The 71,229-nt window shown below is 49.5% G+C and overlaps 1 protein-coding gene across 1 annotated transcript; it reads left to right on the top strand.

Annotated features, from left to right (window-relative positions):
* The first annotated feature begins 50,414 nt into the window (after positions 1 to 50,414).
* On the top strand, positions 50,415 to 52,915 carry C6H11orf86 (chromosome 6 C11orf86 homolog). Its single transcript, XM_023506705.2, has 2 exons — positions 50,415 to 50,771; positions 51,703 to 52,915. Exons 1-2 carry the CDS (start codon positions 50,448 to 50,450, stop codon positions 51,811 to 51,813), a joined length of 435 nt encoding a protein of 144 aa, XP_023362473.2. The 5' UTR covers positions 50,415 to 50,447; the 3' UTR covers positions 51,814 to 52,915.
* The last annotated feature ends 18,314 nt before the right edge of the window (positions 52,916 to 71,229 follow it).

Here is a 71,229-nt window from a genome sequence, read left to right as displayed (position 1 = left end):
GCCACCACACTGATCTTTGCACCACTGTGAGGTGGGTACAAACGCAGACTGAGGCACAGGGATTAGCCGGTTTATTCGTGGTCACAGAGCAGGTGAAGGCAGGAGTGAGAGTGGGCAACTGCCCATTCAGCACCGACTCTAACAGGGGTGGATGGTTCCCGGATGGGGACGGCATCAGGATCAGAGAGCTCGGGGAAGATGTTGGTCAAGTTTTGCCGCTGACCCGGGCCCTGAGCCCGAGGCTGAGCTCTAGCACAATAAACTGCAGTAGAGCGGGGAACTAGAGCGGCCATTGTGGAGAATGATTTGGGACTCTGCCCAACAGGCTATAAAACCGTGTGTACCCTTTGACCCAGCAATACCACTAGAAGGTCAGCAGCCCAGAGAGATCAAAGAAAAAGGAAAAGCTCCTGTTTTGTGTAGATTCTTACATGCTTTTTCATGGTGCCAAAGAGTTGAAAATTAAGAGTAGATCGTCAATTAGGAAATGGCTGAACAAACTATAAATGATCGTGGTGGAGTACGACCGTACGACAAGAATGACAAGGGGCATGATGTCACAAAAACCCGAGAACTGATGCAAAATGAAGTGACCAGAACCAGGAGAATACCGTACACAGAGGAGAGAGAGGGGCACAGTAACAGCTGTTTCTCATAACACTAGACAAATATTCTCACAACACTAGAATGATGATCCACCATGACAGATTTGGCCACTCTGATCAAGACGATGATTCTAAACAGTTCCAAAGGATCCACCTCCAGAAAGAGAACTAACTTTGAATACAAATTGAAGCATACTGTTTTACTTTATTTTTCTTGATTTTTTTAAACCTGTGTTTTCTTTTTTTTATTATAGCTTTTTATTTACAAGATTATATGCATGGATAATTTTTCAGCATTGACAGTTGCAAAACCTAACCTGTGTTTTCTTTTGCAATATGGCTAATAGGGAAATGTTTTGCATGATTTTATAATCACACGTATAATCAATAACTCATTTCTTACCTTTTCAAGGAAGAGTGAGGGGAAAAGAGAAAGAATTTGGAACTCAAACATTTTGCAAATGATTATTTTAAAAATGTGCACATAATTGGGAAATGTTTAATGAAATAAATGAAAATCTATTTAAAGAATAGATATACTGGATTTAACATATATTTTAACATATATAGCATATATTGGATTGCCTGCCATCTAGGGGAGGAGGAGGGGAAAGGAGGGGAAAATCTGAAACACAAAGTAATACAAGAGTCAATGTTGAAAAAAAAAAAAAGCTTTTACACCCAGGGAAAGAACTCTGGGAGATGACTATGAACCACTACCTAGAATTCCCAATCCCTCTATTTTTGTCCACCTGCATTTTTGATTTCCTTCACAGGCTAATTGTACAATATTTCAGAGTCCGATTCTTTTGGACATGTATACATATATTGTATTTAACTTATACTTTAACATATTTAACATGTATTGGTCAACCTGCCATCTGGGGGAGGGGTGGGGAGAAGGAGGGGAAAAGTTGGAACAAAAGATTTTGCAACTGTCAATGCTGAAAAATCACCCACACATATATTTTGTAAATAAAAAGCTATAAAAAAAAAAAGAAAAAGCTTTAATAATTAAAAAAATAGATAAATAAATTCAAGGAAAGTTGTTGATCTGCTTTGGCAGAGTTAGTTTCTTCATCAAGGAATTCCTAAAACCAATGAACTCTCCAGTCTAGATACAAGGCCCAGCCCAACTATACCAGGCTGGTTAAGAAAGGAAGAAGAGAGACTAAGGGAGGTTACAAGATGGAGGAGAGAGAGTGTCAGAGAATGAATACCGGAAGAGAACAGAGAAGGTCCTATGGGAAAGGCAGTCGTTCAGCAGAATTTTCCAAGAATACCTTGGAGGGGGCGGTGATTGGGCTTGTGACTGGTGTGAATCAAGAACAGCAAGTAGTCTAGGATTGTTGGAAAGCATAGTTCGTGAAAGAGTTAGATGAAATAATGCTAGAAATATAAGTAAGAACTCATTTGTGAAGGGCTCAAACATCAAGCTTAAGAATCTATTTAAACACTTAGCTGGAGCACTGGGCTTGGAGTCAGGAGACCAGCCTTGGATATTTATTAGCTAAGCAAGCCACTTAATCTTGGCTGCCTCAGTTTCCTCATTTGTGAAATGGAGATGATAATAGCACCTACTGTCTTGGTTATTGTGAGGATGGAATGGTAATAATTATAAAACACATGGTTAAGTGCTAAAGAAACAGTAGCTATTTTTAATAGTAGTAGTATTTATCCATCCCAAAGACCTTAGAAAACAGAAGGTTTTTTGAATGTAGACGTGATGTGTCAGATTTAGGAATATAATACTGGGCGCCGTGTGGGAGTTGGTTTAGAAAGGAGACAGACTCAAAGCAAGGTGGGTAGACCAATCCAAACAAAGTCTACTGGATCCAAATAAAGGTAAAATAAAAATAGAATGTTTTATTTAAATTAAAAACTACTGTAGTAGACCAAGTAAGACCAGCAAAAGGTTATGGAGGCCCAAGCAAGGTTGGTGGCCATGGAATGGAGAGTTTGTGGGAAAAGAACTGACAAGCTTCGGCCAATGCCCAGGCTGGGGCAGTGGGGAGGGAATTAGGGGAAAGTCAAGGATCTCTGAGGTTGCTAACTGAAGCCATTAGAAGAGGGTGAGGTTCTCAACTGAAACCTGTAAGAATTTGAAGGAGGAGCAGCTTTAGGGAGAGGATCATCAGCCCAAAGGAGGAGGCCAAAGCCAGCTTTTCTGCCCTCAAAAGAGTTCTAACCCAATTATCAGCCTCTTAAGCCCAATGCTCATCCCATTGTTCCCAGAGGCCAACGGCCACCTGCTCCATGCTCAGAATTAGCTGCATTTTAGTAAATCTCTTCCCAGCCTTACTTTCCATTCTCTGGCTACCATCTTCCCGCCCTCTCTCGGTTGCACTTGGGCTCTGTCTGCCCTTTGCATTATACCAGCTAGAATTCCCCTTGGCTCACTGACGAGCAAGCTTCCTCTTCCTCTTGGGGTTCTTCTGAAGGGCGAGTGAAACTGTGTTCCCTTTAAAATTGTCACTGAAATTGTGTTCCCTTTTGATCTGTAAAGAAGGGAGACTGGAGTCTCAGGCCCTCCAGGGAAAGCATATCTCCCCAGACAAGTCAAGTATCATTATTCAATTAGAAATCTTGGTCAAAAAGCGCCCCATTGATCTTGTGGGGATGCCAGACCCTTTCCAGGAAATTCCAGTGGAGATCTGGGCTGGATATTGATAAGCAGCTAAGCCTGGGGACTTTGGCTTTCTTTTCAACCTGAAACCCGAGCCTCAAGATTCCTTTTTAAAGGGCAATTTCTAAACTCACTCTTTGCAGAATGTCCAAAGTAGGACCCTGCTCGCTTAGAAGCCATTCTCTTCTCAGTGCCAGCCTCCATTTCCCTAATAGGACTTTGCCACTAAAGAAGTCAGTCTCTTAGCAAAACTGGCTTCCTGTCCAATAATAAACTTCCATTTTTGCCATTAATATTTCAGGATAAGTGAGTGAATTCTTTCATGAAGAACCTGAGCCTCCAACCAAAAGGGGATTTCCACAATTCTCTGCACTTCCACTAATCTCATCACTTCCATCTGTGTGAAGAAGCTTCCTTCTCCCTGATGACAGGGCAGGCCCAGTTACATCTCCCCTCATACAGTGTCCACTGAGATGTCCACTCCCCCTCCCAGAGCCTCCGCTTGGCTGATATCGTTCAGCAGCCCCTTTTCTGAAGTTCACACTATGAAAACCTATCTCCCAATCAAGATCCTGGTGACTTCTGTCCATTGGCCTCCCGTGGCTTGGTCATTCTCAGCATCTAGTTTCTTCCTCCTCTCCTTACACCTATCCTGATCCCAGATGACTTTGAAGGCCTGTTGGTGTGTCCTCCAGCTCCCCTCCTCTCCCAGTCCCATAACCCACACCTTCACTCTCCCTCAGCCACTTCTATCATCCAAAGTGTCCATTTCAATGATCAAAAGCTGACCAGAACCTGTGTGAACATAATCATTCATCCCATCTCTCCCAAGGTCTTTCTAAACTTATTCTTCATCCCCATGACCTCCCACTTTTCCACCTCTGGGGCTCTCATTTCACCTTCTTCTCCTGCCAGTTCTCACTGGCTAATTACCAACCAGTTCAATGCCCACGTTGTCCTCAACTCTGAGCCCTTTGCCCCCTCATCCTATCACAATTCATGCCTTGAAAACCAAACAAAGGAATAAACAAAAAAGGCAAGCTTGGCTAAACCCCAAGGCTGGACCACCTCCACCACCTTCTTGGATCTTCCTCCATGCTGCTCAACTGAGCTGGAGAAATTCAGGTCACCAAGCTGCCTGGGTCCATGACACCTTTATGTTGAGTCCTCACAAAGCCAGGACATTCTCTGACTCCACCCTCACCCAGACCCTTGTCCTTTCTTCCCAAGTTCCCACATTTCCTTGTCCCCTTGCTCTCTGATCTCCCCATGTACCTTACTGAGGACAAGATTTTCATGAAATCTCCCCCTCTTTTTGCCTCAAAGTCCCCCAACATCGTCTCTCCTAATTTCTCCTTTCATGCCAGTTTTTAATAACAAAGTGACTTTTTTCCTTGCCTTGGCTAGCTACTCCACAGGAGCCTTTGACCACTCTCTTTTTGTTTTCTCAAGTAGACTGTCCGTTCAATTATTTAATTATTTTAGAGGCAGCTAGATAGCTGCAGTGGAGAATGCTGAGCCTGGGGGGCAGGAAAACCTGCATTCAAATCTGGCCTAAGACACTGACTAGCTGTGTGACACTGGGCAAGTCACTTATTCTGCCTCTGAGTTTCTTCAACAATAACAAAGCATCTAGCTTGAGAACTTGAGAAAATCAAATGAAATAATATTTGTAAAACACGGAGCTAAGCTAATGCCTGGAAAATGGTTGGTTGTTGTCCTTTATTCTTGAGGAGAACCCAATGACATCACTCTGTTGGAGCCAAGGTACAGTGTATCCGACTGTGACTGATCAGACCGATACAAATTCAGGTTCGGCCACAAGTCAGGCACAAATAGTCCATATGAACAGCAGGAGTGGACACGTCTCTAAATTTGTGCATCTCATTTTTCTTTTGGGCTACTGCAATTCTGCTTTGCTCACAGAGCCCGGAGCCTTCTTTACTGTGGGAAGGCCTGTTGGCTAGTTCTTCGCCAGCGTCTCCCACGTCTCACAATCCATTTCAAAGTTCTTCAGAGAAACTTTGAGAGTGTCCTTGTATTGTTACTTCTGACCTCAGGTGAGCACTTGCCTTGGGAGAAGTCTCCATAAAATAGTCTTTTAGGCAAAAGTACATTTGGCATTTAAACAACACGGCCAGTCCATGGGTATTGTGCTCTCTGCAGCAGAGTCTGAATGCTTGGCAGTTTGGTTAGAGAAAGGACCTCAGTTGTTGGTGTCTTATCCTCCAGGTGATCTTCAGAATCTTCCTAAGACAATTCACATGGAAGCGATTTTGTTTCCCGGCATGGTGCTGGTAGACTGTCCGGGTTTCAAAGGCTTGTAACAATGAGGTCAGCACAATGGCTTTCTGGACTTTCAGTGGCAGGCTGACTGACGCCTTTCCTCTCCCACACTTTCCTTTGGAATCTCCCAAACACCAAGTTAGCTCCCATGTATCAACCTCATTATCAATGAATACATCCCTGGAAAGTATACTGCCAAAACAAGTGAACTTAACCACGACATTCAAAAGGTCTCCCTTTAGATCACTGTATATGGCAACATCAATATTATACGACGATCAGTTGTGATGAACTCTTTCCAACAATGAGATGACTGATGCCAGTTCCAGTGATCTTGTGATGAAAAGAGCCATCTACACCCAGAGAGGACTGTGGGAACTGGATATGATATGACATTCTCACTCTTTTTGACATTGTTCATTTGCATTTCATTTTCTTACTCATTTTCTTTCCTTTGAGATCTGATTTTTCTTGTGCAACAAGAGAATTGTATAAATATGTTTACACATCTTGGATTTAACATATATTTTAACATGTATAACATATATTGGATGGCTTGCCATATAGGGGAGGGATAAGGGGAAGGAGGGGAAAATTTGGAACACAAGGTTTTGTAAGGGTCGGTGTTGACAAATGATCTGTGCATATGTTTTGAAAATAAAAAGCTTTTAGAAAAAGTTCTCTCTTTGCTGTACCTGATGGTTCTAGGTATGGATGGTGTGATGTTGGCTGGTGAAGAAACTATTTTCTTGGTATTAATTGTGAAACCAAAATTACCACTAGCTGCAGAGAATCGATCCATACTTTATTATGTCTCGACCTCAAAGGTTGCATTAAGTGCACAATCATCTGGGAACAAAAAAATCACATACCACTTTCCCCTCCATTTTCGTCTTGCTCTATATAGCCTTTTGAAGTTAAATAATTTCCCATCAGCGCAGTAGTTGACTTTGATGCTGTGTCCATCCCCATCATTACTGAAAACATCATTCTAAAAGGCTTGGGAACAAGCCCACAGCCCTGCTTTATTTCTGATTTGTAAAGCTCAGTGCTTTACAAATATTATTTTCAAAGGAAGAGAGCATTGTCTAGCAAAGCTAGAGAGCATTGTCCATTGTCCAGAACTCAGGTAAGCATGCCGCCGTGGAGCTGGCATATAATAGTCATGGACTTCTCCACACGATCCATTTTGACATAATTTTCCACAAGAACCTCGTGACTGAAAGAATCGCAGGCTGTGGTCGGTACTACACAGGTATCTATTCCCTCTTCTCCCACAACTTTGAATATGTGATTTCATCCCATCTAATCGGGTCTTTTTCTACTGCCTTTAAACATGCTTAAGCTTCCCCCATCTTTTAAAGTTGTTTTCTGGATTGCAAGCTAATTTCAGTATTAACCCACGCAAGGGAATTATGAAGCAAACCTTAGTTTCAATTTTGTGTTTGCCTTCACTTACTGGGTACATAGTAGACACAAAAATAACCTCCCAAGATCCTCTTCTTTCCCAAACTCCTCCACAAAACTATTTGTTTCTTCTACTTCCTCTCCTCCCACTCCTCACCTTCTTGGAATCTGGATCTTGACATCATCCAACTGAAACTGTTCTTTCAAAGTTTCCAAAACTCTCTTAATGCCAAATCTGATCATCTTTTCTGCCTGCCCTCCTGGCTGCCTCTGCTGGGCCCCCTCCAGCAGGATGCTGTGACCTCTTCAGGGTTATGTGATGCATTCTCTCTTGATTCTCCTCCTCCCCACAGGATGGAACCTCTTTCAATCTCTTTGATCATCCAGGTCTAGATCATGAGCCCTCTCCTCTGGTGACCTCATCCGCTCTCACAGATTTAATGATCTCTATTTCGACGGCTCCCGAATTGTAGGCAGGTCTAGTCCTGGTCTCTCTGGACAAGACCTCCCGTGGTGCATCTCTGCCTCCTGAATGTGTCCAGCTGGACACCCCCCCCCCCCTCCAGATCTGGAACTCTGACTCCCAATTCACTTCTTGATTTTATATCTCCATCCATCAGCCATACGTCTGGCTCACCAGTTTTTGTTGAGGTTTGTTTCTAGGGAAGATAAATAGGCTCTCAAGCTAGAACCTCAATGTTTCTGGGACAGTTGGATCTACTACATAGTCGTAGGATTTCAGTTCTGACCCCGCAGCTTCCTGCCTGTATGACTCTGGCACATCAATTCTCTCTCTGGACCTTAGTCTTCCTTATCTCTCCCATGAGGGAGCTGGACCAGGCTCCTAGTTCCTTTGGGCTCTATTTGCCCATAAGCTTTTCCTCTGCTCCTATTTAAAAATAGAAAGTTTCCCAATTAGTGACCTTAGTACGTTCCCTTTTAGGAAATGGCAGAGGTGAGAATCTCTCCTCTCATATGTACCTGGGGGGAGCTATCTAGCTTACATACCTGGGGGGAGCTATCTGGCTTGCGTACCTGAGGGGAGCTGGCTGGCTTACATAATTGGGGGGGGCTAGCTGGCTCACACACCTGGGGGGAACTGGCTGGCTTACACACCTGGGGGGGGGGGGGCTAGCTGGCTCACGCACCTGGGGGGAACTATCTGGCTCGCGTACCTGGGGGAGCTGGCTGACTTACATACCTGGGGGGCGGGGCTAGCTGGTTTACGAACCTAGGGGGAGCTGGCCATGAGGTTTGAGTCTCAGGCCGGATTTTCCCTCGTGCCATCTGGCACTTTTATGGACACTTTCCCTGAAATTTCTGGATTGTGAATGAATTTCAGCAATGACCCAAGCAAGGGAATTATGAAGTTTCAAATTTGTGTTTTCCTTCACCTACTAGCTACATATTAGACACAAAATAAACAGTTCTTGAATTGCGTGTGTCCTTTCCCCCTGTACAAGTGTGAAAGGTTGGCCCTCACTGCTCTGTATGTGGTGGTGGTGGGTTAATCTTATTGCTCAAAGTACGTCTCGGGGCCAACAAAGTCCCACCAGGATATCAAGCCCCACATTTCTGAAACATGCTTCTCAGCAGCTGTGGAAGCAGCAAAGGGCCTGGGGCCAGCCCGGACAGACAGAATCCACAGGCCTACCCCATAGGGACAAGAGGCTTTCTTCCTGAGCCTCAGTTTCCTCCCATCAAAAAATGGGCCAATCTTTTCTTGAACCACCTCCGACGGTCCTTCGGCATCTGTATTTAAGTCTTTGATGTTAAGGGTTGCCACTAAGGCTCCTGTGCCCTCCGAGTCACCAGGCAGGCCATGGGAGTGGCTCCCACCATCCCGGGACAGTCTCTCCATCTGCTCTCATTACGATTTTCTGGTTTGCTTGGTCTCACCTCCTTTAAAAAAAAGACCTAAGTATTTTTCCTCATGACTTTCGGGGCCTTTTCAGGGCCCTGGATCAGCAGACACCAGTCTTGGTTCTGTGGTCTGGTGTGGGAAGGCGCACTCCCTTCTTTACCTGAAGGCCGCTCCCTCCAGTTTGCAGCAATACGCACTTAAACCTCCAGAACTACGACGATGCTCCCTGCTGTCTTCTTCACCTGCTCGGCAGGCCAATGGGCCTGGCCTGTAGCATGAGACCCACGGCCTGAGCTGGGCGGTTTTTCCTCTCTCAAGTTTTATGGCTGTTTCTGGCTTTGTTTTTCTGAGAGGCAGCCTCAGGAGCAAGGGGGACCCACGGCCGCCTCTGGTGCTGGCTGGTGACCCTGAGCAAGCCCTTCACTTCTCTGTGCTCTGGGCAATTCTTTCAGACACTAAGCTACAGAGAAGGTGCTAAGGTGCTGACCTGCATTGACGGACGGTATTTTTTCAGCTGGGAGTTCCCCAGACCAGTCAAGACCCTCTCCCTGAGCCCCAGACACCAGTGGATTCTTTTTCCAATAGAAGAGGGCTATTCCATGGAAGGGGAGCTGCATTAATGACCAGGCTCATTGGTCAGTGGGCAGAGAACCCCATAGAGCCAAAGGACCCACTCCCAGAATTCTCTACACCAGACTCCAGAGCTTTTCTCCCCATTCTCTCAGGTTTGCCCATCTCCTGGATTGTAGTCTCCTCAAGCCTATTTCAGACTCCAAATGAAATAGCACTATCTTGGAGTTCAAAGGCCTCGGCTCCCAGGTTCCTCCTGGCTTGTCCCAATCCACAGAACCTTTCCACAGCCCCCTCCTTCCGGGCAAAGCCCCTGCTTGAAAAATGACCCTCAAGAGAAATGTCCACTGAGGTCCTGCGGCTGCCCCACCAGAGTATGGAAGGGCTCAAGGACCCAGGAAGTACCAGGAAGAAGTGCCCAGAATGGCTCTGCAACTCCTAAAGACATCCATGAGGACTCCAGGCAAACCCTTAGGAAGTCTAAAAATCAAACCAATCTCTCCAGGGACTTTGAAGAAATCCAAGGTAGCTTTCTTTCTCAACAAGCAAGCTTTTCCTTCATCGCTCCTTAATATTTCACAATTCTGGTATCTGTGTCCCAATCTAGAAGGGACAATGCATTAGTGGATCTGGTCCAGTAGTGGCTAAGACAAGGACAAGGAGGCAGTGAGGCAGGACTGTCACATTCTCTCTGTCACTTCTTTCTCAGCGTTAAACAAAGGAGGTTTGGGGCCTGGTCCAGCTCCATGGAGAGGTTACGGTTTTTGGGCCGGGGAAAGGCCAAGGGATTAGTGTCTGCCTAGATGAATGACCCGGAAGAGAGCTTGGAGATTCCCGGAGCTGGGGATAAATCTTCGGGGAAAGCTGACCCGAGCAGCCAGCCTGTAGCCCTTGGATCTCTTAGGGGATCAAGCTCCATTCAGACCCAGTATCCAACGGCCAGAACTAAGGCTCCATTCTGGAAATGAGGCTGAATTTCTGGCCCTTAATGCACTTCTTGCTGTGAGGCGGGAAAGAACACGGGTCCAGGAGCTAAAGATAAGCAGTCACTGGAACGTTTCAGCTGCCTTGTGAGCATCTGTGGAGTCATTTATCTATTTAAACAATTTTTTACTCAAATATTATTATGTACAAAGCAAGCTGCTAGAATCAGAGAGAATTAAAACAGCCCCTGCCCTCGAGAAGCTCACAATCCAGTTAAATATAAAAGAAGCCGACAGAACACGTCCACAAGATGCATTCTGGGCCAAAGGTGGGACATTCTGATGCTGGGGCCATGTGACAATGGAGAAGTCTCTTAACTATTCTGTTTGTAGAATGGGCGCTTACAGCAGTATAGTCCCCCCTCCCAGGGTGTGAGGGGGTGCTTTGCCTACTTAAAGTGCTCCCTAAATAAGGGCTAACTCACAGTGAGCTTTTACATAGTGCTTACAACTATGGTGTCAATGAAAAGGAGCCTCACTTTGATGCAGGTTGTGACTTGGTGAGCTAGTAGGTGTCTGAGACAGGAGGTGAACTCGGATATCCTGGATGCTCCACCCAAAACGGTACCCACTGCAGACCACCTATGTGCCCCCAAAGGGAATCATTCTTATAAAGGCTTCTGGGACATACAGGATTCCTCCCTTTCCAAAGAAGCTTCAGAAAGGTTGGCCCAAACCACTACCTCAGGCAAAAAGGTGGGGAGGGTGTGAAACGTGCCAATGTGTGGGCTGGGATGCCCCCGAGCCTGGCAATACCATACTCGACCTGAAGCTTGATCAGAAGATAGGAACCTGGCAGAGACTCAGTTCTGTTGTTTTACAAAGCAGGAACAGGAACTCGGAGAAGCTAAGTGCCTTGTCCACAGTCACAGAGCCAATCAGTGGTAGAAGGCCTCCGAGTCTGACCTACTGACTCCCAGCCCAGGAAACACCCACAGTCCTTCACAATCGGGGACCAAGGAGGAGAGTAAATACTTAAGTGATTACTTCTGGCCAAGATGGCTGCCCGAACAGAGTGCCAAACTGTCCAGCAAAAACCCCAAAGGCCCCACATCTGACATGGATCCTACCCCAGTCGGCAAAGACCTTGCCAGAAAACCCATAGGCCCTGGAAGACAGGTTTCCAGCAAATCTGGTGCTGCTCAGCAACCCAGCAGTCTCCCAGCAGAGGTGATAACCAAGGAAAACTCCCTGCAAAAGGCCCCGGGGGTAGCTGCGGCCCACAGAGAGTAAAATGCTGACACTATGTCGGTTCCAGCATGAGAGAGAGGGCCTTCACAAGTCCTCCGGACCCAGGGGGGGCCTAGCTCTGGCAGGCATGATAGGGACCCTGGGGGCCCTAAGTCTGGCAGGTATGAGAGGGAGGGGCTAACTCTGGCAGGTACCCAGGGAGGTCTAACCCTGGCAGGCATGCTAGGGACCCTGGCAGGTATGGGGAGGCCTAACTCTGGCAGGGACCCAGGAGGCCCTAAGTCTGGCAGGTATGGGAGGGGCCTAACTCTGGCAGGGACCCAGGAGGGGGGCCCTAACTGACAGCCCACACAGAGCTGGCCCAGAACTAAGCCCAGTTTAGGATCTAAAGTTGGAGAGATGAGCAAACCAAAGAAAACACTGTCCAGGATTACAAATGTCATAGACCTAGTGACCAAAAAAGGGAATATATGAAAACCAAAGAGCCAGAGTAGAAGTCAACCTCCTTCCGACTGCAGAGACAGGGAGGAAGGAATGGCCTTTCCCCAAGGGATGTTTGAACAGCCCAAGAGTAAAGGATGGAAGGGGAAGAAGCAGCAGAGGAGCTGAAGGTCAAAGGTTGGCACAAGAGGCCCCACTGAGTCAGAGACACGGAAAACAGCAAGATGGAGGAAAGGAGACCGAAAGCAGGGGAGAGCGCCGGCACCAGGCAGCGCCAGCACAGGAAGCTTAAAAAGCAGTCTGGATCCATCATTTCCAGAAGGCCCAAGTAAGACTGCTCAGCTCTATTCAGAACAGTAATGACTGGCCTTTACACGGGATTTTGCAGTTTGCAAAGCCCTTTATATGTCATCTCATCCATCCTCACAACAGCCCTTGAATGCTGGGTACTAATATCATGCCCATATTGCAGGTGGCTGGTCAGTAGCTGGGGCAGGACTAGAACTCAGGTGTTCCTGACTCAGACTCCAGGAAAAGCACAGAAGAAAAAGAACCAAGAATATCACTGAGCTCACGTGTCACGGAAGAGATTCTGCGAGCAGCCAGAAAGAAGCAGGATCTCGCAAGACCCGGAAGCTTCTACCAGAAGAGAGAAGAGGTGGGAATATGATATTCCAAAGAGCAAAAGACGTAGAGACCCAGCTCCCAGAATAACTTTGCCTACAAAGCTAAATATGATCTGGTATTTAGAGGTGGGGGCGGAATGGACTGTTGGGGAACCTCTGAACATTTCTAATGAAAACACCGAAAAGCTGACTTGGAACTCTGAAATGCAACCCCAAGAGAAACCTAGAAAAGTCAATGGGATCTAATGGAAGGAGCTTTATGATGATAGTGTCCTAATAGGAGGAGAAGAACAGAGGTGCTTCCAAACCCCAAGACTTGGGGTCCCGAAGCAGGCGGACAGCTTCTCTATCGTTGGAGGATCTTAGTGGAAGAAAGCCACTTAGTGGCTGAAAGCAGGAGGAAAGAAGAGGGAGGTGGGATTAGCTGTTTTTCACAATCAGAGAAGAAGGGAGTACAAACATGGGGGAAGCACGGATGGAGACGTTCCCTCTTTTCTGACTGATGAAGGAAGGTTTTACACACATGTAGAAATGCAGAAGAGGATGCAGGAGAGGGTTAAGGGGGAGGATGACCCAGGGAGGGATAATCACAAGCAAAACAAACTTCCTGAAGGGAGTATTAAGGGGAGGTGAAGAAAATCAGGTATTAAAATCTGAGGGAGGGCCCTTCCATCAGGAAGTAACAGAACAAGCTGAGCTCTATGCCCGTCATGGGATAGTATTTCACTGTAAGAAGAGAGAATGCTGGGAAGTCTGGCCTATGCAGGGTCAAGTGAACCATTTCTACAGACATGGCAGAAGACTTAAGACTCCTGCCTGAGGCAATAACCTTCTGTGCTTCCAAGGGCCCTGGAATAAATAACACCCTCATCAAGTATGTTACTCATACTTAGGGATGAAGGCAGGGGAGCAGGAAGAAGCATGAAGGACCAGGCAGGCCCCTCTAGGGATTCGTTCGCTTGACTAAATTTCTCTCTGGGGTTTAAGGGAGGGGAGGCTGAGGGAGGAGTCACAGTGGTAGCAAAGAGAGGCCTTTGCTACCTTCCTTTAATTCCGGCAAGAGAACAAAAGTTCAGGAGAACAGGCAAGCGGGACAGTTCTGAAAGCAACGTGTAAAATTGATTAGCTCCTTTTTGGGGGGAAAAGGCAAGCAGTATAAAACAGACACTCACTGTTTCGTACACAATCCTCTGTTTGTGTTCTACATTCACAGGAGCGCATGAGGTTTGGGGTATTTCTGTTCAGAATAAAAAACAAACAAGAGCTAAAAATACTTCATTCTGAGGTTGGTTCAGTTCTCAGAGCAGCCGGAAGGCCTTGCCCTTTCTTACCACAGTACGAGTTCTACAACTCTTTACTTAGAGCCAGGCCCAAAGCAAAGAAGTGGCCGGTGGCCCGGGCTCTGGCCGAGGTCTGCCCTGGGCCAGGATGCCTAACAGCTGAAATCTAGTCTATGGAGCATCCTTCCAACTCGCCCTGGCCCAGGCCCCAGGACTGCTCCTCCCCCACATCACTTGCTACAGGGTCCACGTCTCCCCACACCTTCCCTCATCCCCCCCTTCTCTTCTCCAGATTCAACAGGCCTGGGTCCTAAAATCAATCTTAATCAAGCAATCGGGCCCAAGTTCTTGGGTTCATCATCTCTAAAATGGAGAGGTACAGACTGGGCAGCTGGGGCTTCTGAGGACCCTCCCCTCTCCCTCCTGGCCTCCTTCTGGGGAGGCTCAGCCTTCAGTAAGGGTCCCCTTCCCCGCGGCTCAGCAGCTGTCCTGGATCACCACTGTCCCCTTGTCCTGGCCAAGTTCATTCCTTGAAGGCAGGTCTAAGACTTTGTTGTGTTGCTGCTGCTCAGTCATTTGAGTCGTGTCTGACTCTGGGACCCCACGTGGGCTTTTCTTGCAGGGACACTGGGCCAGTTGGCCATTTCTTTCTCTAGCTCATTTTACAGATGAGGAAACTGAGGCAGACGGGATGAAGGGACCGGCCCAGGGTCACACAGCTAGTCGGCATCTGAAGCGGGATTTGCACGCAGGCCGAGGAGTCTCCCTGACACCAGGCCCAGCGCTCTACCCACTGTCATGACCAATATCACACGGCTTGCCTTCTCACGGTATTGAAGACGCAGAAAAGACGGGGAGAATTTAAAACTCAAAAATTTTTAAATGCAACTGGGAAATATTTACCAAAATACATTTTAAAATCTGTTTAAGACCTTGCGCTGACCCTCCTGAAGTCCCTGCTGTCGGAAGCAGCCTGAACCCGTCGGGACCTTTCTGGGGGCTGACTCCACTACGCAGAATGCCAGCGCTCTCACTCAGACTGGGCAAGCGCGCCACCTCCGCCTGTATCTAAGCCAGCCGACAGCGCCCAGGAAGGGCTGGGCCATGAGCCTCACACCCCGGGCCTTCCCGAGGGATGTTCCTGCCACCCAAGGAGACCAAGTCAGGGCCTGCCCTGTCGCAAACAGCCCTTGAAGGCTCCGTTCCCAAATGTTCCTGGAATTGCAGCTGAGCTCGCCAGCCTAGAGTTTCCTCAGGTCCCTCTCCTAGCCTTGCAAACTTTCAAAATCCCCATGAGGCTCGGGAGTCGCCTCCTTTGCCTCCTCTGTCCTGAGGATGCTGTTCGGCAGGGCTGAGGCCAATTCCAGGCCACGACACACTTTTACTGCCCTTTCCCCCTGGGCAGTTCTGCACGCCCCCGGGAGAGCAGCCGCGAGCAGCCCCCCTCCCAGCTCCCCTCCCAGCCCCTTTCTGGGTCACACTCTCAGCCTCTATCGCCTTCCCTATCCCGCCCGTCCCTCAGCAACATGGCCGCAGACATTCTGGGCCCCTGAATTCAACTCAGACATTGTCTGAGGGCCAGGCCCTTCCTCCTGAGCCAGCGTCCCATGGGAGCCCCGCAGGGAGCAGGGTTCTCCAAGGTCGCGCTGGCACAAACGCTGGGGGCCCAGGGAGGGTCCACGTGGCTGAGGCATGAGGTCCGCACTCCCAGGGCCGGGAAGGCTTTGCTGGACTTGTTATCAGGATCATGTTCCTCCCCAGCATCTGTCAAAGATTCCACCCGCCTCAGGAAAGTTACAGAAGGGCCGGCACCAACCAGCCTCAGCCGCGGGGAACCTCAGGTCTGTGCAGGGCCTGGGGCTGGCAACTGGAGGAGCCGGTCCCCTGCGAGGACGGAGGTGGGCGCCCTCTGGCAAAAGTGGAGATGGGGAGTGGGCCATGCCAGAGCCAGCTCCGGGGCCCTTGTTCTCGTTGGACATTTTGACCATGTCTGACTCTCTGTGAGCCCATAGATACTGTAGGGTTGGCCATGTCCTTCTCTAGCTCATTTTACAATGAGGAAACTGAGGCACACTGGCTGAAGGGACTTGCCCAGGATCACAGCTAGGAAGTATCTGAGGCTGGATTAGAACTCTGGTGGAAGTCCAGCACTCTGTGAACTATGGCACCCCCTGAAATCACCCACCGGCCTCAGCAGGCCCACCGCTCTCTCACTGCTATGGCCTACCTGTCCCACTTCCACAAGGGGTTCCTGGGGTAGGATTCCAAGGTCCACCAGCAACCCAAACTGCTGGGCGGGGGGCCAGGGGAGCCCCCTCCCCAGCTCGGGCTCTGCTTTCTCCCCCGGTCCTCCCCAGGAGCACCACCTGCTGTCTGCTCTGCTGCTTCCCCAGACTGAGCCCTGCCCCCACCCGGGCCAGGCCATCTGCTTGCTATTCCTCCCACGGCCCGGAGTCTGCCTATTCAGTCCTTCTGGCCAGGGGCCTGCCACCCTTCCAGCCCTGCTCAGCTGGGAGCTCCCGGTCCTGCCTCTGCAGCGTCCGAGCCTGAAGGAGCGGAAGGATGGGAAGGGCTCCTCCAAGGCCAGCGCTGCCGCTCAGGACCGTCCTGCAGGTTGGTGTCCGTCGGCTCAGGGACAGGCTCCCCATCTCCCAGGGCTGGGAGAAGACTTCCCAAGGCCGAGCGGAAGAACTGCCAGGCCCCAAAGCATTTTCTGGAGGACAATGGCCGAGTCCTAAGACCAGGGAGTGCAGAGTGGTTAATGAAAGGGCTCTTGGATGGAGGAGCTCTCTGGGGGGGGCCTGCACCTCATTAATCACCGTGTGCCAGTCAGCCCCCAGAAGAAGCCAGCCCCAAAGTCACCCTCTGTTAAGATCGTGTATTTTAAGATCAGCACGAGACAGGAATTCAGGTTAGGGGAAAATCGTCAGTCTTTATTCTCAGTGAAGAAGGATTGGAGGTGGAAAGAGAATCGGCGATAGCAATGTGTGCAGCTGAGTCAAGAAGCTAGCTCGACCAGCAGCCACACAACCAGCAGCTCGGAGTCTCGAACCCAGTCCAATCTCCCCCCACTTGTCTTCCTCCCTCTCTCTCTGCCACACTGAAAGCATTGACTTGTCTCTCTAGAAGTCCCTTGCTGGAAGGGACCCTGTCTACCCATGTTGGGATTTTGGGAAGTCTGCATCATAGTCTGGCTATAAAGGCATTTGTGCCACTGTGGCACAGCGTCTTATGAACTCCTCTAAAGGACATCCTTGCAGTCCTAGTATAATCCTTCTGCACACCTCATTAGCATTTTCCTTAGCAAGTTGCCTTATTAAAACATCTGTTGTTGGATTTTCCCCATTAGTTCTTGTGATAGAGTCTGCAACGTCCCAAAAGTCAGCAAAGGCTCATCTGGCCCTTGCATTATTTTTGAAGGCCTCACCTTTGTCATTTTTATTGTAATGAAATCCACGCTTTGATAGCATTAGCAACAATTTGCTCATATGCTGCTACTGAATAATTAACCTGTGCTGAGCGTCTGCATATGGACCTATACCTTGTAGTAGGTCATAGGTGATCGCAGCATGAACACATTTTGACTATTTTGTTGAGCTTGTATCCTACAGAGCTCACTATATTCAGAAAGCCACATGTAATTTTGTCCAGGTTCTAGGCATACCCTTGCTATAGATTTCCAGTCATCAAGTCAAGACTTGAAAGCCAAATTCTGTCAGCATCTTAACATACGTGTAGCCCAAATTAGTGCAGGCCTTTTAAGATCTTTAATGATTTCTCGTTAAAGGAGTGTCTTGGCTTTGTTGACCTGAGGCATTAGACTGGGAAATTACAGGAAACATAAGTGGTTGAAGCTCCCCTTTCTTTGGCCTTCCATTAAGCCCTCTTGAAGCCTGCTCAAGGTTGGTCCCTCACTGCCCCCACTGCCCCTCCCTCCCTCCATCCCCGAGGGTGGAGTTGGTGGAAGGAGGTCAATCACTTGCTCCTGGGGTGGGGCTGAAGCCCCAGAGGGGAAAGGTCACCACACCCTTGCTCATAAGTCTCCATGCCCTGTGGGATATGGTCATTAATCTCTTCATTGTCCTTAATATCATGGCTAATTTGAGGAGATAAGGAGCCAAGGGTTTTCTTTCTTCTAAGGAATTCTTAGTACTAACTGAAATACATTGTATAAATAAAAATGCCTCCATGGAAATTGAATGAGGACCATATTCTCTGAAATGTATGAACATCTCTTGTCCAACCGGGACCAGTTATCTAGAGATCTGCCTCTCCTCTCGATCCAAGGAGATGCAGTTTAATATACCCACAAATCTAGCTATCTGTTCCCAAGTTATAAGTAACCATGTATTTCTATCAAAAGCAATCATGCTTTCCATAGCACCACTCTTGGGTGGGGTTAGGGAGGATGAAGTCTTTAGCTAGCATTTGTCCCATTTAGCCAAAAAAAAAAAAAAAAGATTACTGTTTAGTTTTTAAGAAAATAAGTTCCTTATTTGTCTATTAAAATACTCACCCAAGTTCCTGGTCACGGAGACTTCTTCAGTCCTTAGTTTCCCACCGTTGGGAAATGTGAAGATCGTGTATTTTTAAATCAACAGGAGTCAGGAATTCAGGTTAGGGAAAATCGTCAGTCTTTATTCTCAGTGAAGAAGGATTGGGGGGAAGAGAATCGGCAGCCCAATATGTGCAACTGAGTCAAAAGCTTAGCTACCAGCAGCCACACAACCAACAACTCGAGTCTGAACCAGGCCCAAAATCTCTCCCCACTTGTCTTCCTCCCTCTCTCTCTGCCTCCACCCACCAAAATCGTCATTTCCTATACAACACATCAGGACTTGCACGGAGAGTGGGCAGGGACCATTCTTTATCCAATCATGTATATTAATAGAGTATAGCCCAATTACTATCTAGCCTCATGTACTTGGGACCTCAGTGCATCAGCTCAAACCTCAGCCCATTACAACCCTCTGTCCTTGCCTCTCCCTGGTGGCTAATCAGCTGCCCCGGCGGGCCCAGGCCCCCTTCTCCCCCCCATCTCTGACTCCATGGCACTGATCCAGGTCAGGGCCTTATCAGGCCTCTCCAGCAGGACTGCATCTCCCCACCTCCAGGCTCCACCTTCTCCCATCTGTCCTCCACCTTATTTTCCGCTCAGTCTGTCAAATGGGGACCATCTCCAAACGAGCAAACACCAAGGCCTGAGAAAGACTCGGGCAGCCCTTGGGCGGGAAGCTCAAAAGCTGAGAAGTTTCAGGCAACTCTCCAGAGCTTGGCCTCCAGCACAGACATCGCTGGGGGGCCAGGAGGGAGGAGGGGCAGGCAAGGCGACCGCACCCCAAAGACCCAACTGGGCAGGGAGTGTCTTTGACCAGAGCTCCTCTTGGTCTCTTCCCAGGAGAAGGGCAAGGGGAATTCGCACGGGAGCATCTTGTTCAGGACTGAGGGGAAACAAGGAAAGCAGGACAACCGTCCTATCTGAGCGATGACAAAGCCAAGATGTCTATCACCTGCAGGTGAGCCTTTCGGCCACAACACAGATCCCAGTGAAAGTCACCATCCCGTCTTTTTCTAAAGACCGAGGCTCCGGATCCCAACTCATAAAACAGCAGTCACCCAACAGTTAGAAAACAGAAAGGGGGCTCAGAGGACCAGACCCGGCAAGAGGGAATCAGAAACAATGGGACCCAATAAGCCAGCATCCCATAAAGCAGAAAACATAAAGTACTTAGGAAAGAATCCCAGTCTGATTAAAAATGCTGGGAAAACTGGAAAGCAGCCCGACCGAAATTAGATCAACCCTTTACACCACCTTCCATAATACTTTCTGAATGAATGAATGCGTGACCTTAATACCAAAGATCATATTCAAAAAGATTAGAAGAGAAGCAGATGACAGGGATGAGTGTGTGTGTGTGTGTGTGTGTGTGTGTGTGTGTGTGTGTGATACATGTTAACTGTTAACACGTATCTCGGATACCAAACCCTTATCAGAAAAATCTGAAAAAATCATTTTCCCATTCAACTACTTCCTTCTGATTGTAGCTGCATTAATTTTGTCTATCCAGAAGTTAATGTATTCTTAACCAATCAAGTGATAGACGCTTTTACATAGGATAAAAATATAAAACTTTGGCTTCATGAAACGGAAAAGCTTCTACAAAGCTATTCCCCAATTGACAAGAGCCCAAAAGACACAGACAGATCTCAAAAGAAGACAACTACGTGAAGGGATACTTCAAATCACTAATAAACCTTTAAAGGAAACCAAAACAACTCTGCGGTTTCACGTCATAACCAGCAAGTTGGCTAAGATGACAACAATCCAGGTTGTGGAATGATAAGACACACAATTGCAACGCTGGGAGAGCCGCACACTGGTAAGGCCATTTTGGAAAGTAATTTGGAATCGTGCAAATAAAAGTGAATTAAACAGCCGTATCCCTGGACTCTGAGCTTCCATTACAGCCTTGTGCTCCAAGGAAGTTCCTGATAAGTACAAAGTCTCTGCAGGTGCCAAAACGCTTATAGCAGCACGTTCTGTGAGAGCAAAGAAGTGGAAACAAGAGTCGATGTCCCTTGCCTGGGGAATGGCTAACCTGAGCTTGGTCCCTGAATAGAATGAAATAGTCCTGTGCTCTAACAAGTCTGATAAATCTACACAAAGATCTAAATGAACCAATGCAGAGCTAAGAAAACACTTCACACAATGACTACAACAATGGAAATGCAAAGAAAATCAGGCAAAAAAATCAGAAGCGAATGTCGTAAACTTGTTTTTTAAAAATGATGGCTTAAAAGAAATATGAAAAGACATTCCCAACCTTGCGCTTCATGGAGGTGGGAGGTCCACAGCTATTACTTCTAGGCACATTTTCAGACATTTTCAATATATATTAATCAACTGTGATTTTTATTTCCTTTTCCTCTTTTTCTTTTTTTAAAAACCTTTTAAAAATACTCTTGAGTTGGCTCTCTGGAAGAGGGAAGGGGAGGGATACCAGGGGAAATTAAGATGATGTAAAAAACAAAAGACATCAATTAAAACTTATTTAAAACAAAGACCAACATAACTAAATTTCTCTGACAGGAAGAAGAGAAATCGGATCGGGGGATAGGAGTAGAGAAGAGAACATACAGAATTGACAGAATTACAGAAGAATTTAAATTGACCAGAATTTTTCTTCTCTCCCTGCAACTTTTAGGAAAAAATCCTAAAGAAACACATCTTGATCTAAAAGGGTTTCCTTTAAAAAACCATTTCCAGGATCAGTCCTAAGCAAACTAGCCCCGGAGAGCCCCAAGCACAACAATCTGGTCACTGCTGGATCCTTCGGAACAATGAACAAGTGCTTATTGTGCCCCTTGCACAGGGGCCATGCTCAACTTCTTGGTATCGCCCCCAATTTTAGTATCTGTGCTACTTGATTTAGTCAAAGGCCCCCAGCCTTGGCTGCCCACAGTCCATTCCTTCTCCCAAAGGTCAACTTATACTTAAGGACTTCTCACAGAAAGTGCTGGTCCTAAAAACCATTTGGTACTATCGCCTATCTTGGCACTTGTGCCATGACATCACCATTTGCCTGGCGGAGTGCCCTCAGAACCCCCGGGCCTGGCCATCTGCCCGGTAGCTAAACTCTTCCGATTAGATGATAAGGTCTTTGAGAGAAGAGGAGGCTCATTTTCTATCTGATTCTCCCCCCAGAAGATTTCCTGGCCCATTCCCCATTAATCCACTTCCCTGAACATTCTGGGAAAGCAGGTTTGACTAGAGCTGGAGGCTTTGTCCGGCCGGGCCTTCCAGGCAGAGATTTCTGCCCTGCTCCATGAGAAGAGGAAGTGCTTGCTTGGTAAGCTGAAGAGGCCTCTCTGAGCTCTTTTGACAAGGTCCGAGTCACTTCTCTGGACCCCTCACTCTCTCCTTGCCCCGCTGGCAGCAGCCCTCCCAGGCCTCCTCCACGGAGGCCCCGACGGCCTCTTCTGCCTTGGGCTGGGATGAACAAAGCCAGGGATGAGGGAAGGATCTAACCAGAGCGGAAACAGACCAGCACAAGGGGATGGAAAACCCGGGCCCCTTCTCTGCCGGCCGCCCCCATGCAGCCATGTCACCTGGAAAGAAGAAATGCTGCCATGATTTCCAGCACTCTTTACCCACTGACTACGTTTCCCCCAGTGGTCTTACCCAAGGAACGGCAGCAGGTCCACTCGGACTTTCCAACTCCATTCACCCTCAAAATGCTCACTGTCCCCCGAGAAAAAACATTTCGGCCACTGAGTCTCAAGGAGCCCGTCAAGCTTTGCAGCTCAAAGAAGCCTCCAAATACAGGATTTGGGGCTGAGAGGGAGCTCCGAGATTATCTAGTCTTCCGTTTACAGACAAGGAAATGGAGGCTGCAGTGGCAGAACTGGAATCCGGATCTTGACCCAAGGCCAGTGCCCTTTCAGTTATGTCGGGCTTTCTTGCAGGAGCGCAGCCTGGGCCCGGGCTCCTGTCGGCCAGGAGAGTCTTGGATCACAAGGGGACCAGGGGCGTGATCCAAGCCCGGGCACATCTGACCAGGGACAGATGGCAGAGAGGGTTACCCAAGTCAGCCGTGGCCCAGCCACACCAGGGAAAGACACAATTGCACACACGGGCCACGTGGGTTAGTTTTCCAGGTGTCAGAAGAGATGTCTCCCTGCCCCGTCTGGCCTGGCTCCACGCTTGGCTGGCGAAGCCGCCCTCTGACCAGCTCCCCTTCAGAAGAGGGCAAAATAAAGGGTCACGATAACATGATAACAAGAGCAGGACCCAGGCTGCAGCCCCCCCCCCAAACAAAACACCCCCAACAATTTCCTGGCAGCGCCAAGGACAAGAGCAGGCACTAGGGCAGCAGGGACTTTATGTTCTACTGAGGGAGACCCTACTATGAGACCTACTGAGGGAGCCCCTGGCACGCGGCTGGGGCTGGGGGATGGGAGGAGTTTTACAAATTGTTACTAGAAACAAAGGCCTCTTTTTGGTGACTCAGTTTCCCCTCTGAAACATTCATGCCGCTTTTCAAAAACCTAAGTGGGACTGATCCCAAAGAGACACTGAGCGGGGCAGGCTCTGTCCTTCCAGGTGAGCCCGGGGAGCAAATGAAGCAGCAGACCCAAGAATTCCTAAAGGCAGGCAGTGATTCACATGTCATTCCTGGGCTCCATGAAACAGGCAGGAAAAAAGCCAGTGAGCCTCCCTCTCACCCCAAGGGAAGTCTCGGGACCTTGATTCATACACACAGTCTTGATTCCACCAAGCAGATCGCACCTGCACACGCACCCGCGAACACACCTGCACACACACACCTGCACACACCTGTACACATACACACACACCTGCGCACACACCTGTGCACACATACTTACACACACCTGTGCATATACCTGTATATACACCTGCACACACATCTGCACACACACCTGCACACACCTGCACACACACACCTGCGCACATACCTGCACACACACCTGCACACATACTTACACACACCTGCGCATACACCTGTGTATACACCTGCACATGCATCTGCACACACACCTGCACAAACGCGCACACAAGCACACGCACACGGCTCTCACGCCTCCCCATTCTTTAGAGCAGACCTTCTTAAACTGCTTCCCCCTGCGATCCCTTTTTTCCACGACCCTGAGTCTCCGGGTACATAAAATAAGTCCACAAATCAAGCACTTCCTGCTAAGAAAGCGTCCTTTTGCGCGGCCCCCCCTCAGCCACAAGGCCCCACATGGTGTCACAAATCACAGTTCAAGGCGCTGGGCGGCGGACTCTGTGACAGGGCTGGGGGACCGGAGCCGAGCCATATACACCTTGTTTCCTCATTTGCAGAAGGGGCCTTCGGGCCCATCTCAGCTCCCAATCTCCCATAAAGCTACCAGAACTGATTCAGTTGAGCAGGGGGTTAAGGGAGGGGCGGGGCTTTTATTTCTCTCAGCCTCAGTTTCTGCACCTATAGAATAAAGATGCTCTAGTGGGACATGCACAAGCCATAATGGAAAGAAAGTGGGCCTTGGAGTCCTGAAGCTGGGGGTGAATTCCAGTCTTTCTTCTGCTTTTTTTTCTACTGAGGCAATTGGGGTTAAGAGACTTGCCCAGGGTCACACAGAAGGAAGTGTTAAATGTCTGAGGTCAAATTTGAACTCAGGTCCTCCTGACTTTGGGGCTGGTGCTCTATCTACTACCCAGCTGCCCTGGGTCTTTCTTCTGAGTGTAGGGAGCTGAGGGGACCCTGAGGGACAAGTCACCACCTCTCCTTCCCCGAGCCACTGACCAAGAGCCAGAACTTCTGGGAGGCCCAGGCAGGGCTGTCACGTGGCGTTCTAGACACAGTCGGCCAAGGTAAACGTCCCCTTGGCTATGTACCTCTCACATCAGCCGGGGCCACGAAGCCCCCGGGCTCCAGACACTGTGGGCGCTCTCCCTCTCCCACCGAGCCCTCGGCCCCTCCCTGGTTACGGGGAGCGTCCTCTGAGCCCGCGGCCCTAACGATGCCAGATGTGGTCTCGGGAGGGGAGGGACGCTCTCAGGCTCCCTTCCACCCAAAGGGCCTAGGTCCAGAGTGCCCGTTACCGGCTCTGACCCGACTGAACTTCAGCAGAATGAAAAGGCACAAGGATGGCGAGCCGCCCCCAGCCGGGGGGGGGGCACAGAGAAGTGGGGGGGCTGAACGGGGAGGGGCCTGGGCAGTGATGTCAGGCCCAGGAGAAGAGGATCCCTACAGGCCACAAACACTCCCGGAGCCACCGGCCCCACACGTCAAACTCTGTGTTTATTTGTAGAACATTTCCCAACGGAGGCCATTGTTTTTTCACCCCTGGCAGCTGACAAGCACCGGCCACGCCCTGTCACCTGCAGGCACGAGCGGGGACAAGGGACCCGTCACGAGCCCCACGATGGCTGCAAAGTGGGACAGCCCGGGCCCCAGTTTCTTCTTTTTAAAATAGCTTCATAGAAATAATGATGGCGAGCTCCCCGGGGGCAGAGGGAAGGGTTGGCAAAGAGACAGAGACAGAGAGAGACAGAGGAGAGGAGAGACACAGACAGGGACAGAGACACAGGCAGAGACAGAGACATAGAGAGACAAACACATAGAGATAGAGACACAGAGAGACAAACACATAAAGAGACAGAGACACAGAGAGGAGAAGAGAGTTAGAGGCAGAGACACAGAAAAAGGAGGAGGGAGGGAGAGGAAGGGGGGAAGACAGAGAGAGACAGAGACAGAAAAGAGGAGAAAAAGAGGCAGAGAGAAAAGAGAGACACAGAGAAACATAGAAAGAGAGGCAGAGAGAGGAAAGACAGAGAGATAAACATATAAAGAGACAGAGACACACAGAAAGAGAGACAGAGAGAGACAGAGACAGAAAAGAGGAGAAAAAGAGGCAGAGAGAAAAGAAATAGAGACACAGAGAAACATAGAGACAGAAAGAGAGAGACAGAGAGATAAATATATAAAGACACAGACACAGAGAGGGAAAGGAGGAGGCCGGGAGCTGCTGTGACTCAGGGTGCTGAGGCCGGGGAGGCGGTCTGCAGTGATTCATTCAGGGTCACCCAGCCAGGGTCAGGCCTGGCCTCCGTCACGGCTCCTGCCATTCATGGCGAGGGGATGACCCGCATCCCTTTTGATGATGTCACCAGGAAATGTCCACACTAAAATGTGCTTAGAACGCTGACCTGAGGAAGACCAAGGTTGTCATGACAAAAGAAAAGGGGGGGGGGGAAGCAAAGTTGAGCCTAGTCACACAGGGAGGGCATCGAGGGCCCCGCCAACTCCCCCAATCCAACTCTCTCCCCGTTGTGGTCTTCCCGCCTCTGGCCCAGGCACCTCAGCCAAGGGCCTGCCCTCTCTCTGCTCAAAGGCCATCAAGCTTCTCATCACCTCTGGGGGAACGGCCCAAATAAAGGTCAGAGCCTCCCAACGGGCAGCTTGGGCGAGAGTCACAGGAAAAGCTCCAAATCACCACGATCAGAGCTAGGAGTTAAACTCTGCCCCCCCCCCCCCCCCCCAACATCAGACTGGCTAAAAGGACAGAACAGGAAAAGGCCGGAGGGACGTGCAGACCTTGAGCTCCTCAAGCCCTTCCGGGGTGGGTCGGGAGCCGGCCCGGCCGATGCGGGAACCTTCTGGAACAGTGGCCAATGCAAGACTGCCGGCCTCGCTCCCGGCTACGGCCCACACACCCCAAGATCAGAGAAAGAGGAGCAGGCCCCAGAGGAGCACAAACATTCGGGGCAGCGCCTTTTGGGGTGGCGGAGAGCTGGTCCTTGTGGGGAAGCCGGGAGCACTGGGGTGAATCGTGGGCTGGGACTGTGCTGTCTGAACGGCCGGGTCCAGAAAAACCAGGGAAGAAGTGGAGGGGCTGATGCCCAGCAGAGCGAGCTGAGCCAGAGCCACCGTAGCGACCAGCTGAGTGCTCCGGTGGGACGGGCAGCCCTCCAGGGGGGAGCCTTGAGTGCAGAGAGAAGCCACTGCTTTCCTCTGCTCTCTCTCTCTGCCACGTGGCTACTAGGGAAGTACCGTGCCCGGCTCCACAGGTGTGATCGAGATCGCTCCCCTTTCCAGTAGAAGGAGGAAGAAAATTCTGAACTCAAAAAAAAAAAAACCTTAAGTGAAGTGAATGTTCAACCTCATTTTTAAAGAAGAACATCATGGAGCTCAAAACCCCTGGTCTAGCATTCAAGGCCTCAGTCACCCGATAGAGACCCTTCTCCTGGAGTTCTCTCCCGGTCGCCCCTCGGAGGCAAGGCCGGTGCCCGGAGCCAGAGGGAGCTCTTCCCGACAAATGCCCCGTTCGGGGACGGCAGCAAGCCTCTGGTCTCTGGGACTCTGCCACTGAGCCTGATGCCGACTGTCCACCTGTGTCCTCGCCTTGGCATCCGTCCCCTGACCCTCCGAGAAGCTCTGGGGCAGCTCTGGGGGTCCCTGTGGGGAGCTCGGGGCTTTCCACGTGGGAGGCTTGAAATAAATGGGTCAAATGAAAAAGAAGCTAGCCTGGTGCCAGCTGGTGCCCAGCCAAACGCCCTGTCTCTCAGAGTCAGTGGTGGGCCAGGAACCAGCAGCCCCTTTCCGGTCCAAAGGGCACCAGCGTGGCAGGGAGGAGAGAATGGGAGTCAGAATAGGCAGTGAGGGACAATGGAAATACCACTGTCGTTACTACCTTTGTAGTAGTAATGGCCTTTCTGGGCCTCAGCCTCCTCATCTGTAAAACGGGTTCTCTGTACATTTCCCAGCCATTTGACTAACCAAGTCATTTACTTTGGGGCTCAGCTTCCTCATCTGTAAAATGGGTTCAAATCTTCTCTGTCCATTTCTTAGCCCTTTGACTAACCACAGGGAAGCTATTTATTTTGGGGCTCAGCTTCCTCATCTGTAAATCATCAAGCCCTTTAACTGACCAAGTCATTTACTCTGGGCCTCAGTTTTTCCATCTGTACACCAGAGGTGAGAACGCCTCCCCGCGGAGAGGGCAAAGGCCAAGGTGCCCGGGGGAGAGCCCTTCCCTGGGGAGCCTGACTCCCCGGGGGGCTGGTCCTGGGCAGGCTCGGGAGGAGGGGGGTGGTCAGCAGAGCACCTGTTTCACCCTTAACCATCATCCACCTTGAAGGACATGAGAGGTTCAGCGGAGAAGCTGGATGGGAAGACCGCTGCGCCTTTAAAAGGCTACACGAAGGTAAGCTGTTGTTTCTGACACTCCTCAGCCCTCCTGTTCAGACACCCAAAGAATCCTGCGAGTTTGGGTAACAGGAAACAGCCCTTGGGGTCTGGGGGCCTGTTTTTCTGAGATATTATCTAAAGAAAAAAAGGGGGCGATTCCAATTTCTCCTGCAAAGGCCCGGAGCAGGAGCTGAGGTCTGGGGCGGGGGGAGGGGGGACCGGACTGCCTCATCAGCCGGACTTTGGGGCCGAGATGACCTCTGTGACGCTACTAAAGGCCGGGACTGTTCTCGTTCAGATCACGAGCATCAAGTGCCCACTCTCTGCTGGCACGCTTCTATAGGCACGGGACCGGAGAGCAAAACCTGGCCTCGGAGTTCACATTCTGTTCCAGCAACGGCACACGTCGATGAAAGCAAAATACAGAGAAATGAAGCTTGGGGAGCCCCGTAGGCCTCCCGGGTCACCTCCAGAAGCTACGGTCAGCTGGGGAGCCCCCCCCCCGCCCCACTCCTTCCTTCCCTTCTGGCCTCCTGGGACCCCTGGGGGCGATGGGGGAAGGGCGGGCGGATCCCACAGCCACTCTGGCCAGGGTGTGCCGGGGGGGGGTCAGGGGAGGGGGGGGTGGGGAAATGGGACCGTGGCTAGGATGGAATGGGGTCGAGATGGTGAAAGGAGCAACCCGACATTCAGCTGGGGAGACTGGAAAAGCGCAGTAAAGGAGAATCAGAGAGAGGTGAGGGCTTGAGTAGCGACCAAGGGTCCCTTTGAGGGAACTGGGGCCCACCTGGGTCGGGCAGGCGGAGTCACGAAACCGGCGGGAACCCTGGGCCCGACCCAGGGGGTCCCAGGAGCGAAAGATCCCTGAGTGCGGAGTAAAGGGGGCAGGGCCTGGGGGCGGCCCCCCGGCAGGGGCCAAGGGGAGGGAGGAGGAGGGGAGGGTTTCAGCAGGTAGCGATCAGGGCCACCTTGGGAGGGAGAAGCTTTGGCTCTGAAGGCGAGCCTCGAATGCCTGGCCCAGGGCTTTGTCCTGACCCCTTAAGGGCCCAATGGGAGCCAGGGGTCTGAGGGAGGCGGGCGAGGAGGCGGGTGAGAGAAACCTGACGGGAACAGGACCCGACTCCTCAGGCCCAGGGCCTCCCCCCAGCCATGGCGGGGCCCAAACCAGCTGACCTGCTCCCCTCATCGGCAAAATGGGGATTCAGCAGTTCTGTCCCCCAGCCCCCGACACTCCTGAAGTCACAACAGCCCCTTGGGCTCAAGTGAGGTGCCACCTGTTGGGGGCTGGGCTGAGAGGCTGCCTCAGTGGGGCTCACAGTGGGTGCCTCATGACTGCTCCCTCCTTCCAAGTCGTTCCTGGGGTCATCCATCTCTTGGGGGAGGATGGGCCGCCGGCCTCCCTCTCCTGGCCCAGCCCAAGCTGCTGGGCCCCATCCAGAGCCCCTGGAGTCCCCACCCCCGGGGCAGAGCTGTCCCTGGGAGAGGGGCCTCCCCGCGGCGAGGGCAAAGGCCAAGGTGCCCGGGGGAGAGCCCTTCCCGGGGGAGCCTGACTCCCCGGGGGGCTGGTCCTGGGCAGGCTCGGAGGGAGGGGGGGGTCAGCAGAGCACCTGTTTCACCCTTAAGGCGGGCTCTGAGGCCCAGGGACAGGGAAGGTCCGGGATGGCCGGGGCGGTCCGTATGCTGCAGGCGCATAATCACTGCACACTGTGCTCCCCCCCTGAGGCCCGGGGGGGGGGCTGATTTTTGGGGGGGGCCCTGGCAACCCAGCAGAAAGGTACTGGGGGGGGGGGAGGGGAGGGGCCGCCCCGGACCAGGGCCCATTAATTGGGCCGGGGAGCTAAAGCCCAAGTTCCCTCGCTAACGGATCCGGGACTGGGGGAGGCGCCTCTTTCCCTTCCCGGCTGGGAGACCCCGGCAGAAGAAGGGGTTGGGAGGGGCCGCTGGGGCCCCGCCCCCTCCCTTCACTTCAATGGCGAACTAAGGCCCAAGGTCGAAACGGATCGTCCGGGTCACGGAGAAAGGGGGCTTGAGGCGTCCCTCCGGGACTCAGTTTCCCCACCTGTACAGATGGGGCGGGGCGAGGCCCCGGTGCCCATTAGGGGAATACAAACAGAGGGTCCTCAGGGGGGGGAGGGCCGGGGTCCTGACCTTGCGTGGGGGGCGCCCTGCCCCCGCCCGCCCTCAAACCCCCGCCCCGCCCCCCGCGCGTTACCCAAAACGTCGCGCAGCTCCCCTGAGGGGGGGGGGGGGGGAAGAAGGGAGGAGGAGGAAGCGCAGGGCGCGGGACTCACCCAGCCTCGCCCGGTTCCGCCGCCGCCGCCGCCCTCAGCCACTGCCGCCACCGCCGCCGCCGCCTCCACTGACAGTTGCGCTGCAGCCCCGCGCAACCGAACTTGCTTCGGCTGCTGCCCCGCCCGGCCCATGTCCATTGGGCGCCACTGCCCGGCCCCTCTTTCCATTGGCCATCTCTCCCCGTCACTCACCACTCCCTAGGCCAGCCCCTCCCCGCGCCCGCCTGTCAGTCGCACCCCAAACCGGCGCCGCCCCTTTCCCCCCCGCGTCCCGAGCAGGCCCAGCCAATGGCCAGCGCGGCTTCTCGGGCCCGCCTCCTCCCGGCGCCCGCCCCTTTCCTCTGGCCCGGAGCTCCCACGTGGGCTGTCGAGCCCCCGGTCTTCGCCGGCCCGGGCGCCGCGATAGGCGGAAGCGGCTGGATGAGGTTCGCAGCGATTGGCTGATTGAGGGGGTGGGACCTTCGGGTTCATTCATCTGAGCCGCACGTGTCATTTAAAACCGCAACCATAACAGGGCCCGGCGGGGCGGCCCGAAGGGAGCGGCCCAAAGGGGGGGATCGGCGGGGGCGGGGCCCCGGCGGGGGCGGGGCCGCCGCGCGGCTTGGGAGGCTGACAGTCTGGGCAGGGGGCGGGGCCTTTACCGCGCTCTCCCGGCGGGGAAACTGAGGCGCAGGCAAAGGGGGAGATCAGGCAGCCGCGCCGCGGCCGCTTCCTCCCCTCGCGCTGCCGAGCGGGGAGGCTGGAGTTCGAATCCTCTGTGAGAATGGAAGGCTCGGACCCGGAGCCCGGGAGCTTCCTCCCAGATTCCGGGCCCCATCCCCAGGTTCTGCCCGAGGGAAGGGACCTCCAAGGCCTCGTGCAAACCCCCTTCCCACCCGGCCTTCCCTCCGCACCGCCCCCCCCCCCCCGCCCCCCCCCCCCCCCCCGCCCCCCAGCCGAATCTTGCTGCCCGGGCTTCAGGAGCCGCGCCTCCGACCCCCGGGGGGGCAGAGCAGGGGATGCGCCCCGGACGGGCGGCGCTGGGGCCGGGGTAGTGAAAGCTGGGCCCGCCAGCCCCAAGCAGGACATGACACGTGTTTGTGGGGCCGAATTAGGAGGGGAATGAGGCTCCGGAGCAGCGCTGGAGGAGGCGGCCTCAGAGAACAGTTCTTGGGCGGCCTCTGGGCTCCGATGTGGATTGTACCGCCCCCCGTACTGTGGCGGAGTCTGTCCCCACCCCCACCCCACCAACACCCCCTCCCTTATCTTCCCTCCCCCACTCTCACCTCCGAACAAAAGGGCCTCTGGCCTTTTTCCAGGCTTACTTGGAAACTCCTCACTTTCCCCGCGTATCTTTCTCTGAGATTGTCCAAACTTGCAAAATCTCCTCTGATATTTCCCACTTTTCCTTCCTCTCCCTTCTCTAGAAAAACCCAAAGGAGAACAGCCCGAGGCTGCCCCCCCCCCAAATGCCCGAGGCCGGGTTTGATCCCCGAGGCCCGGTTTGATCCCCGAGGCCCATTTGATCCCGGAGGCCCAGTTTGATCCCTGAGGCCCGGTTTGATCCCTGAGGCCCGGTTTGATCCCTGAGGCCCGGTTTGATCCCCGAGGCCCGTTTGATCCCCAGGCCGGATTTGATCCCCGAGGCCGGATTTGATCCCCGAGGCCGGGTTTGATCCCTGAGGCCCGGTTTGATCCCCGAGGCCCGTTTGATCCCCGAGGCCCATTTGATCCCGGAGGCCCAGTTTGATCCCTGAGGCCCGGTTTGATCCCCGAGGCCCATTTGATCCCCGAGGCCCGTTTGATCCCCGAGGCCCATTTGATCCCCGAGGCCCATTTGATCCCGGAGGCCCGGTTTGATCCCCGAGGCCGGGTTTGATCCCTGAGGCCCGGTTTGATCCCCGAGGCCCGTTTGATCCCCGAGGCTGGGTTTGATCCCTGGCTGCAAGCCTTTCCCTCAGGGGAGGGAGGGGAGCGCGTCTTGCGTCCTTTGTTTGGCCGGTGCCCGGCACAAGAAGGCACTTCAGTGCTTGTTGACGTGGATCAAGCTCTGGGAGGCTTGGCAGGCTTTTTAGCTCGGAACCTCTGGAAAGCAGGAGGAAAAGGCAGTGGAAGGAGGAGGGGAGAACAAAGGCTCCTGTGAGCTTCAGGGCGGCCGGAGGGGGGTCTCCGGCTGACTTGGGAGGTCACCAGACTGTGAGGCACTTGCTGAGCTCACCTGTTGCTGGTGAAGGGAGAAATGGCGCTGGGGGTGCCTGAGGCTGCTTCCCTCCCCTGCCCCTCTAGAGGGCCCCAGGCAGCCTGGGCAGGAAGGGGACCCCCTGGACCCCCGTCTCCTGGATCTGGCCTTTGTCAGGGGCTTCTCCCCCAGCGCTGGACAGAACCAGGCCTGGGAAAGGGAGGGGCTGGTACTGGGGTCCTCCATTAAGGACCTTTGGGGGGGGTCTCTTACTCATTTTACAGGGGAGAAGCCCGAGGCCGGGGATCCACACAGACTCCCTCAGCGTCCCCAAGGAATAGGTCGCCAAGCCTCGGGAGGCCCTTTGCCAAACATCACAACTCCCAGGAGGCCCCTGCACGGTCTCCTTGGGGAGATGGTGCTCTTGGGCCACACCCACTGCTGCTGGGAACAGAGGAGCTGAGAATAGTGGGGATTCAGGTTTTCCTTGAATGTTTGACCTTAGGTTCCACAAGGTGAGCGGGAAGGGGAGGGGGCCGCTCCCCCTGAGATACGCTTCTGGACCAGGCCTTTTATGGGGCATTTTACAGAGGAGCAAAGCGAGACCCAGAAAGGCCGAGCCATTTGCTCAAGATCACAGGTAGACCTGAGAAAGCTGGAGTTCGAACTGGGCCTCCCAGTGTGATTTTCACATGCATGTCATGAGGGGATGAGAAAAAGGTTTTTTTCTTTTTTCCCCACAATTCATCAGCCATTCAGCAGCTCTCTGTTGGGCCAAGAGCTCCGGCTCGCCCAGGAAGCTCAGGCTGGGTGAGGGGGCTGCAGACAAGGCCACTTTTCTTTCTCCTCCTAGAGCACTGAGGCTCCCTTGGCCCGTTCCCTGGGCCGTGGAATTGCTCTTGAGTCATTTGAAAAACCCTTGGCGGGGAAGGCCAGGCCCCCATCCCCACTAAACCCAATGGATGACAGTGGCTAGTCTGCTTCCTGTCTGGGGAGCCAGAAGCCGATGGTGGCCAAAGGAACAGGGCGAGTCTGGAGACTCCCGGCTGGGCCAAGGACGGGAGCGGTTTTGGTGGTTGCTCACTCTCCACGGCCCCGTTTGGGATTTTCTTGGCAAAGCTGGAGAGCTTCGCCTTTCCCTCCTCCGGCTCATTTATAGATAGGAAACTGAGGCAAGATGGCCCCGGGTCACACAGAGAGGAAGGGTCTGAGGGCGGACTTGGGCTGGGGAATGACCCTGCCAAGAATTCTGTCCAAACATGTGAAATCTCATCTGAAATGATCCAGTTTTCTTGCTTTGCCCAATTCTCCCGGATTTTTTCCCCTATTCTTCCTTCTCCATATCCCCGCTTCTTAACCTTTCACAATCACAGGATGTGGTCTCTTAACCGAACATGGCGACACGAAATTATTATCCATAAATGTTTTCTGTGCGTGCTCATTTTATGTATCATGTCCCCAGGGTCGGGTACAAGCTTCTTGGGAGAAAATGGGTGGGGAGTGGGAAAGCTGGGGAAACTTGACCTGTGTCGGTCCAGGCAGCAGCTGAGAGTCCGCTCCGCCTGAGGGACAGAAGGGAGGGATCCAACGCTCAGGCCTAGAGTTGTGGAACAGGGATTTAAGTCCAGGAGTCCATCGGCCGGAGCCTCTGCTGCCCCAAACACTAATGAGCAGGGGCGCCGGGGCCCATGGGAAGGCAAGGCTGGGTTCGGTTCTCCATCCAGCTCCATTTGACCAACTGGGCCAGCTTCTGTACCGGAGGCTAGAGGTACAACAGCCCCCGTCCTCAAGGGGTTTCTATTCTGTCCAGATCCTCTTACACTTAGTATAGTCAACATAGGTCAAGGAAAACTTTTAGCGGGAAGAAGCTGAGGCACCTACTATGTGCCAAGGGCTGCTCTCATTACTTGGCTAGGCTGGAGCTGGAGATGAGAATAGAGAGCAGAGAAGAAAGGCCCTGGTTCATGGTCTGCTTCCACGGTGCGGCCCCTGGCAGGTCCCTGATGACTTCCCTCTGTCTGTGGATGGAGGCTGAACAGGAGGCCCCAGGGCTCTGACCTCAACCCCCCCCCCAATTCCCCGGCCCCTTTCCCCTCCTTCCACTCTTGTCAGCTGCTCAGAAACCCGGCTTCAGTCACGGGGCTGGCAGTGTTACAAATACAGCTAATCTTGGGCCAAGGCACAGTCAGGTGGAGCCGGGGAGGGGCAGAGGCCTGAGGAAGTGCCCCATGGGGGAGGTCGGGCCAGTAGGGTACTGGTGCCCCCAACATCTTCCTGGGCCGGGCAGGTCCCAGACCGATCCCCACTCCTCAGGACAGCCCGAGATCCGGGGGCTGGAGGCCCAACCTGGGAGCCCCCCTTCAAGCCTCTCTTGGGCCTCTGGCTCAGGTCTACTCTAAGATTAGATCTGAAAAGGACATTTCCACTAGTCTGATCTCACCGTACAGGTCAGAAAGCCACAGACCCACAAAAGCAAAGGACATGTCCAAGGTCACCTGAGTATTCACTGATGGAGCTGGGATGTGGACCCTGATCATTTCAGCAATTAGCCAGCCCCCCTCCCCCTCCCTGTCTCCCCGCTTCTCCCACTCCCTCTGTTCTCTCCCTCCCTCTCCTCTCCTTTTCTTTTTCTTGTTCTTCTTTCTCTCCTTCTTTCTTCTTTCTCTCCTCTTCCTCTTCCTCCTTTTTCTCTCTGTCTTTGTCTTTCTGTGTCTCTCTGTCCCTGTTTCTGTCCCTGTCTCTGTCCTTCCTGTCCCATTTCTGTCTCTCTGTCTCTGTCTCTGTTTCTCTGTCTCTCTCTGTCCCTCCCCTCCCATTTCTCTCTATCTCTCTGATAAACCAGCATCCAGGTTTCCCCTCTACCTGAAGCCCATCCATAGGACCTTTTGCCCAGGGCATGGTGCTGCTCAAAGAGCATGTGGGTGCTACCATACACAGTACAAGAGAGTAGTGAAAACATTGCCTTGCAGTTAGCTCAGCGTGCCGGCCTCCATTCCAGATTTGTTGCTTCCTTCCCGGGCCTCTGGCCGTTATCGAAGCTCTCTGGACCTCGGTTTCTTCTTCGCCAAAAAGGAGTAGGAGAGACGATGGCCGAGCTTCCTCCCGGTTCTGTCCTGGCTGGTTTCCCCCCTCTTCCTCATGACATAGCATTCCTGTTACACGTGTATTTCCATACCTTGCCTTGCCTCTGTTGTCCTCCCAGACTTGGAAATTTGGGCCTTGGGGCTGAACTGCTGAGTGAAATGGCTGATTGATTAACTTCCCTGGCCTGTTTGTCCTGTTGGACCTAGAGCTGGGACTGGAGAAGGTAGATTCCTATGGTAGGAAAGTAGAGTGATCATCCCCGTTGGGTACAAAGAGTCCAGTCTATAGTTTATAGCCCAGAATCTCGCAGCTCAAAGAGACTTCGGAGCCCATCTAGCACAACAACATTTTCTCAAAGCCCTGTTAAGGGGAGCTGTGAAGCAAAAGAGCTCACCAATGCTTTGGAGCAGAAGAGGAAAGGTTTTGCCCATATGACCAAAAAGGAAGGGCAAACAGACATAGCTTTATCTGTGCAGATTGTGCCTCAGAGGATCCAAGATATCAAGACCTATGATCTAGAGTTGCAAGTCATCCTGGGTACAACCAGAAACCTGGATTTCCCCACTCATTGGACTCCTTGCCAGACACCTGAAAGTATGTGTCCATTTTGATTGATTATTATTATTATTTTGCCTTAACAGTTAAATGATTTATATTTAAGAAACAATCACATAACCAAAAAATGCATAAAATATCTGAGAATGGACATACACAAATGCACTTGTAGAGATTCAATTACAAAGTACTTCTTAAAGAAATAAAAAGCAACTTACATACCTGGAGAAATATTAAATGTCCATGGATAGGCTGTACCAATATAACAAAAATAACAAAACTATACTTTATTCATTTATACTTTTAATGGCATATAAACGAGGGTCAGGAGCTACAGTGATGAGAGTAGGAATGTTTGCTCCCCATACAGGAGTGACTTCTTTGGGCTATTAGAAAAAGCTCGAGTGGTTACCAGAAGGATGTGGATATGGTGGGCCCCAATCTGGGGAGTCAGGGGGACACAGACCTGTCAGTTTGAGTATAAATTGAGATAAACAAAGAAGCAGCAAGAGAGATACAGAGAGAAGGCTGGAGAGAAATAGACAGTCTAGAACAGATGATGGGATGGAGATGGTGGGTCTAGAACTTCGAGGTATCATACCTACGTCTGCATCTGGTTTGTCCTCCCCCAATTCTATTCTAGTTCTAGGGCTGACTAGAACAAATCTAACCACTATTTAATAGAAAAACCTTGATGTACTAGGACACATCTATTATGTTCTCTCAAATCTGACCTTTTCCAGGCTAACCGTCCCCATGTCCTTCAAGCAGTCCTCGGAAGAATAACCTTCAGGCTGCCACTTTACTGGCAGCTCAGGTCACGCCACGGAAAGGTCTCAAGCTGACAAAGGACCATGGATGACAGCTCTTCATTCAAGTCTACCTCATTGTACTATTGTCTAGCCCACATCTCTCTATCTTTTCCCCAACAATCGCATGAGACTTTGCCGGGTGTTTTGTGACAGTCTAGGTAAACATAGCTAATAAATAGTCACAAGAGGCATGAATTAGGATATGTGATAGTAGTTATTATAAGAAATCCCAAGACACAAAGGGAGACTCGTATGAATTGATACAGGACAAAGAAAACAGAACCAGAAGAACAAGATTCAAAATGGCAATAAGACCGTAAACAAACACAGCGCTACAAGAGACAATTGACTTCTCAGATCAGGTAAAGGAGTTGAAAAGAGCTGGAGATTCCAGGAAAAAGAGAGGAGGAATAACAGCCTTTGGAGAAGAGAGGAATTTATGACCAAAGAACTAGAGAACATTATAAAAGGCAAAATAGACAAACTTTGAATTTTGCCCAACAGAAACCAACAGAAATCAAACCAAAATGAAAAGGGAAGTACAAAGCTGGGAAAAAAAAATCTTTACAGCCAGTATTTCTGATAAAGGTCTCATTTCTAAAATATATAAAGAACTGTGTCAAATCTATAAGAATACAAGTCATCCCCCAGTTGATAAACTGGGTCAAAGGATATGAATGGATAAATCAAAGCCGTCTGTAGACAAATGAAAAAATGCTCTAAATCACTATGGATTAGAGAAATGCAAATTAAAATGATTCTGAGGTACCACCTCATAGCTCTCAGACTGGCTCAGATGACAGAAAAAGATGATAAATGTTGAAGGGGGTGTGGGAAAACTGGGACCCTGATGTATTATTGGTGGAGTTGTGAAATGATCCAACCATTTCAAGAACAATCTGGAACTATACCCAAAGGGCTATAAAACTGTGAATATCCTGTGACCCGACAGGGCCATTAGTGGGTCTGTATTCCAAGGAAATATTAAAGGAGGGAAAAGGACCCACATGTGCAAAAATGTTTGCAGCAGCTCTTTTTGTGGTAGCAAAGAATTGGAAAATGAGTGGATGCCCATCGACTGGGGACGGCTGAACAAGCTGTGGCACAGGAAGGTGATCGAATATTATTGTATAAAAATGATGAACAAGCTGATTGTAGAAAGGCCTGGAAAAATTTACACAAACTGATACTGAGAGAAACAAGCAGAACCAGGAATACATTGGACACAGGGACAGCAAGAATGTGCGATGATCAGCTATGAAAGGTTTGGTTCTTCTCAGCGTGATCCAAGGCAACCCCAATAGACTCTGGACAGAAAATGCCATCTGTATGCAGAGAAAGATCTAAGGAGACTGAATGTAAATCAACACAGGCTCTGCTCATTTCTTTTTCTTTCTTTTTTATTTTTCTGTTTTTTTAATCTCCCATGGTTTTTCCCCTTTGTTCTGAGTTTTCTCTCCCACCATGATTCCTAAAGCAGTGTGTATTAAAAATAAATTAATTAATCAAAAAAGAAGCAGCATTCGCAGTTCTGAGCTAGATTTGCAAAGAAGTCATTTTGTTAGTTGTTTTTGCTTAATTGTGTTTCTCCTAAGAGGACAAGAGATGTTGACAAAGAAGTAAATATAAAGTCTAGACAAAATAAATCCACCGTGATGGAGGAAAGTAGTACCTCTCAAGTTAGAGCAATCAAGGAAGGCCACTTAGAGGAGGTGGCACTTTTTAAGCTCTACTTTGAAAAGAGCTGGAGATTCCAGGAGGAAGAGAGGAGGGATAACAGCCTTCCGAGCATGGACTCTGAAATGGGAGGTGGGATGTCATAGGCAGGGAACACAGCAAACAAGTCAGTTCATCTAGAAGGTAAAATGCTCAGAGGGAAGTATTGTAATCAACCTAACAAAATGGGGGAGTGGGAGTGAGTGTGGGGCGGACTTCTGGCCACATGGCCATCTGAACCGACCTATTCCGGCAAAACCAAATCACATCAGGCTGCAAATGATCCAGAAATGCCCTGAGAAGCTACAGTCAGTGACTACCCCACCCTCCAGAACTGCGCAGTCAGCCTGGAGTCCAGGGCAGCATAAAAGAGGGCCTCTGTCAGCGCCAGCCAAGACAAGCGAGTCTGCCGTGGCCCAGCTGGGCAGAGATGGCTAGCCTGCGGGACTCTGTGTTCAGAGACAGCAGGGAAGAACCACAGGGGATTGAAAAGCCCCAGCGGGCATCTTGGATGTCCCCGCAGCAAGAGTCGCCGATCCAGATGTGATCAGGACACAGCAGAGCTCGGAGGTCCCCTGCGCTCCCTTCTGAGATGCCGTAGAGGGTCTTGAGACCGAGGAGCTCAACATGAAATCTGGGAGGGGGCTCAACTGCAGGAGAATGACCGGCCAAGCAGGGCGGACCACGCTGCAAAAGCAGAGTCGGGAGGGAGGTGCCAAGTTTGGCCCTGATATCAGCTGGACAGAGAGACATCAGAGAAAACACTGGCCAGCCCACGATCTGCGCCAATTCACAGACACCACAAAAATCCAACCCGGCAGGGGAAAGAGGTGCCATAATCACAATCAGCAGAGATAAAGGAAAAGAGGGATTTTCCAGGTCAACATGAACACCTAGAAGAAATAAAATCAAAGACTTTTGAGGAAAGATTAATTATCTGTGAGGAGAAAGCGATAGACATTACTCAAGAAATGGGGAAGATGTCAAAAGGTGCTTGAGTGGAATAAGACCTGGAGGTAGGAAAAACCATTTCAGATCCAGATAACTTTGTAACCCTAGATAAGTCACTCTGCCTCATTCCTCATCTGTAAAAATGAGGGTACCACTAGCACCTACCTCCCAGGATGGCTGTGAAGATAAAATGAGTTAATATTTGTAAGTGCTTCACACACTAAAGAGCGACGTAAAAATGCTAAAAAGTGGAAAAAGGAAGAAATCCATTCCCTGAATCATCTACCAAAGAGAAACCAGACTCCATGAGTCAACATAAAAATATTACAACAAAATCAAAAGTTGGAAAACTAAAACAAAATATGAGATGTCTGATATCAAAAGAAATAGATTAGAACACAGGTCAAAGAGAGGTCACCGATGAGTCACTGGACTCCCTGAAACCCAAGATTTTTTTTTTTTTTTTTTACATCTAAACATTCCATTTCAAGAAATCATAAATGAAAATTCCCAGTTCTGTTAAAAGCAAAGGACAAAGGGAAGACAGAAAGAATCTGTCAGAAGCTTCCCGAAAGAAATTCTAAGAAGAAAAGTTCCATATGGTAATGACCAAAGTCCAGAGCTCCCATGTCAAAATAGAAACTGCAGGCAAGCAGACAGAAGAAACTTAAGTACCAATAAAGTACAGTCAGCCTCGCTCAAGACAAAGCAGTTGTTACTAGGCAAGATCTTAGAGCGTGGTATTTCTGCGGCAAATCAGGTGGAAAAGTCCCATGTTCTTTTGGGTGTGAAGCAAGTGACGATACCTATTCCTTAGTGTTCTTTCCACTGATGAGATCATATCAACTTCTATTTTACTTTTCTTTTTCTTTTTAACATTCATTTAAAGTTTTTAAGTTCCAAATTCTTTCCTTTTTTCCTGTCTTTCCCCCAGTTATTGAGGAGGCAACAATATTTTATCCATTTTACATGTGAAGTTTTGCAAAATCTATTTCCATAATTGCCATCCTCTCGGTTGTCATAAAGTCCCAAGCTTAGTCCGATGGTCTAACATTAGAAACTGATAGGATGGTTAATGCTGTGGCACCTTGACAAGAAGGAGCAATTCCCGGGTGATTCTCACAGGGGCTGCCCCAACTGGTTGGCGGAGGGCACTGGACTTGAACCCTGCTCGAGGTTCCCTGAGGGGTCTCTGGCTCAGGCCATCAGATCATCAATCAGGTCTATGATAAGTGTGAGCCACCCCTGACAGAAAGGAGACGGACGCAAGTCCAGAAGCAGTCATTCATTCTGACCATTTGGTGGATTTGTTTTGTCTGCCTATGTTTATTTCCAAGAAAGGTTTGGCATTTTTTTTTCTCTCACGGTTTTTCACTAGGGGACAGGGAAGAGATTCACAATAATGATGTCAAAGAAAAGAGGCCCACCACTGAGAGCTTTTTAAAAAAAAAAAAAATGCAGATAAGAGAACAGAAGGGAGCACAGACCACAGGATAGTTTTGAAAAAAACATGAATTTTTGAAAAACAAGAGGTCTGAAGTAGAAACTCATGGTTCACACGGGATCCTCTTATGTGCTACTGAATAAGGAAATGCTTTTTGTCAATGTGGTAAATAAGGAAGACTCTTCTTGAATTCAAATCCAGCCTCAGATACTTGCTAGCTGTGTGACTCTGGGTCAGTCACTTCACTCTGCCTCAGCTTAATCATCTGTCAACTGGGCGGGGAGAAGGAAATGGCAAACTCCAGACTCCCTGCCAAGAAAATCCCCAGTGAGGTCATAAAGAGCCAGCCACACCTGATCCCACTGAACAGCACCATGGGCCACTCAACTATAGAAAGCTATAGAAAGAATTTTCTCTAGAGTTTCCCCACCCAAGTTAGGAATCCAGAGGGAGCCCCAGACTCGGGACTCGGTGTCCAGAACAGAACTCATTTTCTTTCCTTTTAGGTCCACCCTCCTCCCCCTTTCCCTTGGAGGCCCCACTGGGTCTGAGTCATCCAGGATGGCATCTACCATTCCTCCCCGCCTTTTTCTCCTCCTCCCTCCTCCCCTCTCCCAGCCAGGGACCCGTTGCTGCTGTTCCCCTCCCCCAGCAGCTCCTTCACCCGTGTCCTCCCATGACCATCAGCCATTACTTCCCACTTGATCTATGGCAATAGCCTCTTAATTGAGCTTTTTGCCACAAAAGCTGATTATATTACCCTCCCACTCAGTAAACTATTTTGCGGTGTACAGGCCTTCAGAACGGGCCAGCAGCTAATTGCCAAGGCCAGAGGCCAGGGATCAGGCACCTTGGAACCTTGGCAAGGGGTCGGGGGGCGGGGTTGTCCCTGCCTGGTCTGGGCACTGTCCGGGCCTGGTGGGACAGAGTCCGCCCTGAGGCCATAGCGATAGGAGAGGGACTTGGAGGCCACCAGTGCTTGACGTTCCCGGCTCATAATGGGCAAAGCAGCGCCCGTCCCGCTTTCAGGCCTTGGGGTACTCCTGCCCAGTCCATTATCATTCCTGGAGCCGGAGGGTGGGGACAGCCCACTCCCAGCAGCCCTCTCGAGCCCTGGGCGCTAGAAGCAGGGGCAGGTGGGGGCTCCCAGGGCAGCTGTGGGAGAAAGGCCTGGGCTACAGTCCAGCCCTCTGAGACCCAGAGAAGGGGGGTAATGAGGACCCCAGGAGAGCCCAGCAGCAGAGGCCCCAGACCAAGAGGTCCAGTCGGGGAGCTTGCCCCAAGGGCAGCCTTTCCCCCCTCCCCCCCCTTGGAGGAAAACTCCAAACGCCAGAAGAAACCCTGGGTCTTAGAGGCAGATGGGAAAAGCTACGTGGCGAGCATCAGCCCTCCCGGGGATCAGGGACAGCCTGGGAGGGCAAAAGCTGCTCTGATCCCGGGGCCAGGGTGGGGAAGAAGCAAGGGACCCAAGCTGGGAGAGCTGGGAGAAAGGGGCCTTTGAAGGGAAGGGCGGAGGACAGCTCCAGGACTGGGTGTCCTCAAAAGTAGAACGCAGCAACCCAAAGAGCATTCATTGTGAGCCATGTGATTTCAAGAGGGAAACTGGGAGGGAAAGGAAGCTCATTAATCAAAGTAGGAGCAAAGGCCCTTTGCTGAGAGGAAGGGAGGGAAAACATGGGGGATTGGAGAAGGGAGGAAGGAAGGAGGGAGAGGAGGGAGAAGAGAAGGAAAGGTGGAGGGAGGGGAAGGGAAGAGGGGAAGGAAAGAGAAAGGAGGGGAGGACAAGGGGCAGAAGGACAGGAGGAGAAGAAAAGGAAGGAAGGAAGGAAAAAGGAGGGGAGAAGGAAGGGACATTGGGGAGGGGGAGAAAGGAGGAGAAGGAAGGAGGTGGAAGAAGGAGGGAAAGAAGGAAAAGGGAGGAAAGGAAAGAGGGGAGAGGAGGAAGTCTGGGTCTGGAATGGCCTCTGTCCCCCTATACCTCCTAATCCCTCCCTCTCCTACTGACCACAGCTGCTCTCCCAGACCCTCTCTTCCCTCCTCAAACCTGCCATCCCCCAGGCACCTTCTGCCCTTCCTCCTTCATCCTCTTTCCCATGATGAAGTGGCCAGAGTCCTGACCCAGACAAGGCCCTCTGCCCATTCCCCTCCAGCCGCAGCCCCTCTGTCCTCGTCTCCCTTTCCCTCTCTCCCTCTCGTGTGGCTGCAAACGTGCCGGGTCTCCCCCCCCCCCCACTGCCTTCCAGCCCTGCGCGCCCTTCCCTCCCCGCTGGCCTCCGTCTCCCTTCTGACCCTTGTACCCAGACCCCGAAGCCCATGAGGGCCCCCTCCCCTTTCCCCTCGCTCTCTTGCTAAGGCTCCTCCTCCTCCTCTCAACAAAACCATTCTCTCTGACGTGACTGATGGTCTCCCAGCTGCTTATCCAATGGCCTCCTCTCCATCCTCGGGGTCCCTGACCTCTGTGCACTTCCAGCCCCCTCCTTCCTCCTTCTTTTCAACCCTTTCTGCCCCCCACTTCTCCTACCTCTCTGACGGCGCCTTCTCAGTAGTCTCCTTTGCTGGCTCCTCTTCCGAACCCCACCCTCTAACCCCAGGCTCCCTGCAGGCTCTGTGCCGGGACCCTCCTCCCCTTCCTCTAGACCCTTCACTTGGGGGTCTCAGCAGCAGCGTGTGGGGTTCACAGCTGTCTCCGTGCTGATGACTGTCCTCCCGCCCCAGTCTCTTGGCCCACCTCCAGTCACATTTCTCCCACTGCTTCTCAGGTGTCTCAAAGTGGATTTCAGTGTTTTAAACTCTAGCTTCCAACAGGACTCCTCTTTCCCCCTTACCTCCTCCCCAACCTCCCCAATGACTACTGAGGGCACCAGCCTCCTCTGGTGCCCCAGGCACCCAGCCTGGGTTCCTCATTATCTCACCCCCCCAATATTCAAACTTGCCCAAACTTGTCAACTTCACCTTTGCAGCATCTCTCCAGTTCCCCCTTTCTCCCCACCCTCCATCACCGGATCCAGAGATAACTGTCTCAGTCTACAAGGATCTGCCTGCCTCAGTCTCTCTCTCCCCACTCCAGTCCATCCTTCATTCAGACACTAAAAGGCTTTTCCTAAAACCCAAGTCCAGTTATATTACAGTCTCACTCAATAAATTCTAGAGGCTTCCTATCGCCCCCAAGAGCAAATACATCATACTTTATTTGGCATTCAAGGCTCCCTAGCCACCCTCCCAGCCTTCTGACACCTTGTTCCCCAATGGGCCCTTCCATTCAGTAACACGGCCTCCTCCCCATTCCACAAACAAAATCCTCCAGCTCTTCCTCCCAGAGTTTTCACTGATCATCCCCTTTACCTGGGATGTTCTCCCTCCTGTGCTCCTACTCCTGACCTCCCTGGTTTCTTTTAAGTCCCAACTAAACTCCTCCCTGCTACAGGAAACCCTCCCCAACCTCTGAATTCTAGTGCCTTCCTCCTATGAATTATTTTCTATTTTTCTTGTATATAGTTTATATTTGTAAGTATGTATGTATTTGTTTGAATATTGTCTCTCCTATTAGATTGGAAGCTCCTTAGCATACAGTAGGCGCTTAATGAATGCTCATTGATTTAGTGGGATTGACAGCTGGTCAGGGAAGGATGCAAGCTTTGCTGTGCAGTGGTGAGTGCCCAATTGAGGCGGAAGAGCTCCATCACTACAGCTGTGAGACTTCCTGCATTGAGGATGCAGGACCTGAGAGGACAAGTGGGGCTTGGTCTGGAAAAGGAAGAGCAGCAGTAGGACAAGGGCCACTGAGTGGAGCCTCCCTCATTGATGACCTAGAAAAGCTGATGATGCAGGACACCACACCAGGGAGGAGAGCAGGGGCAGACGGAACTCTTGGCGGACAACGGCAACAGAGAAAGAAAAGGTCCTCCGGGAACTGGAGTGTAGAGCACACACTCCACTGACTGAGGCGATGGAGACCCAAGCTTCTCTGCTACCTTTGTTCCTAATACAAACCTTGTGAACATTAAAAATACCTGATTTAAAGCTCACTTTTTGCAAACAAGATGATGTACATCATATACTTAAAAAATCTTAGAGAATCAACTAAAAACTAATTGAAATAATGAACAACTTTAGCAGAGTTCCAGGGCATAAAACAAACCCAACATTTCTATATGTTAACCAAGAAAACCCCGCAGCAAGAGATAGAAAGAGAGATTCCTTTTCGAATCATTGTAATATTTGTCAAATTATATTTGACAATAATTTGAGTAATAATTATCAAATATTTGGAGTATACCTGCCAAGACAAACCAAGGAACTATATGAACACCATTACAAAATAGATCTCACACAAATCAACACAGAGTTTATTTTGATTGGAAAAATAGTTATCACTTATGGGTAGACTGAGCCAATATAATAAAAAAATGACAATTCTATCTAAATTAATTTGCTTATTCAGTGCCGTGCCAATCAAATTGATGAAAAAATATTTTTATAGAGCTAGAAAAAATAATCAAATTGAACTGGAAGATTTAAGGAATCAATGAGAAAAAAAAAGAGAAGGAAGGTAGCCTAGCAGTATCAGATCTTAAACTGTGTTACAAAGAGATAATTATCTGGTAGTGAGTAAGATTTAGAATGTCGGATCAGTGGAATACACAGTAGTAAATGACCGTACTAATCTAGTGTTTGAGAAACCCAAAGATCCAAGTTTTGGGAACAAGAAAGCATTTTTTGATAAAAATTTCTGGGAAAACTGGGAAAGTAGTTTGGCAGAGACTACGTATGGAATAATAGCTTACACCATATACAAAGGTCAAAATAGGTACGCGATTTAGACAAAGAGTGATATCATAAGCAAATTAGGAGAGTATGAAAAGTGATACCTGTCAGATCTACAGATAACAAAATATGAGCAAATGAGATAGAGAGGATCAGGGATGTAAAATGGATACTTTTGTTGACATTAAGCTAATGTCATCAAAAGTTAAAAACGTTTTGTACAAACAAAACCAATGCAGCCAAGATTACAAGGAAAGCAAGAAACTTGTGGGAGTGGAAATTTTTAGCAGCAAATTTCTCTAATAAAGGCCCAATTTCTCAAATATAGAGAGAATTGAGTCAAATTCATAAGAATATAAATCATTTCTCAGTCGATAAACAGTCAAAGGAGACGAATGGGCAATTTTCAGAAGAAAAAACCAAAGCTTTCTATAGTCATATGAAAAGATGCTCTAAATCAGTATTGATTAGAGAAATATAGTAAAGCAACTTTCCTCGGGAAACAAAGAGAGAAAGGAGATAATAAATGTGAGGACTGAGAACCTACTTCCTCTCTGGAGAAATCTGGCTTTCCTTGGAACTGAATGCTGAGGAAACTTTGATTCTGGGAATAGACAAGAATGAGCCTTCCTGACTCCAGGCCAGGAACTCTATCGACTGCCTCCAAATTCTACATAAGACAACACCAAGAGCAGCCAGAGTGTCTTGTGTGAAGATCTGTTGAAGCTAAAGTTTCCATATTACATTTCAAGTCATGATTCCAATTCCTTTCTGAGAATATCTTTCTTTTTTTTTTCCCCAGTGGACACAAGAGTTTCATTTTCTTTTCCTTCTTTTTTTTTTTTATTAAAGCTTTTTATTTTCAAAACATATGCATAATTTTCAACATTCACCCTTGCAAAACTCTGTGTTCCAAATTTTTTTCACTCCTTTCCCCCCCTCCCCTCCCCTAGACAGCAAGTCATCCAATATGTTAAACATGTGCAATTCTTCCAAACATATTTCCACAATTTTCATGCTGCCCAAGACAAATCAGATCAGAAAGAAAAAAAAATGAGAAAAAAAACGAAATGCAAACAAGCAACAACAAAAAAGGAAAAATACTCTGTTGTGATTCACACTCGGTCCCCACAGTCTCTCTCTGAGTGCAGATGGCTCTCTCCATCACAAGACCATTGGAACTGGCCTGAATGTCGAAATGAGCCACGTCTGACAATATATTCTCAAAAAATGCTATTCACTTCTCAAATCTCCCCTTCCCTTTCAAAATTCTCTCCCGTCGCCAACACTGATGAAAATATGAAAAATACCACCTATGCCCTGGGCATTGGCCAAGTCATTGTAACCCTTGGCAAAACTCCCCAGATTCTGCCTGGAAGCATTGTCTAGGCCCACATGAATTACCAGAAATGATTGATCGTCATTCTGTTGGACAAGTCTCGGGGAGTTCAGTCAAGTCTTGGGGACCTGCCCTGGGGAAATATACAGATTTCTCTAGGGTTGTATCTTTACCTCACCTGGGCTCCAGAACTACCTCCTCAGATGAGATCATAGTTATTAGGTGTAACCCTTTGCAAGCCTTCGGGTGGAATAGGAAGGGGAGCTCTCACTTCTCCCTTCTTCCCAACTCCTAGCAGGATGATCTCCATCCCTGCCCCGGGTGTTCACACCAGGCCTCCCCAATTAAATTGGAAGCTCCTGGTGGGCGGGGCCTCTTTTGTCTTTCTGCCCTTTCTCAGTTACTCTCACCCTATCCGGCATACAGTAAGTGCTTAATAAAGACTCATTGCTCTGCTCCCCCAAGTCTTGTCGCCTCCTCCTTCGTGAGGGTTTCATTTTTGCTGATTAGCTCCTGGCATTCCCGGGCCCGGCTTCCCTTCTTGGGGCCAGAAAACCTTCCGCCGAGGGAAACAGGGCCCAGTCCCAGCCATCCCGCCCTGGAGCTAACGGCCCCGGCCTGGGAGCCTCCGCCATGGGCTCTGGGCGCACGCTGGCCGGGAGGGGGCGCTGTCTGCAGCCCAGAGCCGCGTTCCGCCCTGGGCGTTCGCGTCCTCTGGCTTGATGGCTCAGAACTGCGGGAGAGGAGGAGGGGAAAGGCGCATGACGGCGGCCCCGGCCCCCCTGCGGCCAGTCGGGGGGTCGGAGAGAGGGCTCCAAGCCCCGCCCTTCTCTAGCTGGGGGAGGGGCTTCCCCTCTGCACCCAGGCTTCTGGAGGGGCCGGGAGGGTTCCCTAACCCCTGGGGGGGGGGGGGGGGGCGGGGGGGGGGGTCGGAGAGAGGGCTCCAAGCCCCGCCCTTCTCTAGCTGGGGGAGGGGCTTCCCCTCCGCACCCAGGCTTCTGGAGGGGCCGGGAGGGTTCCCTAACCCCTGGGGGGGGGGCGGGGGGGGGGCGGGGGGCGCCGGGGGGGGTCGGGGGGGGTAGTCTCCTTTAAGCTTAATTTCACACACACGCAGCTGTGAAATCGGTGACCGCTGGGCACGTGGAGGGCGACGGGAAGGGAATGGAGACATTGGGGGCGGGGCGAAGTGAGCCTGAAAAATCTGACGTCTAATAATTGGAGCCGCATTGCGGCCATTTCATCCTCTTCCTTCCCAGAGCTCCGGGAAGGGTTAATAATCCAAGGGGCGCCCATGCTTGCGGCGGAGCGCCCTCTGGTGGCGGTCACGGGTACGGCGGCCTCTCAGCACGACTCGAGCATCCCCAAGCGGCCCTAGACCGGTCGCTTAAGGACAGCACCACCTGGTGGCCATCGCGGATATTGCACTAATTAAATCAAACTCCTCTGGGTGTTTTTGTGGGTCCGTCCTGTTCCAGTCTTCGTGACCCCATGAGGGGCTTTCCGGGTGAAGACACTGGGGAGATCTGCCGTTTCTTTCTGAGGCTCGGCTTACAGATGGGGAAACTGAGGCAGGCCGCTTAAGGACCTTGCCCAGGGTCACATGGCTAGTAAGTGTCTCTGGCTGGATTTGAACTCAGCTCTTCGCTTCAGACCCTGCACTTTGTCCACTCTGCCGCCTACCTGCCCAAGTTCCGGAGTAGGGAGCAGAAACACTGTTATCCCATTTTACAGATGAAAAGAGTAAAATAGAGTCAGAGATGGGGCATGACGGATCACCCTGGGGAACTGGCATTCCTATTTGCTTTACTCCCAGAGAACAGGAGGAATCACAGGGGGGGGGGGAGGAAGGGGGAAGAGCACTCGGGGTCCCCCGGGCTCCCTTCCTGCCTCCTGAGGACCCAGGACCCAGCCCTTCGCTAGGCAAGATGGACAATACAAGCATGCCCTCTGCAGAAATCCTCTCGGACCCAAGCCATCATACGAATCAATTAATAATAGCACAAGCTAGTGCAGGGGATAGAGCACCCGCCCTAAAGTCAGGAGGACCTGAGTTCAAATCTGGCCTCAGACACTTAACACTTCCTGGCTGTGTGACCCTGGGCAAGTCACTTAACCCCAACTGCCTCAGCAAAAACAAACACACAAATGAAAAATAATGCTAGCTCAAGCTGCCTCATTTCCCCCCTCCAGGCACTTTCACCGTCTGTGCCCCTCACCTGATGTTCTCTCCCTTCTTATCTCTATCTCTGGGGCTTTTGGCCTTCCTTTAAGTCCCAACTAAACCCCCAGTTTCTACATCCCCCCAATGCTGCCTTCCCTCCGTGATTGCCCTCATTTTATCCTATATATTTCTCCTTTGTAAGCAGGTGTTTGCATGTTGCTTCCACGTTAAAAAAAAAAAAAAAAAAGCTGCTTGAGGACAGACTGTATCTTTTGCCTTTCTTTGTATCCTCAGCCGTTAGCACTGGCATACAGTAGGTGATTAATAAATGCTTATCGACCCACTGACTTAAAACATTATGGCTACATTCTCCCTGTCCCTGACCCTGCTATACTGGGCGGCCCCTGCTCCTCATTCACGCCCCTGACAAAGCGTGGCCTTGTGGGCTCCACCCCAGACCCCCCCTTGGATCTGTCTCCCCCACAGACTCTGTTTCCCCCGTCTCCCCTGCCAGCTTCCAGAGGAACTCGAGCGCAGCCGCACTGCTCCGCTCCCCGTCCTGGTGGCTTCTTCTAACTCCCACATTTCTATTCCGGAGTCTCTGGGGCACCTTCCCGCTGGTGTTCTAGGATCCTTTAGTGCTAGGGAAGGAGGGGGGAAGGGGGGAGAAAAGAAAGGAAGGAATAAGGGAGGGAGGGAGGGAAAAAGGGAAAGAAGTAAATGGAAAGGAAGGAAGGAAAAAAGGAAGGGAAGCAGGGAAGAAGAAAAGACGGAGGAAAGAAAAGAAGGGAGGGAGAAGGGGAGAAAGGAAAGATGTAGATGGAAACTGAGGAAGGAAGGCAGGGAAGAAGGAAGGCAGAGAAGAAAGAGAGGGAAGGAGAGGGAAAAGGAAGGAAGTAGATGGAAATTAAGGAAAGAGAAGGAAGGAAGACAAGGAAGAGAGGAAGGGAAGAAGGAGGAAGAAAGGAGGGAGAGGAAAGAAAGAGCAGAAACCAGCGTTTATTGCCTACTATGTGCCAGACACCGAGCTAACACAATATTACCTCCTTTGTCTGCACAACCACCCTGGGAAACAGATGCTGTGATTGTTCCCATTTTGCAGTGGAGGACACTGAGGCAGACAGCAGTTAAGTGACTTGCCTGGGATCACATGGCTAATAAGAGGCTGAATTTTGAACTCGGGGCAAGCCGTCTATACATGACACCTCTGGCCGTATGACTAGGACTAGCCTTGGGATCAAGAGGGCTGGGTTCGGATCTCAGCTCTGATCCTTACTGGTTGTGGGACGCTGGGCAAGTCAGAAGTTCTCTGAGTCTCAGTGTTCTCATCTGTGAAATGGGAAAGGGGCAGCTGGGAGTAGTGGGGAGGGGGCAGTTGGGAGCGGTGGGGAGGGGGCAGCTGGGAGCGGGGGGAGGGCGGTGGTGGTCAGGGCTCCCTTTGGCCTGGAGCATGGTGTGGTTTGCACTTTGGAGCCTCAGTCGCTCCAACCTTTGGTCCCTCATTACCTGGCAGCTGGGTGTGGACTCCCCCGGCCGAGCAGGAGCTCTGGGTACTTAGGAGGGAGCCCGGCCCTGGGCTGGTCATTCCCTGCCGCGGCCATGGTGATCACTCGGAGCCAGTCCCTCAGGCTCCCCCGGGCCTCCTATAACAAACTCCAGGACGTGTGGGGGGATCGCTTAGAATGCAAGGGGCTGAGCCCCCTCGTCCCCCAGGGCCGCCAGCAGGCCCCCCGCTTGCAGAGGTCCCTCAGCCTCCGGTCCCGGAGGGAAAAGCCGCCCCCTGGGTGCCCGGAAGCCGACTCGGGCCTCCCCGAGGGCCAGGACTCCCCTCCTCCCGACGGCGCTGCTGGGAACCTGGGGGACACGGAACAGCTGATCCAAGGCAAGGCCCGGGGGAGGCAGAAAATGCACCACTATAGGAAGGTAAGTAATGGGGGCTGGGAGGAGGGAGGCTGGGAAGGGCCCCATCCTCAGGGAGCCCCAGCCCTCCCCCCTGAGCCAGGCCCTAAGACAGACCAAGAGCTGTGTCCCATTGGGGGCCGTCTCTGGTCGTCCCGATCCAGATCTGGCTGGGGCCCCTGCCCCAGGGGGGCAGGAGGGGAAAGTGAGGCAGGGGTCCTTGCCCGCCCCCCCCTCATTTAACTCCAGTTCACTTGCCTGATCTCTGACATCAAGGTCCTCTCCCAGAATGAAGGATAAACAAAAGTAACCATCTGTAAAATGGGAACAATAAGGCTTCGCGTGTCTCCTTCCCTGGCTCCCCCCCAGAATCCCTCAGCGCTCTGGACAAAGCTTCCCATAAGCCGAGCAAGCATCCTCCCATTTCACAGCTGAATACACCGAGGCTAGGAGGCAGGGCAGACTCCCGGAGAATTCAGTCTGTCAATGGGATCCCTGTGGCTGTTGTTCTAGTTGTGGGGGGGAGGCTCTGCCTGATTCCTTATTGGGGCCCTTGTGACTTCATTCTCAGCACAGTCCGAGGGGATCAATAAAGCGGCTTTCCCAGTGCTTGTGGAGGCTTTCCCATAGGACCTCCTTCCAGCGGAGCATCCTGGGCCTCTGGAGGGGAAGTCCTGGAAACCCAGAGTGGCCGGAGGCCGCGGGGCAGCCAGCAGGACAGCGGCATCCCCCAGGGCCCGGGGCTTCGGGGTCAGGATGCGCTGGAAGGGGAAGGGGTGACAGAGCTAGCTGACTCCTGGGACGTTCCTGGCCGGGCTGGGACAGGAGGCAGGGCCTCTGGCTTCCCGTCGTCCATGTGGCCGTCCTGCGGCAGGGGAAGGGCTGCTAGGGCTCGGCCGTTTTCCCCTGGGACACAATTCCTCCCGCTGACCGTCTCTGCCTCTCTGGCCCCCAGCAGGTGGATCATGCCCTGAGAAGAACGTGGGGGAGCTTCGTGGCCAACCTCCCCGGAGTGACCCTCAGCCGCTCGGCCACCCCTAGCCCCGCCCGGGACTCTGCCAGCTGAAGGGGGCGGCCGCGGTGGGCAGGACCCCCCGTCCCAGCTTCTTCCGGGGCCCAGGACGACCAGCACTTCTGGGGAGCCCGCAAGGCTCCTCCAGGTGGACGCCGGCACCGTTCTGCTCCTTTATTTATAATTTACAGCCACGTCCTTTCCTCGGCCGAGCAGCGTCTCCTTGGGTGTCTTGCCCGGCCCTGCAGCCCGGGCACCCCCTCGGTCCTCCCGGCCGGCTGCTGGCTTCCTTCTGGAGGCCGAAGCCATTGATCTTTCTGCCCCAGAAGGGGAGGCCGGGCCTTAGCCTCAGCAGCCTTTCTAGGGGGAGGGGAGATGTTCAGGGCAGGGGCCTGGAGAGCAAGAGCTGCTGAAGCCAGATTCCTGCTGAAGCCCTCTCTGACCCCTGACCCCCTGCTGAAGCCCTCTCTGACCCCTGACCCCCTGCCGGGACCTCACTGCCCCCCCCTCGCGGGGACCTCGCTGCTCCCCAGAGAACAGCACACCCCTCTTCTCCCTCGGGTGGGCTCCTGGGCCCAGGATGCTCTTCCTCCTCATCCTGCTTCCTGTAGTAGGACCGACATCCGCCTTCTCCAGAAAGCCTTTCCTGGTCCCCTCAGCCCCAGGACCTTCCCCGGAGCGACTTCCTTTGATTTACTGCCACCACAGCTCCTGTGCAGGGGACTGTGGACAGGTGGTCCCCCTATACGACTGCAGCCTCTTGGAAGAGCTTTTGCTTGGCCCAGTGCCTGGCACACAGCAGGCACTTAATAAATGCTCATGGAGCCACCAATTGGCCAAAAACCTGCCCTCCGATACCCCCCTCTTTCTCCCGGCCTGAGTGAGGATGCTGCTGTAGGGAACGGCCCATCCAGGCCTTTGGCTGCGGTCCTTTGCAGAGCCTTCCGAGGGGCCTGGGAGGGACCTGGCCGTGCCAGGAGGGGCCAGAGAGGCAGAGGGAGCCCGGCTGTGCCAGGGAGCTCCCGCTGCCTGTGACCTGCCCCTCCCCAGGCCGAGCTGGTGCCCCTGCCCTTCCCAGCCCTGCCTGGCTGCACACTGACAGGGACAGTGCTCCGGACCGAACACGAGTCACCATTTGCTTATAAATAAAAGCTCGATGCGATCTCGAGGTGTCTTGTTCAGAGGCCGCCACTCGCCCCCTTCTTCTTCTGGCCCATCTCCCCTCTTTTCCCCAGGAGAGGACGTGGTGACTGAAATGGGAGGAGACAGACTGCGGGGATTGGGGGGTGGGGGGACACCAGACAGAAGGCCGGGATGGGGAGACGTTCAGCATTTCATCCACCAGAGGGTGCCCACTGGCCAACAGCAGAGTCATCCTTCCAGAGGGGCGGGTCCCTGAGATTGGAGATAAGGCAGATGGCAAAGGAGAGGGGGCCGCGGCCAAGCTGGCTCCCCGGGACCCTCCCCCGGGACCCTCTGGTGCAGTCCGAATCCTGAAACATCAGCAATGAAGCCCTTTCACTTCCAAAGTAAAGCACGATGGTGGCAGGAGCTCCAGACACGCGGGCAGCATTCTGAGGTGCCCTCTGGCACGCCCAGCCTGCGAGGCCTGTGACCTTGACAAACATTTTGGGCTGGAGGGTAGTTTTGTTAGTGACCTTTGAAATAACTTATTATTTTTTGGGGGACTTTTTAGTGACCTTGAAAAAGTTTTTTGGGCTAGGAGGACGTTGTGTGACCTTGAGAACTACTTATTTTGGACTGGGGATGACTGTTAGTGACCTTGACAAATTTTGGGCTGGAGGGTAGTTTTGTTAGTGACCTTGACAACTACTTATTTCGGGCTTGGGGGACATTGTCAGTGACCTTGAAAAATACTTATGTGGGGCTGGGGATGACTTTGTCAATGACCTTGACAACTATTTATTTGGGGCTGGGGGGACTTTGCTAGTGACCTTGACAACTACTTATTTTGTGCTGGGGGACTTTGATAGTGACCTTGACCAATTTTGGGCTGGGAGGTAGTTTTGTTAGTGACCTTGACAAATACTTATTTGGGGCTGGGGATGACTGTTAGTGACCTTGATAGATATTTATTTGGGGCTGGGGGACTTTGCTAGTGACCTTGACAACTACTTATTTTGTGCTGGGGACTTTAGTGACCTTTACCCAATTTTTTGGAGGTTTTTTAGTGACCTTGGAAAATACTTATTTTGGACTGGGGATGACTTTATGAAACCGAAAATTTTGGGTTGAGGGTAGTTTTGTTAAGGACCTTGAAATTACTTATTTTTTTGGGGGAATTGTCAGTGACCTTGAAAAAATACTTATGTTTGGGGATGATTTGGTGACCTTGACAAATTTTGGTCTGGGAGGTAGTTTTGTTAGTGACCTTGACAATTACTTATTGTGGGCTGGGGGGACTTTGTTAGTGACCTTGAAAAATACTTATTTTGGGCAGGGGGACTTGGTTAGTGACCTTGACAGATATTTATTAGGGCTGGGGATGACTTTGTCAGTGACCTTGACAAATACTTATTTTTTGGGGATGACTTTAGTGACCTTTGAAAATACTTATTTTGGTTGAGGGTAGTTTTGTTATGACCTTGACAGATATTTATTTGGGCTGGGGATGACTTTGTTGTGACCTTGAGAAATTACTTATTTTTTGGGGGACTTTGTTATGACCTTGACAACAAATTGGGCTGGAGGGTATTTTTTGGGGACCTTGAAAATACTTATTTGGGCTGGGGATGACTTTTTAAAGGACCTTGAGAACTACTTATTTTGGGCTGGGGGGACTTTTTAGTCACCCTTGACAGATATTTATTTGGGCTGGGATGACTTTTGTAAGTGACCTTGAGAACCACTTATTTTTGGGGACTTTTTCAAGGACCCTTGACAAAATTGGGCTGGAGGGTAGTTTTGTTTAGGACCTTTGAAAATACTTATTTGGGTTGGGATGACTTTTCAAATGACCTTGACAACTACTTATTTGGGGGCTGGGGGGACTTTGTTATGACCTTGAAACTACTTATTTTGTGTTGGGGACTTTGATATGACCTTGACCAATTTTGGGTTATAGTTTTTGTTAGGACCTTGACAAATACCTTTTGGGTTTGGGATGACTGTTAGTGACCTTGATAGATATTTATTTGGGGTTGGGATGACTTTGTCAAATGACCCGAAAAAACTTATTTTGGGCTGGGGGACTTTTTAGTGACCTTGGAAGATATTTTATTTTTTGATGACTTTGTAAGGACCCAAAAATTTTGGGTTGGATGTGTTTTTTAATGACCTTGACATATACTTATTTAGGGCTGGGGGGACTTTGTCAGTGACCTTGAAAAATTTTCGCTTGGGAGGTAGTTTCGTTAGTGACCCTTGGAAAACTACTTATTTTGGGCTGGGGGACTTTGTCAGTGACCTTTGAAAATAATTGGAGGGTGTTTTGTTAGGAAAACTACTTATTTGGGCCGGGGACTTTTATAACCTTGGAAAACTTATTTGGGTTGGGATGACTGTTATGACCTTGATAGATATTTATTTGGGTTAAATTTTGTTAGTGAGTTGGAATATATTTATTTGGGGCTGGGAAGAATTTGTCAGGATCTTGATAAATTTTGGGCTGGAGGGTAGTTTGTTAGTGACCTTGATAGTTATTTTATTTTGGGGTTGGGATGACTTTTTTAATGAATTTGACAACTACTTTATTTTTGGGGACTTTTTATGACCTTTACAGATATTTATTTGGGGCTTGGGATGATTGTTAGTGACCTTGAAGATATTTATTTGGGTGGGGACTTTTGGTGACCTTGGAAACCACTTTATTTTGGGGTTGGGGATGACTTTGTCAGTGACCTTTAGAACCACATTTTTTTGGGGAAATTTTGTTATCACCTTGACAGATATTTATTTGGGTTGGGGGAGACTTTAGGAGTGGACCTTGAGAATTACTTTTTGGGTTGGGGAACGAGGACTTTGAAAATTTTGGGCCAGAGGGTAGTTTTTTAGTGACCTTGAAAATACTTATTTTTGGCTGGAGGGTGTTTTGTTAGTGACCTTGAAGAATTTATTTGGCTGGGATGACTTTTTAACCTTTGAAAATACTTATTTGGGTTGGGGATGACTTTTTTAGTAACCTTGAGAACCACTTATTTTGGTTGGGATGACTTTAAAGGTGACCTTGAAAATATTATTGGGGTAGTTTTTTAGGGACCTAGAAATTACTTATTTGGGTTCAGATGACTTTTCCAATGACCTTGACAACTACTTATTTTGGGGGGGGGACTTTCAGGACCTTGAAAACTTATTTTTGTGCTGGGGGACTTTATAAGGACCTTGACCAATTTTGGGTTGGGAGGTAGTTTTTTAGTGACCTTGACAAATTTATTTGGGCTGGGATGACTTTAGTGACCTTGATAGATATTTATTTGGGGCTGGGGATGACTTTGTCAATGACCTTGACAAAAACTTATTTTGGGCTGGGGGGACTTTGTTAGTGACCTTGACAGATATTTATTTGGGGCTTTGGATGACTTTGTAAGTGACCTTAACAAATTTTGGGCTGGGATGTAGTTTTTTTTAATGACCCTATAATACTTTATTTAGGCCTAAACTTTAGTGACCTTGAAAATTTGTTTGGGAGGTAGTTTCGAGGACCTTGAAACTACTTTTATTTTGGGCTGAGGGGACTTTGTTAGTGACCTTTATAAATTTTTTAATATTTTGTTAGTGACTTTGAAACCACTTATTTTGGTCTGGGGGACTTTGTTAGTGACCTTGACAAATACTTATTTGGGGCTGGGGGGACTTTGTTAGTGACCTTGAAAAGTACATATTGGGGGCTGGGGATGACTGTCAATGACCTTGACAACTACTTATTTTAGGGTTGAGGGTGTTTATTAGGTGACCCTGACAACATTTATTTTGGGCTGGGGGGGACTTTTGTTAGGTGACCCTTGAAAAAGTACTTTATTTTTGGGGGAATTGTCAGTGACCTTGAAAATACTTATGTGGGGTTGGGGATGACTTTTGTTGGAATTGACAAAACTTATTTTTTGGGGCTGGATTAGTTTTTGTTAGTGACCTTGAACAAAATTATTTTGGAGTTGGGGATGACCTTAGTGACCTTGACAGATATTTATTAGGGTTGGGATGACTTTTGTCGTGACCTTGACAAATACTTATTTTGGGCTGGGGATGACTGTTAGTGACCTTGACAAATTTTGGGCTAGAGTGTAGTTTTGTTAGTGACCTTGACAAATACTTATTTTTGGCTGGAGGGTAGTTTTGTTAGTGACCTTGACAGATATTTATTTGGGCTGGGGATGACTTTGTCAGTGACCTTGAGAACTACTTTATTTGGGCTGGGATGACTTGGTCAGTGACCCGGATAAATATTGGGGTGGAGGGTAGTTTTGTTAGTGGACCTTTGACAAATACTTAATTTGGGATGGGGATGACGGTTAGTGACCTTGGATAAATTTTGGGCTAGAGGGTAGTTTTAAATTGACCTTGATTAAAACTTATTTTTGGGCTGAGGGTGTTTTTAGGACCTTGAAACCACTTATTTTGGGTTGGGATGACTTTTAGTGACCTTTAAAAATTTTTTGGGATGTAGTTTTTTTTAATGACCTTTGAATATACTTATTTAGGGTTGGGGGACTTTTTAGTGACCTTTGAAAAATTTTTTGCTTGGGAGGTGTTTATGACCTTGGACAACTACTATTTTGGGCTGAGGGGACTTTGTTAGTGACCTTGACAAATTTTGGGCTGGAGGGTAGTTTTGTTAGTGACTTTGACAACTACTTATTTTGGTCTGGGGACTTTGTTAGTGACCTTGACAAATACTTATTTGGGGCTGGGGGGACTTTGTTAAAACCTTGAAAAAGTATATATTGGGGTTGGGGATCTTCAATGACCTTTGGTAACCACTTATTTTAGGCTGAGGGTTTATTAGTGACCCTGAAAACTTATTTTGGGTTGGGGGACTTTGGTTAGGTGACCTTGAAAAGTACTTATTTTGGGGTTGGGGGACATTGTCAGACCTTGAAAAATACTTTATGGGTTAGATGACTTTTGGCAGTGACCTTGAAAATTTTGGTCTGAGGTAGTTTTGTTAGTGACCTTGAAAATACTTATTTTTTTGAGGGAAGTTTTGTTAGACCTTTGAAACTACTTATTTTGAGGTGGGATGACTTTTTAAAACCTTGACAACCACTTTTTGGGCTGGGGATGACTTTGTCAGTGACCTTGACAAATACTTATTTTGAGCTGGGGATGACTGTTAGTGACCTTGACAAATTTTGGGCTAGAGGGTAGTTTTGTTAGTGACCTTGACAGATATTTATTTGGGCTGGGGATGACTTTGTTAGTGACCTTTTGAAAAATAACTTATTTTGGAGTTGGGGATGACGTTAGTGACCTTGAAGAATATTTATTAGGGCTGGGGATGACCTTGTTGGGTGACCTTGAAAAATACTTATTCGGGCTGGGGGGGACAATTTAAAGGACCTTTGAAAATAGTTATGTGGGGCTGGGGATGACTTTGGCAGTGACCTTGACAAATACTTACATGGGGCTGGGGATGACTTTGTCAATGACCTTGAAAACTACTTATTTTGGGCTGGGGGGACTTTGTTAGTGACCTTGACAGATATTTATTTAGGACTGGGGATGAATTTGTCAGTGACTTTGAAAAATTTTGGTCTGGGAGGTAGTTTTGTTAGTGACCTTGACAACTACTTATTTTGAGCTGGGGATGACTTTTAAAGTGGACCCTTGAAAATACTTATTTGGGGTTGGGGATGGATTGTTTGACACATATTTATTTGGGGCTGGGAATGAATTTGTCAGTGATCTTGATAAATTTTGGGCTGGAGGGTAGTTTTGTTAGTGACCTTGACAGATATTTATTTGGGGCTGGGGATGACTTTGTCAATGACCCGAAAAACTTTATTTTTGGGCTGGGGGACTTTTTAATGACCCTAAGATATTTAATTTGGGGTTGGGGGAATTTTGGTCAAAGTGACCTTGACAACTACTTATTTGGGGTTGGGGGACTTGTCAGTGACCTTGACAAATTTGGGCTGGAGGGAAGTTTTTGCTAGTGACCCTTGACAGATATTTATTTTGGGGTTGGGATGACTTTGTCAATGAACCGGACAAAACTTATTTTGGGCCGGGGGGACTTTTTTAGTGAACTTGAAAATAGTTATTTTGGGCTTGGGACTTAAAGGACCCGACAAATACTTATTTGGGTGGGATGGCTGTTAGTTACGTTGACAATTTATTTGGGTTTGGAAAAAGTCAGTGATCTTGATAAATTTTGGCTTGGAGGGTAGTTTTGTTGGACCTTGACAGGATATTTATTTGGGGGGATGGACTTGTCAATGACCTTGACAAAAACTTATTTTTTGGGTTGGGGGACTTTTGTTAGTACCTGGAAGAATTTATTTGGGGCTGGGGGGACTTTGTCAGTGACCTTGAAAACTACTTATTTTGGGCTGGGGGGACTTTGTTAGTGACTTTGACAACTACTTATTTTGGGCTGGGGGACTTTGTTAGTGACCTTGACAGATATTTATTTAGGACTGGGGATGAATTTGTCAGTGACTTTGAAAAATTTTGGTCTGGGAGGTAGTTTTGTTAGTGACCTTGACAACTACTTATTTTGAGCTGGGGATGACTTTGTCAGTGACCTTGACAAATACTTATTTGGGCTGGGGATGGCTGTTAGTGACGTTGACACATATTTATTTGGGGCTGGGAATGAATTTGTCAGTGATCTTGATAAATTTGGGCTGAGGAAGTTTTTTAGTGACCTTGAAGATATTTATTTGGGGTTGAAGACTTTAATAATGACCTTTGATAAAAACTTATTTTGGGTTAAATTTTGTTATGACCTTGAAGATATTTATTTAATTGGGGACCTTTTTAAAGAATTGACAACTACTTATTTGGGTTGGGGATGACTTTGCCAGTGGACCTTTGACAAAATTTGGGTTGGAGGGGTTTTGCTAGTGACCTTGAAGATATTTATTTTTGAGACTTTTGTCAATGACCCGAAAAAACTTATTTTGGGTTGGGACTTTGTTAGTGGACCTTGAAGTTTTATTTGGGTTTGGGGGACTTTGTTAGTGAACTTGACAAATAGTTATTTTGGGCTGTGGGGACTTTGTTAGTGACCTTGACAAATACTTATTTGGGGCTGGGGATGGCTGTTAGTTACGTTGACACATATTTATTTGGGGCTGGGAATGAATTTGTCAGTGATCTTGATAAATTTTGGGCTGGAGGGTAGTTTTGTTAGTGACCTTGACAGATATTTATTTGGGGTTGGGATGACTTTTGTCAATGACCTTGAAAAACTTATTTTGGGGCTGGGGGACCATGACCTTGGAAGATATTTATTTGGGGTTGGGGGGGACTTTGGTTGGTGACCTTGAAACCACTTATTTTTAATAATTTTTGTCAGTGACCTTAAATTCCTATTTTGGGTTGGGGGACTTTGTTAGTCACCTTGACAGATATTTATTTGGGCTGGGGATGACTCTGTCAGTGACCTTGAGAACTACTTATTTTGGACTGGGGATGACTTTGTCAGTGACCTTGACAAATACTTATTTTGGGCTGGGGATGACTTTTTGGGACCTTTGAAAATACTTATTTTTTGGCTGGGGTTTTTTAGTGACCTTGAAACTTCTTATTTTGAGTGGGATGACTTAAAACCTTTGACAAATTTTGGGCTAGAGGGTAGTTTTGTTAGTGAATTTGACAGAATTTATTTGGGTTGGGAACCCTTTTTCCAGTGACCTTAAGAACTACTTATTTTGGGCTGGGGACCTTTTAATTGACCTTGAAAATACTTATTTGGGGCTGGGGATGACCTTAAGTGACCTTTGATAGATATTTATTTGGGGTTGAGGAAGGACTTTGTCAATGACCTTTGACAACTACTTTATTTTGGGCTGTGGGGACTTTGTTAGTGACCTTATTAAATACTTATTTGGGGCTGGGGATGACTTGTAAATGACCTTGAAACTACTTATTTTGGGTTTGGGGGGGGACTTTGTTAAAGGAATTGACAAATACTTATTTTTTGGCTGGAGGGTATTTTGTTAGTGACCTTGGAAAATACTTATTTGGGTTGGGGATGACTTTGTTAGTGACCTTGAGAACTACTTATTTTTGGGACTTTTTATTTACCTTGATAGATATTTATTTGGGTTGGGGACTTTGTTTCAGTGACCTTGACAAATATTGGGCTGGAGGGTGTTTTGTTAGTGACCCTTAAAATACTTATTTTTAGATGATTGTTGTCAATGACCTTTGAAATTACTGATTTGGGTTGGGGGGACTTTTAGTGACCTTGAAACTACTTATTTGGGTTGGGGGACTTTCTAGTGACCTTGAAACTACTTATTTTTGTTGGGGGGATGTTGATAGTGACCTTGACCAATTTTTTGGAGGTAGTTTTTTAAGTGACCTTGAAAACTACTTATTTGGGCTTGGGGACTTTGTTTGGACCTTGACAAAACTTTATTTGGGGTTGGGGAACTGTTAGTGACCTTTGATGAATTTATTTGGGGTTGGGGATGACTTTTCAATGACCTTGATTAAAAACTTATTTTGGGCTAAATTTTGTTAGTGACCTTTGAAGATATTTATTTGGGCTTGGGAACTTTGTAAGGACCTTTAACAAATTTTGGGTTGGGATGGTTTGTTAAATGACCTTTGAAACTACTTATTTTGGGGTTGAGGGGACTTTGTCAGTGGGACCTTTTGGAAAAAATTTTTTGGGCTGGAGGGTAGTTTTTTAATGACCCTTATTAACTACTTTATTTTGAGTTGGGGAACTGTCAGTGACCTTTGGAAAATACTTATTTGGGGGTTGGGGAATTGTCAGTGACCTTGAAAAATACTTATGTGGGGTTGGGGATGACTTTCCAGTGACCTTGAAAAAACTTATTTTTTGGGCTGGAGGGTAGTTTTTTAAAGGACCTACAACTACTTATTTTGAGCTGGGGATGACTGTTAGTAACCTTTGGAAGATATTTATTAGGGTTGGGATGACTTTGTCAGGACCTTGAAAATACTTATTTTTTGGGATTCTGTTAGTGACCTTGACAAATTTTGGGGTTAGAGGTAGTTTTGTTATGACCTTGAAAATTTATTTTTTGGAGGGTATTTTTGTTAGTGACCTTGGATAGATATTTATTTGGGTTAGACTTTTGTTTGACCTTGAGAACTACTTATTTTGGGCTGGTGATGGCTTTGATAGTGACCTTGACCAATTTTGGGCTGGGAGGTAGTTTTGTTAGTGACCTTTAAAACTACTTATTTGGGCTGGGGGGACTTTGTTAGTGAACTTGACAAATACTTATTTGGGGCTGGGATGACTGTTAGTGACCTTGACAGATATTTATTTAGGACTGGGGATGAATTTGTCAAAGTGTTTTGAACATTTTGGGCGAAAGTTTTGTTAACCCTTGAAAATACTTATTTGGGGGGATGAAATAGTGGACCCTTGAAGATATTTATTAGGGATCAGGATGATTTTGTCAGGACCCTTGAAAAATTTTGGTCTGGGAGGTAGTTTTGTTAGTGACCTTGACAACTACTTATTTTGAGCTGGGGATGACTTTGTCAGTGACCTTGACAAATACTTATTTTGGGCTGGAGGGTAGTTTTGTTAGTGACCTTGACAACTACTTTATTGTGGGCTGGGGGGACTTTGTTAGTGACCTTGACAAATACTTATTTGGGGCTGGGGGGGACTTTGTAAATGACCTTGACAACTACTTATTTTGGGCTGGGGGGACTTTGTTAGTGACCTTGACAGATATTTATTTGGGCTGGGGATGACTTTGTCAGTGACCTTGAGAACTACTTATTTTGGGCTGGGGATGACTTTGTCAGTGACCTTGACAAATATTGGGCTGGAGGGTAGTTTTGTTAGTGACCTTGACAAATACTTATTTGGGGCTGGGGATGACTTTGTCAGTGACCTTGAAAAATACTTATTTGGGGCTGGGGGGACTTTGTTAGTGACCTTGACAAATATTTACTTGGGGCTGGGGATGACTTTGTCAATGACCTTGACAACTACTTATTTTGGGCTGGGGGGACTTTGTTAGTGACCTTGACAAATACTTATTTGGGGCTGGGGGGACATTGTCAGTGACCTTGAAAAATACTTATGTGGGGCTGGGGATGACTTTGGCAGTGACCTTGACAAATTTTGGGCTGGGGTGACTTTGTTAGTGACCTTGACAACTACTTATTTTGGGCTGGGGATGACTTTGTTAGTGACCTTGACAAATACTTATTTTGGGCTGGGGGGACTTTGTTAGTGACCTTGACAGATATTTATTTGGGCTGGGGATGACTTTGTCAGTGACCTTGACAAATTTTGGGCTGGAGGGTAGTTTTGTTAGTGACCTTGACAACTACTTATTTGGGGCTGGGGATGACTTTGTTAGTGACCTTGACAACTACTTATTTTGGGCTGGGGATGACTGTTAGTGACCTTGACAAATATTATTGGGGCTGGGGATGACTTTGTCAATGACCTTGACAACTACTTATTTTGGGCTGGGGATGACTTTGTCAGTGACCTTGAAAAATACTTATTTGGGGCTGGGGGGACATTGTCAGTGACCTTGAAAAATACTTATGTGGGGCTGGGGATGACTGTCAGTGACCTTGACAAATTTTGGGCTGGGAGGTAGTTTTGTTAGTGACCTTGACAACTACTTATTTGGGGCTGGGGATGACTTTGTTAGTGACCTTGACAAATACTTATTTGGGGCTGGGGATGACTGTTAGTGACCTTGACAAATACTTATTTGGGGCTGGGGATGACTTTGTCAATGACCTTGACAACTACTTATTTTGGGCTGGGGGGACTTTGTTAGTGACCTTGACAGATATTTATTTGGGGCTGGGGATGACTTTGTCAGTGACCTTGACAAATTTTGGGCTGGAGGGTAGTTTTGTTAGTGACCTTGACAACTACTTATTGTGGGCTGGAGGGTAGTTTTGTTAGTGACCTTGACAACTACTTATTTTGGGCTGGGGGGGACTTTGTTAGTGACCTTGATAAATAACTGTTTTGGGCTGGGTGGGGTTACTTTGTTAGTGCAGGGAAGGCCCTTCCACTACTGCATTTTCTGGTGTGTCTGCTGTCCAAGGTAGAGGGGTAACAGTTGCCATTGGCTCCCACCACCTCATCATAGCCAGAGAGGCTGTCACTCTCAGGAGGTGCCTGGAGATTAGGCCTGAAGCCCGGAACCACCGCCTCGCCTTTCCCGATGAGGATGGGTTCGGGATCCCGGCAGCCCTGGCTCTGGAGGAAGCTGATGCTCCGAGGGGAGCCCGAGAGGCTCAGTCAGAGCTCCCTTTGGGACCGTCCAAATTTTATTTCTTCTCTTCCAACTCCTTTGCTGCTCTAATGTCACGGAAGCCCAAACGTAGGTGCCCCTCTTTCATAAATATATGTATAATCCAATTCACATATTCATATATATATATATATATTCATATATATTCTATAATTTAACAGGCTTATTTAAGTTTGAGTCCCAGAGTCTCTCCCTTCCTCTCCTCCCCCACTTGAGAAGGCCGGCTATCAGGTAGAGATTCCACTTGGGGTCATCTCCTTCCCAAATGATCCCATCTGAGCTTGTTAAGAACACTGGGAGGTAGGCATCCTGTGCCCATTTTACAGATGGTGGAACTGAGGAAGACGGAGGTGAATGTGACTGATCCCAGTTACACGGCTGTCTGGAGATGGCGGGTCTTGTTTGAGGAGCAGCTGGGAGGCCCGGAGGGTGGGGGTGGGGGAAGGTGAGAGTGCAAAGGTGAAATCCTGGTTCCTGACGATACTGAGGGATTCCTAGAGCTGCTGCTAGTTCTTGCAGCCAGGGGAGGGGCATAGAGTGGGCCGCGGTTGTTGGAGACAGGGAGGAGGGTGCTGGGAATCCATCCTCCACAAGGTTACAGCCTTTCTCGGGTGAGACAGAGGGCGGAACCGGGTCTGCTCCTTCTCAGGGCGCCCTGGGCGAAGTCTCCCTGGGGGCAGCACGTTCTGTCCCCCGCCCTCGGCCCCTCCTCCCCCACACCCCGGGACGCCCCGACCGGGAAACAGGAGCAATGGCTGTACTTTGTGCTGTGGACTTGGTAAGTGACTTGGTGGCTCTTATCTCAGCCAGGCCTCCGACACTCAGGGACGTCCACAGTCCCAGGTCCTATTGCACAGAAGGGGAAACTTCCTGCGGAATTCTGCCCGGGAGGATCAAAGGCAGCACAGCCCCTGTGGGAGCCCGAGGGAAGGCAGGGGGAGACCCAGGCCACAGGCTGCCTCTGAGGTTACTGGATGATGTAATGGGGAGAATGCTGCATTTAGATTCTGGAAACCGAACCAGGACTGGGGCGGACGGGGCCCCAGCCGTGACCCAGAAGGGTCCCCCCCCCCAACTGGGGCCTCGGAGGAGGGAAATCTCAGCCCTTCTCAGGCAGGCCCGTCCGCTTTGGGCCAACCCGAGCTCTGGGCCCCTTCCTGCCGCCACTAGTGGGTCTGACCTCTGGGGTCATGGGAAACAGTGACAGCCACAGCTGTTTGACCTTGAACAATTCTTCATCTATAAGATGGAGACAATAACCGCCTCTACTTCATGGGGATCTCGGGGGATAGTATTTGTAAAGTACTTAGTACCTGGCACATAGTAGGTGCTATACAAATCTGAGCTACTGTTGTTGCTGTCGTCAGCCATAAGAGCCTTCACTGGGCACAGGAAGAAACTGAAATCCAAACGGAAGATTATTAAGTCAGCCAGAAGCCTCAACGTGTGTTCCCATGAGGTGACTGCCCCTGGGGGGCATTTCAAGGAGGGCAGATGTGGGTAATAAGGTGCAAACCCATCTTGTGACCAGTCTGTGACACAGTCTGTGACTGGGAGGCAGCTCTGGCCTTCCCAAGGAAAATCTCATCATTATGATAATAAGAATCGAGACTGGAAAGGGAAGGAGAGAGAATAAGCAGTTAGGAAGTGCCTACTATGTGTCAGGCACATGCTAAGTGCTTTACAAATATCATTTCACTGGATTCTCACAACAAACTTGCAAGGGAGGGACAATTACCATCCCCCCTGCAGTCAATTTGAAGTTAAAAGGAAATAAAGAAGAGGTTAAATGACTTTATCAGCGCCACACATCCCATGGGTGTTTATGGTGAGTGTTCTCCAGGCAGGATCCAGCGGTCTGTCCCACCAATGCTGACTCTGACACTGAGGGAGTTGACCCGCCACACTCACTGCCGTGAACCTTGTTCTTCTCCACAATTTCTTGAAAATGTCCATGGCCTGGAGTTCCAGTGATCTTGTGACAAAGAGAGCCAGGGACACCCAGAGAGGATGGTGGGAACTGAGTGCGGACCACAACAGCACATTCTCACTCTTTTTGTTGTTTGCTTGCATTTTGTTTTCTTGTTTTTTTCCCTTTTTGATCTGATTTTTCTTGTGCAGCATGATAATTGTATAAAAATTGCATAAATAAGTTTATATAGGTTGAATTTAAGATATATTTTAATATGTTTAACATATTTTGGATTGCTTGCCATCTAGGGGAGGGGATGGGGGGAAGGGGGAAAATTTGGAACCCAAGGCTTTTCAAGTAAGGGCCAATGTTGACAAATTATCCAGGCATATGTTTTGAGATAAAAAGCTTTAAAAAAAAAAAGGAAATTTCCACGGCCTGAGATTATGATCTGCCCAGTCTGTTGGTTAGGGAGCTATGTATCTGCCCTCTCTTCTCCCCTACTGGATAAGTTGTACTTATGCCCGGGTAAGAAGGTGCTGGTGAGCAAGTCCAGGGACTCAGCTTCCAGGCACGCAGAAGCCCTGTAACTGGTTCTGGTTCTCTGATCATCTGGGGAAGAAAAGACTTGATTGGCTGTGGGAGTTGGGACATAGATTAATTGATTGGCCAAACTGAGGCTCATTCTAAAAGTATATACCAACAGCTAATATTTCTATAGTGCGAAGTGCTTTACAAATATTATCTTATTTGATCCTTCCAACAACCCTAGAAACTGGACGCTATTATCAGCTTCATTTTATAGATGAGAAAACTGAGTCAAGAAGAAGTTGAATGACACAGGATGACCCAGTGAAGGCTCTGAGGTTAGATTTGCACTCAGAGCTCCCAGATTCCAGAGTCAGCACCACTTAGCTGACTGTGAAGACATCACGCTGCCCCCCTTCTGCCCCCTTGTGAATATTCTTTCTTGTTTTGAAATGAAGGAGATTGGGAATTTCTATGACTTTCTGAGCTTGGAAAGGTCACCCGTGCGAGCTCTCAGAGCTTTAGGAGCTGGAACATCCAGGGATTTGTTGGACTTCTGATAGCCCAGCGCTAGGGGAGACAGCCGAGTCCTCCCTGGGCTAAGCTGCAGAACTCGGTGGGACCAAAGCTGCTTTAAGCTTGAGCCCACTCCCCCCCAGGAAGCAAAGGGCTGTGGTAGGGGCACAGTGGCTGGAGGTATTGGGGGGAAATATTCCTACTCCTGTCCTCGCTGAGTCTTTGTAGCAAACATCCCTTTGTAAAGGCTAATTGCTGGAGAATGAAATGATGAACCACTTCAGTATCTTTGCCAAGAAAACCCCAAAGAAGTCACAAAGAGTCAGATGGGATTGTGGGGAGGAGATTCAAAAACAACAACAAAACGCTACTTGACATGGATTGGTTAAATGGAACCGGGGACACTGATCATTGGCAGTTAATATACTAGAGGGGAGGCTCCAGCTGATGGTGTTTTAAAAAGGTATCATTCCCCTGGAACTATGGGGGATGGGGAGAGTCCCCCAGACTTTGGGAGGCCACAAAATATCCACACGTACTTCTGAACTTCGCCCAAGACCTCTCCTCCTCCTGCTCTCCAGCCTCCACCTTAAACAGTTGTGCACACAGATGAGATGGCTGCTGCCTCCAAGTACAGCCTCCCCTGGGGGAGGCTGTCATTTTCTGGGCTTCTCTCAGGTAGGGTAGGTGCCAGCTCCAAGAGGAAGCTGAATGAGACTACACACCTACTGACACAATTATAGCTCTTTTTTTGGTCATTTTTTTGTTGAAGCTTTTTATTTTCAAAACACATAAAAAGATAATTTTTCACCTTTGATCCTTGCAAAACCTTGTGTTCCAATTTTCCTCCCTTCCCCCCCTCCTAGATGGCAAGTAATCTAATATATGTTAAACATAGTAAATATATGTAAATTCAGTATATGTATATATATTTATATAATTATCTTGCTGCACAAGAAGAATCAGATCAAAAAGAAAAAAATGAGAAAGAAAATGAAATGCAAGCAAACAAAAAGAGTGAGAGTGCTATGTTGGGGCCACACCCAGTTCCCACAGTCCTCTCTGGGCGCAGACGGCTCTCCCCATCACGAGATCACTGGAACTGCCCTGGATCATCTCCTTGTTGAGAAGAGCCACGTCCATCAGAATTGATCGTGGAATAATCTTGCCGTTGCTGTGACACAATTATATCAAAGAGAATAGCAAAAGCTGTTCTTTACATAGCACCTGGTGGTTTGCAAAGTACTTTACTTTGAGCCTTGTGACAGAATTAAGTAGCCCAGGCCCACTTTACAGATGGACAAACTGAGAAATGGCTGACCCAGAGTCACAGACTCTGGGCAGGAGGGAGACGCCGTTGCTAAGCCTCAGCCGGATTCTAGACACAAGCTGACCAGAGCCCGAGTCAAAGCAAAGCTGCAAGACCTGCAGAAAGCAGATGGCACACCCTGGGGGCATTTGCCATCAGGCCATGGGCTTCAAAGCAAGGGTGCCCTCCTGCCTTTGTACTGGGCACCAGAAGAATTCTATTTCTCCTCTTCCCACGTCTGGGCTAAGAGGGCTGAGAGCTTCATTCGCTTCCTCTTTATTTAATGCGTCAGGTCTGAAATAAATGCTTTTGTCATTGAATTGGGTATCTCTTGGGTATTTCGGCGCTAGAGAAGGGATTGGCTGGAGCCCCAGGTGGTGAAGTGCAGAACTGATCGCCCCCAAGCAGCCCCCGCTATCTATCGTGGTCAAGAGGGGCTATGGCTGCAACCGAGAAGAAACCCCTCTTCCAGTCTCTGTCTCGGCCTCTGACCCTGCCCATCCCTGGGATTTTTCCCCCACATCTGTCCCTCGCTTCTGATCTCTGTGCATGTTTCTCTCCCCCCCCCCCATCCCCATCTCCGTCCCCATTTTGATTCCTTTCTCTGTCTACAAGAGAAAGCAGGTCCCTGGGCGCCTGAAATGGCTGACTAGCCCCGACTTCCTCTTCTCTCTCTGGCCAATCCGCGCGTTCTTCATGACGCAGTGAGTAATTTGCTCTCTATGGCTCCAGCTTCTGCTGAAATCCATCCATGAGTGGGAATAACAATTCCTGCCCTCCCACTGTTCTCAGGGGAGTTGGGAGGAACAAATGAAACCGTGGATGGAAGTAAAGAGCAGAGCAGCTCTCCCGCAGACCTGAGCAGGATTAAACATGGGTGGAAACGACATGTATGTCGGCTGTGTATGCGAAGGTGTCCCCAAAGTCTCAGGTAGCTTAAAGCTTTGATAGCATCATACAGCACTAAGACTTTGGGGACACAATGTATAGCCGTGGACATATTCATATAATACACATGTGCATATACGTGACAAGTCCCATGTGATGAGAAAGACAGTCCCACATATGCTATGGGGGTATTTTTGTGTTTCTCTGGGGAGGCAGAATAGACAAATCTAGCCTCTTCCCCCCATTCTTCTCCAAGAGACATTTTAATTCCTACCAGAAAATGAAGCAGGAGGTTGGATGAGAGGCTGCTACTCTGCTCTTCTCAGAGAAAAGGAGTAAAATGACATCTCTTTCCTTAAATTTATTAATCATCAAAGGGATGCGAATTTTAGCTTCAAGCTAACTTCTGATTGTTGTCTCAGATTTGGAGGGGAAGAAGGATCCCCAGGCCTATGTCCAAGACTTGACCCCTTTCCCTGTGGATACCAGTCCCACAGTGCACACACACTTAGCAATTAGCCAAGAAAATCCATTTAACCAAAGTAGTAATAAAACGGAAATCAGAGAAGAATATATATCAGACACTGCAGCACTGAGTCAGAGATAACTCAGCTTAAGCTGGATCATCCCTGGGGGAGAAACTTCACCAAGTCCAACTTCAACAAGCTGGGGAGAGCGACATGATGGAGACCGCCAGCCCCTCCATGTCTCCCCAGTCTTTTCCTTCAGCACCTTGAGCTGGACTTGACTTCATCCTTCTCTCTCAAAGCTGGAAGTCAGGAGTGCCTGGAAGGACTCCAAGTTTGAAAAAGGGTCCCCTTCTCTAGCTCCTGCCAGGAAGGACATGGCACTCATTTGCACCCATCAAGAGATAGTTCCATTCCTCTGGGCTTTGGGGCTGGGTTTACACTCTGCAGGGAGATATATTTGAGGTCAACCCCCAGCTTTGTTACCAGCGGGATAACGTAAGCAAATCTTTTCCACTCGTAAGTGGAAAGTTTCCTTCTCTTGTGTAACCCAAACACCCCAGACTCTGGACTTTACCCCCTAGATTGCCTCTCTTAAGTTAATTTGGCCCCATCTCCACTCTCCTCTGGGAAGCAGCTTCCCATGCAAGCACCCCAAGTAATACTGTTTATTCATCACAAGATGGACTTTCGGTTCATAATGAAACAAATCAAAACAAAGTCCTTCTGGGAGACACAAACAGGTTATATAACTCTTGATCCCTCTGGTGAGACCTGGTTTCCCCCCAGAAATCTGTTCAATCTTCCCAGCTTTGATTTGAAGTCCCCCTTGGAAACTGGAATTTCCTCTGTTAGTAGAACTACCCATTCTCCCCCCCCCAACAATTATTCTGTTCATTTCGTATATCATTTGTTTTTCCTCATCTGTGCATATGTTGTTCTCTCTCCCATCCTAGTAAAATATTAGCCCAAGGAAGTTGGGGGCACCTGGGTTTTTTCTGTGTCTGCACTGGCCCAGTACTAGGCTTAGAGTTAGTTCTTAATAAATGTGCTTAGAACAAAGGCAAGAACTCTTGCTCAGATACTGCGGTTCCTTCTTCCTGACCTTCCTCATGCCTTTGTGACAGTAGCTGGGACTGGGGCTCCCTTTAAAAAAGTGCTGGCAGGACAGTTCAGGGAGGCAGGGAAGTGGTCTTGTTCTCAAGGTGGGGGCTGGACTGTAGAGTTCCCAGGCCGCTGACTCCTGGGAGGCTACTTTATCTGAGTACCAGAATTAATATCTCTTCAGTCAGCTTCAAACAGGGCCTGAGATGGTGCTGAAACCCCCCAAGGCAATGCTGAAGAGGTGAAAGGCAGGGAAATCTCAGCAGCAGCCTTGGTTGTGTCCTTTGTTCTCGAGAGCCCAGTTACAGTGTGTCCGACTGTGGCCCATCAGACTAATAC

Source organism: Sarcophilus harrisii, chromosome 6, assembly GCF_902635505.1.
Source record: "Sarcophilus harrisii chromosome 6, mSarHar1.11, whole genome shotgun sequence".
NCBI classification, from domain to species: domain Eukaryota; kingdom Metazoa; phylum Chordata; class Mammalia; order Dasyuromorphia; family Dasyuridae; genus Sarcophilus; species Sarcophilus harrisii.
The sequence above is the reverse complement of the archived record's forward strand: the minus strand, read 5'-3'. Positions and strand labels throughout refer to the sequence as shown.

Coding starts and splice junctions, on each gene's coding strand:
- C6H11orf86 (XM_023506705.2), top strand. CDS start 50,448: ATGGTGATCACTCGGAGCCAGTCCCTCAGGCTCCCCCGGGCCTCCTAT. Junction 50,772..51,702: donor AAATGCACCACTATAGGAAG/GTAAGTAATGGG, acceptor TCTGGCCCCCAG/CAGGTGGATCATGCCCTGAG.